General features: G+C 33.6%; 3 protein-coding genes across 8 annotated transcripts in view; 2 read left to right on the top strand and 1 right to left on the bottom strand.

The window, feature by feature from the left end:
- LOC138305656 (CUGBP Elav-like family member 4) overlaps positions 1-3,987 on the top strand; it is a 103,004-nt gene extending 99,017 nt beyond the window's left edge. Inside the window, exon 3 of the mRNA XM_069245953.1 lies at positions 3,862-3,987. Coding sequence (XP_069102054.1) covers positions 3,862-3,987 — 126 coding nt within the window. The remainder of the gene's footprint in view (positions 1-3,861) is intronic.
- A 14,739-nt stretch (positions 3,988-18,726) lies between these two features.
- LOC138306469 (CUGBP Elav-like family member 4) lies at positions 18,727-56,460 on the top strand. Of its 5 annotated transcripts, XR_011205873.1 has the most exons (15): positions 18,727-19,083; positions 36,083-36,112; positions 44,858-44,986; positions 45,247-45,326; positions 45,730-45,873; positions 46,168-46,327; positions 46,695-46,844; positions 48,162-48,191; positions 49,076-49,141; positions 49,486-49,563; positions 50,133-50,153; positions 50,687-50,830; positions 51,203-51,355; positions 51,884-51,962; positions 54,252-56,460. XR_011205873.1 is itself a non-coding variant. In XM_069246933.1 (14 exons), the coding sequence occupies exons 1-13, from the start codon at positions 19,071-19,073 to the stop codon at positions 51,328-51,330; spliced, it is 1,173 nt and encodes a 390-aa protein (XP_069103034.1). In that variant the 5' UTR covers positions 18,730-19,070; the 3' UTR covers positions 51,331-51,355; positions 54,252-56,460. The 5 variants fall into 5 exon arrangements, 4 of the variants coding, with proteins under 4 accessions (XP_069103035.1, XP_069103034.1, XP_069103037.1 ...); XM_069246933.1 differs by lacking the exon at positions 51,884-51,962 and having other exon boundaries at positions 18,730-19,083; XM_069246935.1 differs by lacking the exon at positions 51,884-51,962 and having other exon boundaries at positions 18,731-19,083; positions 46,719-46,844.
- A 5,717-nt stretch (positions 56,461-62,177) lies between these two features.
- Positions 62,178-72,089, bottom strand: part of LOC138306470 (nascent polypeptide-associated complex subunit alpha, muscle-specific form-like) — a 16,542-nt gene continuing 6,630 nt past the window's right edge. Inside the window, exons 3-12 of one of the 2 annotated variants that reach the window (XM_069246938.1) lie at positions 70,761-70,814; positions 68,200-68,292; positions 66,776-67,231; positions 66,410-66,448; positions 65,099-65,134; positions 64,753-64,773; positions 63,960-63,983; positions 63,439-63,517; positions 62,765-62,842; positions 62,178-62,519 (exon numbers count right to left, since the gene is read on the bottom strand). In XM_069246938.1, the coding sequence (XP_069103039.1) occupies positions 62,767-62,842; positions 63,439-63,517; positions 63,960-63,983; positions 64,753-64,773; positions 65,099-65,134; positions 66,410-66,448; positions 66,776-67,231; positions 68,200-68,292; positions 70,761-70,814 (878 nt within the window). In that variant the 3' untranslated portion in view covers positions 62,178-62,519; positions 62,765-62,766. The remainder of the gene's footprint in view (positions 62,520-62,764; positions 62,843-63,438; positions 63,518-63,959; positions 63,984-64,752; positions 64,774-65,098; positions 65,135-66,409; positions 66,449-66,775; positions 67,232-68,199; positions 68,293-70,760; positions 70,815-72,089) is intronic. The other variant, XM_069246937.1, reaches the window with a different exon arrangement.

Genomic DNA, 72,089 nt, shown 5'->3' on the forward strand with positions numbered 1-72,089 from the left:
ACATATATTTCATCTTTACATATCCATTATTCAATGATTAGTTGTCTCGTCGGAAAAGTATCAGTTTACGATTGCAATTGAATATGCCAAACAGAGTACGTAAACATGTACAGGTAGAAGGTCACTTGACAGTTATTTTGATGTTTTATCAACTAACTTGTGTCTTTATCCCATAATTATCTTCACGACTTTCAATATTTCGCTTGCTTCAATAGGATGTCCAAAAGTATAATCTCCTTCTTATCTTTCAAAATGATCAATTTTGAATTTAAGACTGTGGGAGGTCACGACATCTCATGAGCTATAAATTTGAATAAAATTGTTGAAGAGAATCGTTATTCAGGTTTTGCGTAGTATTATTCGGTTTAACGACTTTCGCTTCCATTTACGTTACTTTTCCCATGTTCGTTACTCCATTTATCGATGGTGGACTTCCTGTCTTTATCGCTAATGGTAAAAACGGGAAATTGACTTCCGGCTGTAGTGCATCGGCATCCGGTAATTTGGTTGGTTGTCACGTGATACTTGGTTGAATTCTGATACGGCTCATATTCTGTAAACCACATCGGAATTACACCACTAAAATGGAACATGAAAAGAAAATGTGACTTTACCTAAAAAGACCTATAATTAGATTCGCGTGCTGTTCGCCGTGATTGATTTAGATTATTGATATTGAACAAATCCAGCTTCCTTTAACCCCAACACCGGATATAGACACACTAAATAATTAAGTCTGCAGTAAGAATCTCGAGTACAATAAGAAGTCAGGAGGGCAAAATTATGACATGACTAATTTAGTATTAACTTATTTTTGGAATCACTAACCAAGACTATTTACTCCAAGTCAACGAAACAAATTGTAACTTATCCTAGTTTGTGGTTTCTTGTGACTATACTTCGTCGATATCATGGTGCTGCATATTGTTTGTTTTAAAATCTAATATTCTAAATAAACTTATTGTTTATGGTAACTCATATGCATCACGAGTTTCCATCTAATGAAGAGTTCACTGCGTTATATTTTACGTTATAGACTCATATGGTGCTGCCATCGATACGCTTGAATTGTTTTCAAAATAAATTAATTTGCAGCAAACCATTGTGTTACTCTATTACTCTCTTACTAATGATTCTGCTAGACGTGGTTTCATGCAATGCTGACATTGTTTGCTCTGTCGCAATTTATAAAACATTTCTCCTCATTATATTATGTATTTTCACTGAAACCTAAAATCATGAAATAGATCAAATCTATCTCACACTGATCAATAAAGTAAAGAAATAGATTAAATCTCATAAAATGAAGTAAAACAATAACAGAGACTTGAATGAAACAAAACAATTGTATTACTATGTTAACAGATGTCCGGAGAATCCGTCCTTGGCTTTATAATTACACCGCTTCTACTGTTTCCGTATCTCCTCGCCTTTGGGGGGGTTACTGATACCAAGTAACTGTCTTGGGGTAATGTGGTGATTTCTTCAGCGCTTTATATGTAATATCAGAAGTCAGAAATCGAATTTAACACACCAACGGGGCACTTACAAATGTCATCTGGGTCACCGTATACTGAATATAAAGAAAACGCTAATTGTTATAGAAACAGGCGTATAATGTCGTTGTTGATGGTTATTCAGTAAATGCGATTCTGAAGATATATCTCGATTGTATTTTGTAATAAAACTGTAGTGGGTAATTTGATTTGACAAAATTCATTAAGAATATGTTTACTGTATTTACGTTTTTGTGATATCCCTCACTTAAACTCAACCTCGATACTCCAGGGGTTCCGATCACTTACGATCTCTACACCCATGGACTATTTCACAGAAACTGGAGGCAACAGAACAGGAAATTTAGCCCTTTGATGCACATGAAAAGAACCGTATAACGCTACACTGTGATTGACTGTGTGGCGTTCAGTTGGGCGTCGCTCTCTCTCTCTCTGTCTATAATCTTCGAAGGAATTTTTGCTGTGATTGGTTCAGAGCTTTTCCTCTGAGCTGCCTTCAGTTTTAGCCCAGGGGTGCAGAGATCGTAAGTGATCGGAACCCCTGGAGTATCGAGGGTGACTTAAAATGTGAAGATGACCAAACAACTATACTCCTCCTTTCCCTCTATTAGCATGGCTGATATTCAGCGGGGAGAGCTCAAACTACTCAGGAAATATTCACATAAAACAAATGTCTGCTTTTAACCTGTCATTTTTCGGCATATCAATAATACATGCTCCTCCAGTGTTTTGACAAATTATTTCTTTTCACTTGTTCTAGTGCATTCCGCAATTTCATATTAACCGATTAATGGGAGTATAAAATTGCCATACGATACCACGCGGGACCACTAACATCCGATCAAATAGTGTTACATTTTTTTTAGAACGTGGAAATGATATCTTATTAACTGCTGAGTCGTTTGTTTATTCATTTCGGTAATTGCAATTGCCGAGCTGTCGTTCCGGTTTTACGTTTTTATGTCGGATGTTTGGAATTGTATGTCTTATAATCTATCATCGTCATTAACCTTATTTTGGACCTATTGGCCTCGTTGTGGAGGGTTTCAGTAAAATGCTAGAATTGCATCATCCTCATATGTTAGCTATCTTCTTGACGCAGCGACGTAACAAGTCAGTTTCAAAACAAACGAAACGAATATAATTTTGTAATTAATAATAAACAAACGAAGCGAAATTGATATTAATCATAATAACTCACGCTACGGTATAGTGACATTAGGTTTTTTAAACTTTAAAACGAGCGGTTTGGGGTGGTATACACTTACCGTTCCATTTGCAGATTCGTACCAGTTGTATGTATCGATACGTATCTGTTGTATCTCAAATGCAACGCGCCGTACCAGCTGAAGTGTACCGTACAAGTGAATCGTTTTTAGAAGCGTACCACTTGGATCCAAGATGGCGGACTCGAGATTTTCCATTTGTGATCGAAACGTTTTCTTTGTTGAAAACAAGACAGAGTTTATTTATAGCTGATAGAATTACATGGATTATTCATTTCAATGTTTTCCGAAACTACTTAGGTATTAATTTTATGTTCATTTTGTTGTTAACACAGAAAACACTTGGCTTTTATATTCGAAGAGTATCATTCATGAATATTGGTGCCGCCATCATGGAAAAAATCCAAACGCGTTCCAATTTGGGTGCCGTATCAATTTTGAACAACTGGTACGAATCCGAAAATGGAACGCACGGATAATGTTAAATACAGGCTCGATCACTCAGCTGAAGAAGGATGTTGATTTTTTACGTCGGAGACCCGGGTTCGATTCCTTTTTTCGGCTCTCGACAGGAATATGTATTATATTCCCTTGTTCTTATACATATCAATAACGATAGAAATTTGGTAATCTCAGAACTGCATGGAAATGTGTTGTTACCTGCATTGTTCAGTACATGTTTCTTGTAATGGTTTTGGTGATATGCATTATTTCGATGACTTGCAGTATTATTAAATTGAACATGACGGTGTATGTATGAAATGTGGATAAGTGGCCTTTTGGAAATAGAAAAGTCGATGTCATTTTCGGTAATACTGTTGTGTTACACTACCTCCATAAACTGACAAAGTCATAAGACGTTCAAAACAAACTAAACAAGCACGATTTTTGTTACTGTATCATCATCATTTTATTCTGGTACTCTTTGATAACACTTTAACATTTTCCACAATTTTTCACAGAATTGTCTACCCTTCCGGATAGGCATTGATTGTGACGTCTTAATTTATTGTCATTGTTATATTATTTCCTACTCCGGTGCAAAGCTGCATTTACTTTCTGTCAAACTAAATTAGTTTATCAATGTACTTACTGTTCTTAACTTCTGTACGTTTCAGATGAACCGTCCAATTCAAGTGAAACCCGCCGACAGTGAGAGCAGGGCAGGTACGAAAACTGACCAAGGTGATTTTTGTGTGACCTCCTCTTTCCCTGTTTCTGTCTTACTTCGTATTGAAGCTTGAATTAATACAGTTGAACCCCGACGTATCTTACACGAATATATCTCGAATTGAATTTAAGAAACCATATTAATATGACCCTTGATATTCAAATCTGAATTCTATTATTGACAAATTTGGGTCCCGGTGCTGAAGCCCGGTGGATTTAGTGATCAAGCGGGTATATGCATTCTAAAATGCCTGTAATACGGGTCAACGCGGGGAAATCCGGTGAGTTAGCAATGTTGATATTGATCAGGCATTGAATATAGGTTTCAACTGTATTAAAGCATGTGTAGTGGACCTGCAATAACCCGGACGCTGATAACCCGGAAAATTTACAATCTGAAAAGAAATGCCAGCGATAGTTTACAATTCATGATTAGGTGTTTGGGCAGGTGAAGTAAGTGCCTGGGTTATCATGGGTCCACTCTATGTAAAGTTGAGATTTTGCAGTCAATTGATACCACAAACAATAAATTATTCCATCACCATCCTAGCAGTTATGGGTAGGGTTTTTATCTACTTGATCATCACATCACTGTATCTGTATCCTTATGTAATGAAGTGTTTATTACTTAATTACATTTTTATGATATATACATGTATATGTATTCAATCGAAGTATTAAAAGGTTTGAAAGCATTTCCACATTACCAAGACCGATTCATGCCCGTCACGCTCGTCTACGGAATTAAATATGCAACTACAATAGCATTTTGTATACATTTTTAGCAATTTATCAATTTACGTTTCAATGACATATGCATTAGGTTTCCTGAAACACAGCATGATATTCGTCTTTGCATATTACAGAGTTAGCTCCCTTGCCGTAGGTATCTATTGTTACGTGATTATTTTGTGAGCGCAATTCACGTCGTTTTCTTCGAAAAGTATGACGTTACGCTCGCAAACACATGACGTCACAATCAATACGGACTTGTACACGTACAAAGAACGCAACACAAAGATCTCAGTTCGACCTGACTTTCTCTGTTGAGAATTTCTCCTCACTCGTGTCCCGGTTTCACGGTATCTATACGGTGCCTGTCTATTTAATCATCTCCTGACAGACCATAAACCACTACAACTGTAATTGTGTGTTAAAGCAGTGAGTTGTAAGCTTCAATTGCCAATAAAATTGCATGGATTTGTAAATCGGTTCTGTCTGGGAATTATTCCCCTTGACAGAACTCTTAGGCCACTGATGATGTATTTATCGTTATATAAATTGCTGATCGATTAGTTTAACCAAAGTCTCGACGGATTTGTCGGCAACACAAGCCAATGGCTACATTTAATGCATGGGTACATAGTTCTATATTCTGTGCGGGTAATACTTACATTGTATTTTTGTCTTACAACTTCGATTCGTCTCGATGAAGTCGTATGGTGATGGTACTGGATGCGGGGTCTCAATGACATCAAAAGATAGAACAATTTCAATATTAAACACTAACAGATGACATAGGCTGAAACCCATGCTTATGTGACTTACGAGTACAAAGGTTTTTCTTGGGTTTCATGCAATATAAAATTAAATTCGCAGTACCCTGCAAACATACTAAGGAATACTCATAATTGAAATTTTTGATAGTTTTGAGCATCATCACGTTATGTTACTCAAAATTATGTTAGGATTGTAAACAAAGGACGATGTATATAAAGACAGGACGTCGACCACAAACTAAATGGATAGACACGTTTGTCTCATGATGAGAGGAAATGATACATTCCGACATCAGCTTGGGAAAATCAGTACTAATTGTAACCCAACAACCAATTGTGATCCTCACTGATAACCACATGTTATTTAGGTTCACTTCCGCCCGTATTGTGAAGTGGTTTACGACATTAATCTCGCGGATCAGGAATGTCGCACATTCCGGTAATGTGGCCTTATCCTGGGGAATCAGAACGTGATTTTTTTTTCCTCGGATTATTGATCGCGCGGGAACATCGCGAGGCTTCTCTGGCTAAAAACGTGATTAGCACGGACAAGATTCAGACACTGTGGCCGCTGGTCAAATAGCTCTAGATAGGGACTCGTTTTCTTGGTTTCGGCGTCCACCAATTAGACAATGTAGTCGTGTATAGAATCGCAAGCAATGTCGTCAGCTCCCTGTCAGTTAGAAAGAAATTGTCTCGGGCTTTCAGAAATAAGACTTGTACTGCTTCACATGTATAGAGTGTGCGAGCAAGTCGATTTACCTAGAATTTGACTAGTTCGAAAACCCCGTGTTCATTAAAATAATCGGTATTATTGGTAGTTGTTTTAAACACAAACAATTTAAAATGTAAAAAAGGTAATGAATAAAATGAATTTTCAAATATAAAACAAAATGGAAATAAGTGAAAACGAGAACGTAAATAATATCTTCTCTGCTCCGGAATCAAATTATCGATTTCGTTGGAACAAGGATTATCATGGACTTAACACTTCCGGTACGGAACTACCTATAATGCACCCCTATAATGTTCTATCCATTTAAAAGTTCGCCAAAGTAATCGACGTCGCTCTGTAGTAATCTCTGCATTTTAGATAATTCTTGCATGAACACCGATATTTTTTTATCGCTGTATTTTTCTGTATTTTACGATGAGCGTCGTTTTCATTAAATCTTCCTTTTTCCTGTTGTACCACTAAAGGACAAAATACGCCTGAATTTCCAAATCCTTCCGACAAACAACATGTAGTAGCAAAGATACGTGGGATAATACACATTTCCTATGTGAAGCTTAACAGAAATACCCAGTAATATGTTACCATGTCATCACATGTATCTGGAAGGGACATGTGTATTTCTACAAATCCAGTAGTTTTTTTCACGACAAGATTTCCCACACAAACGAATGATACAAAACGCTAAAATGGATTTATCTCTAAAAGTTGCTCTGGTCCTGTCTGGTACTAGGATTAATAGTTGGAATCTCCACCCTATAGATAAAAAGGGACAATATTTTAAGAATATAGGCATAATTTAATATTGACAGCCAGGAACACTTGTAAAAGTGCAGAACAATGCAACAATAATAATTACAAATGTACTACACTTGAAAACAATGGGGAAAACTTTCAATTCTTTTCGGTGCATTTTCTACAAAACCAAAGGTCCTTCAACTGTAACACCACGCATGGTCGAGTTTAGTTACAAAGAATTTGTCAAAACTTTTTTGACGATGAACTTGAGAAGAAAGCAAAGTGAACGGCTCACGCCATTTCGCTTTGTGCGATCAACCCGAAAATGTGTCCACATATAATTGCAACGACTAGAACCATCAGGCGGCTTCTGGCAGATGGCGGAAGAATCATTACCAGAGGTCATTCCCCCGTTAAGGTCACACCGGATCACGATCCGCGCCCGGAAGACAAAGGGCTGAGGAAATTGAGGGCAAACTGGACAGTGAAAATGAAGCTGAAACATCAATCGTTTGTGGCTTTATGTCAATATAGCGGTTCCTTGAGACGGACCCTAATTGACCGATCTGGCTTGACCGGTGGTCACTAGTTTAAGATTTGTTGAGTAAACATAACCCAATGTCTTTATGACCATGTTTTCTTTGTTCGTCAATGTGTAATAAATCCATCTTAATAATTTCAAGAGTTTGCCTAGAAAGTCTTTGTGCTAACTATCTAAATCTCTGTCGTTAATGAAACTAAAATTTTCCAGTTATTCAACGAATAGTTTAAATACTTTTCGTGTAGCGCATTGCATGTATTCTTATCAGTATTATTAAGTTAAAAATGCCCCATCGCCGACAGAGCATAAACGATACCGATCATTTGATCAATAACTGATGTAAATTCGTGTTTATATGCGTCTGATGAACACAGGAATACATATAAAATAATTTATTTTGCTTTTGGCACATGCGCAATCAGCAATTAATTCCATAAAGGGTATAGTGCAGTGGATTTTTCTCGGGACTCAAATAATTATTTTTTATATTTTTAATTTGAAGTAAAAATAAAAAGATCGCACTTTTCAATGATGGCAATGGTGTAAAGTAAATAACTTTTGTAATTGAAGAAAATACAAATTAGTCTGCTTCTGTTTTTGAAAGAGAAAAGATACTATTTGTCAGCGGTGGAGCATCTTTAAACATTCTTTTATATTATTTTCATATCATTATTAAGTTTTGACTAATAGTTATATCCAATTAACAATAAAGTTTGAACATCTATAAATTCAATTTGGTTCAGTATACCCGTCTCTCACCATACATTTTCTCTGCATTAACCTCTAATCGTATTTGACTTAAAAATCATCGTCGCCATCTTTTGTATCTTGATCGTAGTTGAATCATCCTGAGTGTAGAAATAGTATGCAGATCATGATAGAAAATCCATCTTTTCTTATTTTTTATCAAGGGCAACTCAACAAAGGGCAAAATGTCACTCTTAGATATGGACACTGATGCACTTGTAGACAGAATCTGTTGACAGATGGGGAAAGGATGTTAGAATTGTAGTTCTCTTTATTTGAAATTCACGTTTGTGGTATAGAGTGCATGGTAGCGGGTACAGGTTACGGGGTAGGGGGTACAGGGACGATATTTGTGGAAATATACCGGTATATTAAAATGTTTGTTGGAGTAGAAACCTTACCAAAGGTATAAACGTTGTATCTCCTTTACGCTTATAAATGTATTGAATTAGCATATGTGACTTTATTTTAAACGTTATTTGGACATTACGTTTCCTCTAACATGTCATTTACGAGTTTCTTTATTTCGAAATATGAGTTATGACTATATCACCGTTTATCTATGTTTCAAAATATACGGACAAGATCGGTTAAATTGAAGTACGAACTTCTGTCAGCATAGTCTGTTAAATTGAAGTACGAACTTGTGTGAGCATTATATCTTCTTTGTGTAAGTTACTTTAATATCAAAATCGTTCGCGTGTGACGAAAGCAGTTCAGTCGGAAGTAGGATTAATGTAGCACGCGACAAAAATCATTAAAGCATTGAACCGAATCTGACGCTGATTTCAATCGTCATTAATTGTAACACGTATTTTTTATGAAATTGATCACGAACTGTCTTCTTTCACCTTCAGGGGACGCAGTCATATTTCTGGCTCAGCCGCGTGCCCTTTTGAAGGTAGACCAACATTAAGTAGACGTTTATAGTCTTCTGCTTTGATTAACCTCTTTACAAAAAGAGAAAGTTTGAAAGTCGACCAATCATAAAATGTACAATTTGTATTTATATTTGTCAGACTAGTCTGGGATTAATCTTTTATTTTCTTATCTTTTTGTCATCAGTTTAGAGCGTGCCAGGTCAAGTAGATGATGCAGAATCCGGAGTACCCGGAGAAAAACCCCGTGCGGAATTTCGAAATCGCGATGTATAGATAGAAGTCAAATGGCAATGCATTATAAAACGGTTATGTTCAATCTGTCATGATTGTCAGACACCTCAACAATTACGCCATTATATAATTGTTATTTCGTAGAAGGAGTTAACAAAGCACTGCTTCTTACTGAATGATTACGATATCTGTGAAAGTTCGCACATTTTTAAACGGTACATGGATATCGTGCCATAACCTGGTCGTGATAAATATTAAATTTCAAATCTGACATGTTTGTTCAAAAGTGTTACTTAAGCTGACACTTGAGATAGGAGTGGCGCGTGCCGTTAAAGGTGTGTAAACAACATCCGTATCCAGGTGAGCGAAGGTGTGTAAGGTGTTAAACCACAGGTGAGCAACCATAAATTCACCTGTCTGGACGTAACAAGTATTTTTATATATCATCTGAAAAATATCGATTTATCTCCTATTATTATATTTTCTCTTAAATAAGAATTAGTTGTAGACTTTCTATAATTTAATCGTGTAAACACGTGTTTCCATATGTACAGCATACTTAAATCTCAAACAGTATGGTTAAGTCCATAAGATACAATTGTGTAATATACAGTGTCGTACATAGACTACACACTCATGTTAAAATCATTTGTAATGCTAAATTGAATGCTGTTTACCAATGTCGAAGACTGTTCTAGATCTGTACTCTGTATGACGACAAGGTAAACCTTTAAAAGTGTCAAAGTGCACAGAAATAAGACGTACAATAGCGACAGTTACTATATATTTTGTCTTTTTTTTTTAGATTTTACGTTTGAATAAAAGCTATATGAAAATGTGTAATTGAAGTTATCGGATTTTTTTCTTCTTATTTTGCTTAATCTAGAAGTATACATGTTTGTAATACGTACGTGTCTGCCTATATCAATTCAAATTTGAGATTAAATCAATAAAAAATAAATTTCTCACGCTTTAGCAGCCATTCAATCTTAGGAATTCATTATAAAGAAATCAATAAGCCATAACTAGTACCTTTCTATGTAGACAGACGTTCTATTATTTAGCTATTTTTATATTTAGTCTCGTAATTATGATAGATCTACGAGACTTAGCGTGTTCACTCACTTCATGATTCAGTGAGCATGTTTAAAGCAAATAATTGACACGAGTAGATTTGTTGGGGACAGTATAAGTTTATACCCGAGTAGAGAGCAGACGACAATATCGCGCTTGGCATCGCTTTCCTTTACGGGTGACGGGCACACATTGTCCGCCATCTTAATTGTCACGTCACGGCACGCGACCAGCGCGAGACTGGCACGCGCCAGCTCCACTGCTATCGTGAGAAATGAAATATATTCGGGTCGCATTTGTGTGACGAAGTTGAATGCGTTATAGTGGAACGCTTTTAGATTTAGAATAATTGACAGATTTTCACTTAAGGCGTGTGGTGCGGACTGATTTCAGCCTTTGTATCGGTTAGTCAGTTATACGGGACTATACAGAGTATACCCACTTGTCATTCACATAATACAACAACTTAATCACAATAGATAAAGGAAATGTGGATAAATTGAAAAGGGGATATGATTCTGTCTATTTGAAAATCACAATAGGATCTATAAGTTTCCATGTTTGGCAAACGTAAGTTTTAGAATGACTGTTCAGTAAATCCGAATGACTCATATACTATCCCATAATGTTTTCTTTACAATAGTACCCGATGACGTCATACATCAATAAAAAAAATACTCCACAATTCGCTATTTTCGGATCCCGTTGCTTTTACTTTCACAAGTTCCCTTATATACATATATCATTCATGTCTTTTTCACATCTTTTAAACTCAGCTGCAGATGATGAATGCATCAAATATTCAAAATATACATGTAGTATCATTGTTTGAGAACAGTAAACAAATAACAAAATTATTAATTACGTTGTCACCCCTTTACTGAAAACGTAGATAAATTTACGAGTGGGTGTTTGGAAGACTTTTCAACGAACTGAACATAACCAAAGCTTCTGTCTGACAGTGATGGTCTCTAGGGACGCAAAATGCTCTTTGTGGTACAGAAGCTTTATTTGGCTCTGATCCAAGTCATCTGCACTCTTGTCAAAACGACAGCGTCTTACATAAGCTTAATACTTGTACACTTTTATAATTCTCCTCGAGAGAAAGTAGAGACGGCAATGAAATCAAATAAGATCTCAATAAATCTTCTATATTACACTTTAATGATCGAATATCCTTTTATGAACCTCTCTTATCATAAAATACAGTCGTAAAAAGTGTCAGTATTCCCGATCATTGAAGTGTTTGAAAGTAATCGATACCTTACGTGTTTTGATTTCGCTTTACTGAATCTGATCATAGAATTAGATTGAGCCCAATCCGGTTATGTCGTAAAACGTCTGTTCTTCCAAGTACTATGATATTTGCTTTGTCCTTCTAATATGCAATTTACATAATGATAGACTGTAAAAAAATGAACGTAAAACGCAAAAAAGGCTTGCATTTACCATACACATACAATGTCCTGTTCAATGATAAATATGATGTAGAATAACAATGTTGTTTACAATCCAATCATCCGAATGAAGTCGCGTTTCCCCCAATTATAAAATCTGCTTTGGTTTTGTTTGCTTGTCGTCATTTTGATAGCCTTGAATCAGGGGGCAAGTGAAAATGCACCCCAAAATCCGATATCTGACATATTTCAAATAGTAACCTTGGCAGAGATCTTTGTTGAACGCATAACTTTATGTTTTCAGAAATATTTGAGAGTCTTATACGGCAAACTGTGAGGAGTTTAAAGACAAAGATCAAAGGAGATATGTACATACTGTAGTTATGAATTTTCCCCGTCTCTGTGTAAACATAATTTAAGGTTATAATGTTGTAAACACTGGTTTTGGATGACAAATTCGTGTATACTAATCTAACACTAATGGAAATGGGATTATATCCCTTAATTTCAGTATCTACTCGGTTCTATCCCTGCTGTAGATCGATCACGAATTTAGATGATCCATAGCTTGGAGATAAACATGCGAGATTTTCTCCTATCTTCCTGATTCACCTAACTGACCTGCAGTGCTGAGATCATTCCATTATTTGTTTGCATTAAATGTCGCGTGCCGAGCACGCGCTCCGTCGAATTAACCGTTATTAGAATTATCGATTTCAGCCTGTACACCTGAACTTTTACCTGGGTGTAGTCCTTTGATAAGCACCTGTATGCATCGTGTACCTTGAATGTGTTTTATTGCTAGGCCCATAATTCTTTGTGATTTTCTGTATTTATTAAAACGATTTGGTGTGGTTCAGATAGATCTGTTTTTCATTTCATTAGAAATATTTTGATAATTTTCTTATTTGAAATTAAAAGGTAAAGCATATATATTTTCTTTTTAAAATGTCGATACATTACGCTAATTAATTATCTACCCGACAAAGAAAAGTGTCTCCGGTCCATTTCGATAACAATCGGAATCCCTCTGATGTGATGTATGACACACGAGTGTTCCGATTGATTCCCAATTAAAACTACACTGTTTCATCTCTCCGTGCTTGTCTACACTCACTGTCTAATGAGGTTTGGGATCGAATAGATGTGTACAGGGAAGTTGCTTCAGATTAAAGTCGATGATGGTATCATTTGATTTCCTTTTGTGGTGTTTCAAACCCATAAACACGACCAAACTGAAAACATTGAGTAACGATTTGCTCAAGTTCACCTCACAGGAACTTGAGATTTTCGCCTCAGAAGCAAAGAAGAGTTTATTGGCATAGCGGTCTCATAAAGGCCTGATTTAGATGTTTTGTGACATTCAAAGGAAATTAACAGGTAACAAGCACAAATTACTGTTTTTCGTAATATAAGCTAAAATCTATGTTGCGTTATGGAATTTCTTAACATTGATTTTCAGCGATTTGAGAAACAGAGCGGTCTTCACTTTCGTAAGTTACATTACAAGGTTCGAGATGAATCTTCTAGATATCGTTTCGTAGGAGAGATAATTCTGTTTCCGCCAATCAATTCTAATCATACAATTTTCGTTGGAAAAAATGTACGTATTCCTTGGCCTAGTGACTAAGGACGCTAAAGTTGCACGCCAAATGTGCTAAAATCCAAATTGAAGGAAAGAAAGCTTCACTTTGATATGAAGAGAACAGCCTTTACCGGCTGCTGTTAAACGGAAAATCACGAAATTACCCGAGTTTTAACGACTGCTGGTCAGCGAAAGATCATGGAATAAGCCGAGTTTTAACGACTGGAGATCAACGATCCTTCTCGTTTAATTTACTATCTTATGCACTTTGCCATTTTAAAGCATATTCTATTACGCAATAAACATTTGGAGATGGCATGAATTTGCTGAAGGTAGGCGATTAGCTGATTCTGCACGAGAACTTTCGCGACGATCATCCGATGGCTTTTTATAGTACTAATTGTACTTGTTCTCTATCCCATAGATTCACTACCGACTTAAAGACCCATGCATAACATTGTGTTGGGGATATTACATTACTCCTAAATGGAAATGGCCTGTATAAATCGATTTAGGACGACAGTCACGGAGGATATGTATTTACAGTACGATGTACAAATAGCGTATTTAGGGACTCTGGTATCATAATGTAAACGGTGTCTAAGCTTTAGCCACCTCCTCGTGGGCGACGATTAAAAAAATGGTTTAGGAAACATTTTGAAATTCTGGATCGCAGCTGCCAAGTGGCTAAGGTGCCTGACATTTTCTATTACTGTAACAGAAACATACGTTATATTGTTTCTGACTGTACATATACATGTATGTCCGCAGCATATGGAATCGCTATCGAAGAAAGATATTGTTTAAAATATATTTCACATGAAACTGAACAAAGAAAACTTCCCAGTCCAACGGCGTTGTTTTGTGTGATTTAGTAACGTTAAGAAAATGACCATAAATCTGAATAATTTAGTAAAATGATATTACCAGGAGGCATAATTGTGCAAAATTGGATATGATAATTATCATGTCCAATTTAATTATTTAACACAATAATTATGTTCGCGGAGTTGAAAGCTGGTCAATATGATGCCAGTTTCACACTGCAGTCGCTGTTGTTTACTATAAATAGTCAGTAAGATGCTGGATAAGTTTTTTTTTTATATATATATAATTATTATTGGTTTTAAGTTATCAACAAATCATGACAGTGTCGTGTCTCGTATATTGACAATATCTCATCATATAATGCTTTATCACTTCATATAATGTACATCGCGTCATGTAATAATACTTATAATTGATCTAAAAAAAAATATTTTGCATTATATAATGCCAATATCACAAGTTACAGTGACAAAATCACATCATATAATGACAAATTCACATCATATAATGACAAAATCACATCATATAATGACAAATTCACATCATATATTGACAAAATCACATCATATAATGACAAATTCACATCATATATTGACAAAATCACATCATATATTGACAAATTCACATCATATAATGACAAATTCACATCATATAATGACAAATTCACATCATATAATGACAAATTCACATCATATAATGACAAATTCACATCATATAATGACAAAATCACATCATATAATGACAAATTCACATCATATAATGACAAAATCACATCATATATTGACAAAATCACATCATATAATGACAAATTCACATCATATAATGACAAATTCACATCATATAATGACAAAATCGCATCATATAATTATCATACGATATCGTGTAATGGACATTTAGAATATAAGGCGTTCCTAAAAGGGCAACAAATAAACGGACTTTACGAACGAACCATTTTTTTTTTTTTTTTTACATCTTTGTGTACTTTTGCTGTTTATTGTGTGATGAACATGCACTAAATACGTGTGTAACAAGAGGCCAATTAAACATATAACATTTTGGAGATGATGGAATAGTTTTCTTGACATTTCTTTCTCTTACTCAGATGTTTTTCAAAACATTATGATAATTATGATCAATAATACACATTCAAAATTCCGAGCTTATTCGGAAAATGTTCATTCTTGACAACAATAGACCGGAGAAGTTCGATATGTAAACGTTTTATACTGGCCAAGGATTCTGAACAAACCACACACATTATTATTGTAGGGTGCAAGTTCTTTATTATCTCAGAATACTATTTAAATCTCTGATAATCTTAATCATTACGGTTCATCAGTATGATCGTATAACAAATATAGTATTTACATGTCAAATTAGACTTAATTATATAAATAGAAATACTTTTCACGCTAATCAAACACCAACTAGTAGAATGTTATCTTAACCAAAACTTAAAACAAAAACAAAGAAAAACTACTGTCTTTGTAGATATCCAAGAAAACACCCAATAGGGACGTCGGCGAATCATGCCGTATTGTATACCAAGTGTCGGTCAATTACCAAAATTGTCGACATAATATTATCACATTTGAATTATTTGTTCACTTACGGTTCAATAACGTCTATTTTTGGTGACACGCGAGTTTGTGTACTTAGCTTGAAGTACTTTGCCACCATATCAAGTAAGATGATTGTTTATTGACACAGGGGTTTTTGGCGCTAAATGGCGCGTGAGGTCGGTGTTGATTTGACGAGGGTTTTGTTGACACAAGTAAGCGTGGCTAGTCCACCTGTAATTACGCTAATGGTCAAACAGGTGTCCACCAGGGTTTCAGACACCTCTCGCGGACAGTGGTCAACGGGTGGCGCGTGCTCCAGTCAACAATGGTCAAAGTTAGGTCATTTGATCTCCCGCTAATTCGTCGGTCGTTTTCCTTAGTTCGACTAATATGACAGGTGAGCGATGCCATAGCGCTGGCGATTCACCTAATGACGTAATAGTGGTCATCAGTGGTGTGTTAGTTATCGCCTCCAATAACGATGGATACTGACCAAGCACAATGTTGCCAATGGCGATTTGGTCACTGCTCAATCTCAGATTAATGTGTCCAGATTTAATGAAATCGCTGACGATATTTCGTAATCCTGCTTTGTGTATATGTACATATCATATGCTGAATAAGTAGATCATGAAGTACTAAAATGAAATATTATTTGAATGAATGTCAAACATTTTTGAACGAATGGTGTTTATATGGTTTAAAGAACAAAATACAGTACATACATTAATGTACTCAAATCACCAAGGATTTATCAAGTCCTTGAAATTACAATAATGAAAATTTAATGATCTGTTCATTACGACGCAATAATCCTCTTAATATTCAAACACATTAAATATTCTGGCATTTTAATCAAGCTTATTAAATCTGTACAAATAATGACATCACATTTGACCATGTCACTATAACAATGACCTTTCCCCTGTGTCCGGAGTCTGACGTTTCAATCAGTCTTATCCAATCAGCCGTAATCAGGACGTTCGTGTTGGTTTTGGCACTGGTCAGTCCAGAACGGAAAATCAATACATATCGATCTGTCCATAGTGTCAGAATCTGTACGCGAACTCACAGAATCCGCTTATAAACGCTAACTCTATCCCCGATAATGAAATTCGTGTATTCAGATGTCTTCGTCCCTGGAAGCAGATTAAAATGGTCACAACTCTATATGCTAACGGAATAGGTTTCTACAGTATCTAATGGATGTACTCATTGAGTTAGCTATACTGAACCAATGACAAACCGTCTCCTATTTTGTCCCAGTTTGGGGAGAGACACTTTAATATTGGTTTATGGTAATAATTAGATTTACTCATGCATATCAGCATACCGTGTAGTTTAGACCGGGGACACATGTTACATTATGTATAGTCCCCTAAACCCACCTTTATCGTTAGGCTACTTTTAAATCTTATTTTCAATTGGCTGTATATTAGACAAAAATAAATTAAACATTGTAATAGTATAGGGAGGTTTGGCGGACTAGATTCTGTATAGTAAAATATAAAAGATCTAGATAATGCATTCAGTTACACTATTTTTATATCGTAAATAATGAAGAATTGACAAAGGATTTTCGTGTCCAAGATGATATCCAGCTGTACATTATACATGTAATATATTATCAGGCGTTCGAACACAAATAAATATTTTTGATTGATTGATTGTTATTTCCCGTTCCCCTCAATTACATTGCAACACATCCAAAATATTTATACAACTAAAATAGGTGTGATTGACTGTTTTTCGTTCTGTATGGAATAGGCTTTAGATTTTGTATGAGCTGATTGATGCTATGAACAAGTTATACTTCGTTATTTCATTGAATTTAGCGACCGGAAATAGCTCATGAAATTTTCAATTTGATATCTCAGATAACCGATACATGAGTTCATCAATAACGTTGTACAGTCTTGTCTGAAACTTGTTCTAAATGTTTCATATGTTCCTATGTATAATTAATAGTTAGTGTCACAGAACAATTTTATAACATCGATAATATAATCATTCAAAAGTTTTTTAATAAAAAAAAGTTTCAATTTAAATTTAGTTTACATATCATGCTTTTTAACTGATATGGATTTGCTCTATGTAATCTTGTCATTAAAATATGTGAATAAATGATAGCTCTTTTTACCCCAGTTGACACTGAAACTTGGGATAAAGAGTGATACGTCTTCCCCGAGATAGAAATCAATCTTTGATAAAAGCTATCTATATAATAGCTAGCCTTGTCAAGTTTACTGTCCTTTTTATGACCCAACTAATGCTGCATAAATTTATATCTGCGTTATTCGCACGGTAAAAAAATAACAAAGGTTAAAACCAATTAATTTTGCTTACATACACCTTTTTACCTCACAGAAAATAAATAATTCTGTAGATCATCATGAATATTTTATAACCAAACACAAAAAGACCGTGTAATTAGTGAAAAAAATGGAAGACTATTGTATTAGATATTATGTTCAGCTTTACAACGACATTGATTTATTCTGAACAAAGGTTTTTGCACCTGGTTGCCATGGACACGTTGATTTGGTTACGACAGGTGTGCTTTTTCTGTCAAAGTGTACCGCTAGGTGAACACAAAACAAACAGATGGGGAATATACTTCAAATAGTTTCAGGCCAGGCGGGTCCCATCTGCCCCGAATTTCTGGGTCGGGCCCTTCAAAGGGGCCGCTCACACACCCTACTACACAACGGTAGTACGAATTCTTCACATTTGGAATAAATCTGGTGAAACACCTCTCCGCTTGATTGATTTTCACCAAGCACTATGCGATTTAAATATAGAACAGCGTATTTTCAAGCGAGCGATTCTGATTGGTTGTTACCCACACTCTGAATCTGTTTTCCGATATGGGCGAGTTCACTTAGTGGAACCGCGAGGGGCGTTCGATATTTCTTTGTGTTTAGCGTATATCGCTGTGAGTGGACTGCGCCGGGAGCAGGATAAAGCGTAAACAAAGAATCTAATGGAATACTCGAAAGTCGGGCCTGCTAAACTCGGTTGGAGGTTTTTCATTAATTTTCTGATGGATGGCGCTGGCACGGCGGGTATATAAAGGGATCACTGAGAACTGAATCAGTTGTCTTTGTGCCGACGTTGTGACTAGGTGTTGTAACTGTGTAGTGGTATAAATATATATTATTAGTGTTTACCCACGGGACGAAACTGTACGTTATATATATATATTATACATGTTCCATAGAGATTTATATATTTTGTAAAAAAGAGAAAAAAAAAATTGAAGAAAAAGTGACACTTTTTATACCGATTATTTTGAGTGAAGTTAAAAACCCCACTGTGATTTTACACTGTTGAAGGAAACTATGGTCGCTGGAGGTATGTATAATTTACATTTAATATTTCATAAAATTGTGAAAAAAAAAAATTAAAAAATATGTATGTCAACTAATTTTAAATCCTATGTGAATCAATAACATTACATGGATATCAATAATTTCCATCATTTAGTGAAATCTTCTTACGATCCATGTAGATTTACAAAAAAAAAAAAAAAAAAAAATGTATTGATTAAAACTATATTCAAGACATTTAGTCATCATCCAACACAGAGAGCGGCTATATATAAACATCTCTATATGGGGTAATTATATATCTTATTTATATATTATATCACTTTTGTTTTCACAAATAAAAAAAATGGGGATGGGGGTGGGGGTATTTAATCTTTGGAAGATTCTGGTGATATCATACATGTCCTTTATTACTTATGATACTGTAAAAGAGTCACAAAAACTAAGGGTTCCGGGTGTATGTATATATATATATGTCAATCGTGTTCCGCGGCGGAACAATACATGTGGTGACATTAATTGAAATACACGTAAGTTCAAAATTCTGAAAAAATGATGTGTTTCCAAAATGAGACAATATGAAGAATATACCCTATGGAATTCATAAATTCTTGTTCTCAGTAATGGTATACTCTGTAGCATTGGTAGAGAGTCTGTTGTTTGTAACGGAAGTCTAAACGTTCTAGTGATGAGTGAAAGTTAATGCTGAAGGTTCGGAACAGGTGGATGGTTTATCTGATGTCCATGCCGACATGGCGGGCTGGGAATTGACCAATTTCATACTTCTACTGACCCGTACTTAGTGGTCAGTCCGAGTTACCTTGGTCAGACCCACATGAGGGTTGGCCTTGAATTTAAAAGAAAGGGTTGTCTCCCAAACCCCCAAACGCTTATTTTAACACAAAGACACGAGTTTCAGAGTCCGCGCGAAATAGTTGTCATGTCTTTGTTAGGGATTCTTTACGCTTATTGAAAAGCTATTGTGGAATCTGTCTCTGATTTCCTGTTCATTCAGCTATTTTTTTTATTTGAAATTCAAACGTGTTTATCTCCCGGGTACAAAGGGTCAGTGCAATAATAGATTAGAATCAAGTGAAGTTCGCTTTGTCGGGGCTAATGGGTAGGCCTACACCGGCTACTGTGTTTGGGGAGGGTAGGGTTACTAGTCGTGGTGTTAAATCTATTAGCGGCGGGAGATGTTGACACACGTGCATGACTGCACCACCATTACAACCTCCAAGTAGGATTAATACACACGGGGAGACATGTAGGCTTATACAAATGATACGATTTAGACTTAATTCGGGGATAAATCAAGTCACTGTAGTTAATTGCTTGCTTAGACCCTTCTTCGTCTCATCTTTTGTTCTCATGAAATATTGTAAAAGTGTTGTCACGGATTTTAGAATTCAAGAATTACCTTTAAGTTTTGGCGGATAAAAATTCGTTGATGACAATTATGCTGGGGAGAGCGCGATGTTCTTATGAAGTGGTTTAAATATTGGCATCGCGTTTAGAATTAGAGCCCCGGATTAGATAGGCCCTATAGGGGATGCATTTTTGTTTGTGGAGATTAGGATGGAATGGAGAGGGGTTAGAATTGGAAGTAAAATCCGAAATGTCAAATGTTAGACTTAATTTCGGCACGTGATTTGAAAATCAGTTTAAGTTTCTCGACAAATGCATGTTAATGTAATGAACTCGTGTAGTAGGATTGTGAAGAGTGATAAAAGCAAGAAGTTAGCTCGTGGGGAAAGCAGGTCGAGGGAGGGGAGGGGGTTCACTCAAAGTGAAATGTACCATCTGTTTCTCCTTCGTTCAGAATCTTAATTAAGTCTGTCAGCTTGTCCTTGTACCAACTGTTTGTATCTCAATATCAAATAACATTAACAGACGACAAGTATAGATGTATATATGATATGAATAATTCAAATCTAAGTTTTTAAAATCAATATTTCAGTCATTGGGCCGTTTAAAGCGAAATTTTAAATTGCCTCCAAACCAACTGTTTATAAACTTCCTTTATATAGTACATATTACATATACAATCAATATGGAGCACGTGTAGGTAGGTTCTAAAGTTAAAGTTCATAAAAGCCTTTATAAACGGATACATATATCGATACGACTAGGGAGTGTTGTTGAGTCACATATGTACTATAGCGGTCATTACATTGACACATGTCATGTAAACTAAAGATAGACCACCACTCAAAAGAGACCCCAGCCCCCTTATAACAGCCCCTACCCTCATCGTCTAGTTTCTGGTCGAAATCTTTAACTGTCGACCACTGTATTGACCCACCTGTTTCTCCAGGTACAGAGTAAACAGTGACGTCATTACCCCCGTGGGAATCAATCTACCTGCTGCAGATAATCAATTTTACCGCGTATTCATTATGGCCGTGAGTCAAACCGGGGATTTTGTATCCATTTGATTTGATTACTGATCAATGACGACACAGCTAGATCTGATCACGGATATATGTGTAATCTGTTCAACCCCTGATTCCTCGATATAAAATAGATCATTACTTTGTTTTGAGAAATGTCACAAAAACGTCGTAATGCAAGTCGCCGACATTGCAAACAAAAGCAGTGTAATAGTAGTAGTTCATAGTGTAAATTAGTTTGGATTTGCGAATAAAAATGTCTGTTTGTCAATTTCTTAAAGAATGGTCACATGATGCCAAATGAATCACCGACATACAAATAATGGATGGATTTTTCTTAATGCTAAAATGCAGTTGAGTTGACAAGGAGCGGTGGGATGGATGGGAGGGGGGGGTGTTGTTACTTGTACGGACGTAAAGTGGTACGTATTTGAAAAGGTTACCTGTAGGAATTTGACAATAACGTTTCAGACACTAGCTTTAATCATCAGCAGCAAAGACAATGGAAGTAACAAACGGTATATCGATGATACAGATTTAGGTAAATGAATGTGGGATGGGGTAAGGATACTTGATAACTAAACTTGTAGCGTACTGCGATCGAACAGGATGTGACCTTGTCTTTTAATGGTCTATAATTCGAGATAGTTTTAATGCAAGCGACTGTTCTGCGTTTGTCCCTGTTCAGATAACGTCCCGATTGCTTTGTTTGGAGTCCTTCAGTCCTGTCGTGTATTCCGGGAACACATATTGATTTTTACATTGTAAAATTCAGTAAATTAGACAATTGTTATTGTCTATAACGGTACACTGTGATGTGGCGTAAGTTATCCCAGCCGTGACATCAACACCGTGTACTGGACAATATCGATCGTATCCAACGCTAAATTTGGTGAAATATACTTAGATTTTAGCTTCTTTGTTTAAAGAATTCATTCCCTAGAAAGCTGTCTCCACAGAAGTGTGATGTTTATGCATCATTTATTGACACGCTTTTAAGTCTCGTAAGATTGAAACAAGCGTGTTTAAAATTGTCTTCGTTGTAATCCGAGTAAAACTTTCAAATTGATATACCTCTCTGTATTGTTGCCAAATTCTGGGAAGATGCATTGGTTAAATTTCAAGACATCGAAAAGACTCTCCGCTCAAAAATACTGCATTGTTTTATTAAAGATGCTCCACCGCCCACAGCGCATAAATGATATTACTCATTTGAACAATAATTGGTGTTTAATCGTGTATATATATGCCTAATTAACACAAAAAATAATATAAAATAATTTATTTTGCCTTTGGTGCATACGCAATCAGTACTTCATTCCATATAGGATATAGTGTCACGGAATTTTTTCGGGATGCAATTAATTATTTGTCATATTTTTAACTTTAAGTAAAATGAGAAGACAAAACTTTTCAATGGTGGTAATGGTGTTAAGTAAGTAACTTTTGTAACTGAAGAAAAATACTAAATCGTCTGCTCCTGTTTTTTATAGTGAAAAAAATACCATTTGTCAGCGGTGGAGCATCTTTAACATACTTTTTCTGAAATGTGTATATGTCTATATATTACTGCTAATAATATTTCGATTTTTCATAAGGCTGGCAAATTTTGGTTCAAATAATTTGGACGATATTGCATAATAATGTCCTTCGCGTTGTTTGACAATCGATTTCACGAGGTATTAATATAAAAAATGAAGTTCTTATAACAATGAGATTTTTCTACCATTTACACGTATTGCGTATTTTTACATCAGATACTGCCATGTGCATGTACACACATTTCTCTCTGTCATTAGATGCTTGCTTTTAGTGCTAATACGCCAATGCAATATAAACGCAATCATGACTAGAATTAGTCACCATAAATCGGCCCCTCTGCGTCTCTAAGAAGCTTGTGTTCTATTTTTACTTAGAACTTAATGTCCATGACGTCATTCCTACCTACGTAATCGGTTGTACACATAACGATGTCCTTCATGACTATTTCATACCCTTTCCCAGCGGTCGATTATCGTACTAGACCTTATGCGGTCATCGCCTAGATTTTTATTTCCCCTAACCTAATCATTACTAGTATCTATTTTCGTTACCATGACGTCTGGAGGCCATTGAGGCGTCACGTGATGAGACCGGGTCCATTTATCATTGTTTGACCTTCCTTATATAGCCTAATATTCTACATAGATCACATAAGTGCTAATTTTGTGGATAAGTTTTTTTAACGTCATGCCCGTGTATTCAATTTAACTCTTAATGCAAGCTTTACTATTTTGGTATTTCTGTTCATTGTATGTTCAGCGTATTAGAGTGGCAAGGCCATCGTGCCTTATAGGGATTCTACGTCATCATATGGTAATTGGGTAAACAATGTCTTGTCATTTACATATTATATAACAATTTCGGTACCTGTTCTAACCAGTCTAAACCACGTGGTGTTAATGCAATTTCAATTTCTATCATTCGTAAATGAATAAACCATGGATGTCTGCCAGTACTACAGCTGTATAGGTATAGGCCGGTCTCTCGGGTATCGATTATACAACATTGACCATATGTTCGGATTATGAATTGATCATTCATGTTCCGTTTGATGTGGGTCAGGGACGGCATGACCTTCACCATTGGTTGGTCCATCATAACTAGGAATTACTGTTCATTTTAATAGAAATGTGCTTATTAACCGACCCAATAGAGACATAATTGCATAATATTTGGGTCTGGCGAAATTGTAGTGACCAATTCCGATTACATCATGTATAAAGACCTGCAATATACTGTAGGTGAAGTCGATATTTTAAAGACTGGGGACCGCTACCGGTAAATGCGATATGTTAAGATTTTCTAAACGTTATAAATAATGGATACGAAATGGTTCATCCTCCAAAATTCTAATTCTAATTTGTTGTCTGAGTAGTTTATAATGATTAGTCTACATAAACTCGTTTTTGGCTCGGATAAAGTAGCTTAAAACTCTAGGAAACGTCTCATTAAAGCCATATAGCTAAAAGAGGCATCGCTAGTTACGTACATTGGGATCAGTACACTGTCGATTCTATCGTACACGTGCAGTAAAATCTCACAACAAGACTCACATCTCAAGAATACTTGACAACAAAAAAGCAAACAGCGGAACATTATAGATCCGGAGAAATTCTTGCGCACGCCCATATATCTTTTAAGTTAGGGATTTATGTAGACAAGTGCACTGAATCATTACTATCAGTCAACGGGCACCCAGAATAGCTACGTGAACTCGCCCACATATTACTTTCCCTTCTAGCATATTTGCATTGAGGATGCATTCTATTAAAGTTTAGTACGTTCACTTTATTTACCTAATCCAACACTGGGCAAATTCCCATAATAGTTCAAGCGTAGAGTCACGAGGGTGTGATTGGTCAATTGAAATTACACGTGATGAGCTTTATAAAACAATTAAAATATTTGCAATGTTTTATTAAGCAGCACTATGTAGCGTAGTCAAAAGATGCCTCTATCGCAAAGACAAATCATGAGTTTGACGCTGTCTCCAAAACAGCAATGAAGAACGTTAACATACACCAGGGATTGTTCTTTAAACTTTAACTGTGATTTTGACGTTTATTGCAATGTGACGTAAACCCATTTGTTTCTAATCTCTATATGAGGCCTTGAATTATACGAATGATGTTTTAAAGGGACAAATGAATTATGTCGTTATAAAAATAAATGTTATATACAGTAATCTAATTCAAGAACCTGTTACAAGATTACATACGGGAATAACAAAGAGCGGAAAAGGCAACAGAAACTTGTCAAGGATACACGTAAAGCATAGAGTTCTTTGTTGCCTACCATTTTATGTCTCTGAGTACAAACGATGAAAAATTCCGAGGGGAGTAACAGTAGCTAGCCCGATAGGATGAAGGCGTGACCGCACTTGTGTGTCTGTTTTCTCACTGAAGCGTTTCATGTTTGACATCAGTAGTACAGCCGAACTGCCTGGATTTGACATTCTCTGAAACTAATTAACACCATATAGTCCTCAAGTTTTAATTCTCGATTTCTGGATCCGATATTTTAGGGCGACAATATTTGTTAATAACCAATTCCGTGCAAACACTTCAAATCTTCTTTAACATATTTCGAAATTCTATATTGACCACTCAAATATATGCTATATATCTAAGTTACTATACTAGTTTTTTTTCCAAGCACCTTTAGAGAATTTAATTCTTTCGCTTTAAACTTTGACTTATCGAATGTTAATACTGTTGCACAATTTAAAACACTCCTTTTTAACATTAATAAAATGGAACCTAATATAACGAATACCTTTATAAACAAAGGTTCTCGAATTATAAATATTACTCTGTGCCAGCTTAGAAATTCCTCTAGCAATCTAAATTCTGACCTATTTCGCGATCATCTGAGAGATTCTCCAATTTGTTCTTGTGGCCTTGGTAATGAAACAGCCGAACATTATCTTTTCATATGTCCTTTATTTAATGAACAAAGATCAACACTCAGAACCAACATACATAATTCTAATATCCCCCACTCGCATTTTAACACAAAAAATCTACTGCATGGTTGTGACAATTGTGATGAAGAAAAAAATACATATTTATTGCAATGCATATCAGAATATATATTTGAAACTAAAAGATTTTTTTAGATTTTTCTACTATGATAGGTTGGGGAGATACACTAATAATAATATTCATTTATAATGTAATGTTAAATGTTAAAATATTTTGTTGATAATTGTACTATACCGGATTTGTTTGGAGATGGCTAATATAGGCTGTGCCTGTTGCCAAATCCATTTGCATATTTTTTTTTGCAATAAAATTTGTTGAAATGAAATATATGCTTTTCATTCACTGCATTTGTATTCATGATCGCCATGCTGTAGTTTAAATGTCATGTTCAATAGGATTGGATTGGCTATGTTAATACAGTTGTACTCCATTCAATCTCTCAGACACGTCGACAATTTGCAGTTTTGTCTCGACAAGAATGAATCTTGTCTAGGAATGTCGTCTGCTGCTCTAGGAATTCTGGGATTGTGTGTTAACGTCCGCCTGGATTCATTTTCAGATGTTCATTTCCCCGAATGGCTTCTCTGTCTCTACATCCTCGTGTCTTATTTGATATCTTAAAGGAAATGAACAAGGTTAACATTGATTTTCGAGTTTCTGTTGAACATAATTACATTCGGTGTAGAAGTCAAACCTTGAAATGACCCAGATCATTCGTATGGTGCTCATGGTTTTATGTTTTCGGAACCAAATATGTTGGATCGTTTATATGGACGATGATGGATCAAATGTCTCCAGATGTGTAATTGTATGACATTTGTCACTAGCTTTTAAATCAGCCTGCAGGTATCCTTTGATATGAAAACCGATGATTCCACTATGGCAGAGCCCAGGACCACGTTGTGATTCAACGCAATATATTTTCAGTTTAGTATAACTACATAGATGATCTTTACGCAAAAAAAACCAGTTAAAAATCTTGTAATTGCAGATGTTTGCTCTTTTAATCTGAACATGTTTTTTTGTTGGTTTTCTGATACAGCCAATCATGTTTGTTTCATTTTACCACTTACGAGACCCGGAAGTAGTTTGATTTATAATTTAAAAGGTAAAAACACAAAACAATCCACATCCAATTGTTCGTATATCACTGCTGCACATCAAAGTTCGTTACCATCAACGCATGTAGACAACTCGTAAACGATGATTTTTATCTGATGAAAGTGTGACCTAGTTTTCGTCCTTAAAGCAATATCGTCATTTAGATAGCATGCCGGATGGTATGTGAATAAATTAAAATGTAGACTTTGAAATGAGTTTTTAAGTATCCAGAATGACTTATCTGTTTGCATGATCAAAGCATGAAATTATCTCCAGGTTTATGCTATATTTAACATGTAACTACAACATAAGAGGTCCTAGGGATGTTGTTGCTTCAATACTGAAAATGAAAAGGAAAATTGGAATTCAATCTAACCCAAAAGCTGGAAATAGCAAAATTGAAATTACTCTCTAAACTTCACAAAAGTAACTATAGGAACTGAATAACATTTTCAAATTAAACAAAGTGTTTTCTTGTCAGATTTCCAGATACGAACGTCTAACTTACATTTATTCCAGTCTTATTTCAATGGCGTCTTCCTTCCCGATGAGAGAAACGAGTACATTTATCACACATTCTACAAAATACGTCAATATTTTACAAAGGCCGGCCTGTTAGCTAATTTACATGATTCATTTTACTCACTGACAAACAGTGTTGGTCCTATAACTCTACTGCTGATGTTCTCAAGACATGCACACGGAAATACATATCTGGATGAGGTATCTGGAAATAAGAAGAATTTGGCCATTGTCTGTACATCTTTGATGCATCTTAAACCTCCTTTGATGAACTTGAGATTGGATATTTCGCTAAAATGAAAGCATTGTAATGGCAACAGTTGATAAAAACCGCAGGCGATATATTTGACAAAGCTTTATAGAATTTTGAGCATTCTCCATTTTGTCAAATTTATCTAGAATAATGATAACAATAAACCACTGAAAGATTTAAAGATTATATACATACTACATATATTCGGACAATTGATCCATCCATTAGATTTATGGTCTTTTGTTATATTTCCCAAAATGAATTTCCAAATGGCGAATAAACATATTAAACAATATGCTGTGAGGCTGAAAACGTTTTATGCAAACATTCTAAGACAGCATAAACCATAAATATCCCAATTTCACCAAAATGTCTAGGCCTACAAACATAATGGCTTCGAGGGTCTTGAAACATTATTGTCTAAGCTATAAGTAAAATGCCATATCTAAATGAACACGAAGAGAAATGACTGCCAGCTTGAGTCAGTCATTACGTACCAGTGCTAACACAGGAGATGGTATTCCCAGACGGCGGTTACGAATTTTATCCCACAAATCACCGTCAGAGTCAATTTGTAGATAAGAAGTAGGCTACTACTGAAGGTGAACCCGGTAGTGGGAAGAAACTTTATCGTGTATACACTATAACACCGTGAACATAGTACTTTTTGAACAGTCAGTTACTGTATTTACCTCAAATATTTTATGTGATTTACTGATGTACATTGTATTATAATTAGCGGAGATAAGATAAACTCATGGACGTAGTTACCCCATAAACATTAGTACATTTTAAAGAGGCATTGACTGGTTATTTTTCCAAACATTTTTTATGATTTCAAAATTCGATCTGATTCAAACTATTGTTGAGATAAGCAGATATAGGCACTATTGTTTTATAAAGAGCCTACTCCTATGTTTTCAAAGTATTTTTTTTTGTTATTTTGAAACTGCACCATTCACATTAGACTAAAATAACTCCTATGTATTGTTGTGATTCGTCAGTATTTTGTGCACCCGGTCTGATTTTAGAGGGAGACCTAATCTGCTTTTCAATGACTTTGTATCTTATATATAAAATTATCATTGGTGGAATAACCACATTCACATTGATCATAGTGGTAACATTTTTCATCACATTTTTAATTTGTTTACGGAATGTTGAAAAATCTTAAGATTTGGAATAGTGGCTACCGATCGCGAATAGGAAGGATACCATTTTACCATTAAGGCATGTGACATCACTGCTGATTTGTAGGGGAGCATTGGATGTATACTATACAATATATCTCATTTCAATTTCACTTTATCAAGTGCGCTTACACTCCGCATACATTCTCCGGGTTAAATAATAGATGAGCCTGGCAGCACAGTTTACGTTATATACAGAGAACTCAGTTCCTTTCCACAGCTTTAAATGACATTAAATCGGGAATTGAAATAAACATCAGCTGGTCTTGGTGTGTCTGACGCTTGGAATCCTCCTCTTTGACTTTCCCTAGCCACTTAAAGCGAGATAGCGTTCGCACAGGACTAGGGGTATAAATATCACAGCCAACTACTTCAATAATCGAGGGAGAAGGCAAAAAATGTTTCCAAACGGGATTCCTTTTCTTATGTTACATAAAACATGGATTTAATCTATTTTTAACTTTCAGTTTTTAGGATATTGAATCATATCACAAAAACGCAAACTATATGAAAAGATACATGTATATGCTGAAGTCACTTGACTATTAAGTGTAAATACTCAACACTGTTGTTAATGGTTCGCCCATAAAAAAGACTAGGATTTCATCTCAGATATGGAGATTTGTATCTTTATAGCTTAAAAATAATTTAATTTCCTTCGGCGCGATTTGTTTTAAATATGCACGAGAAATCATCTTGCCGCATGTGTCGTTATTAAATTCCATATGTGTCTTCATTGTTTAGTACAAGTTTTTTGTTCCGTTATGATACAAGCTCCACGTGCTGACTGGACTTATTGCACGTGTAGTGCATTGGGTACTGTTAGTAAATGTAATTACGTTACCATGACAACCGAGATATACTACCATATAGATAGTGAAGTTTCCTCCTTGCCCGGGACTACTGTAATTACTTTCACGTTCCCGACAGATGTTTGTTTACATAAAAAGTAAACTTCCGCCTCTTAACGTAAACCACGTGCTTCCGGCTTCTACATATGCCTTCTAACGGTACCAGCCTCAGACCATAATGCATTTCACAAATACACCTTCACGGGAACGTTTGTTTATTCTTTGTGATTTGCTTAGTTTTCTGGCTGTGCCACAGGTTCTTAGATTTTGCGTTTCAACAAGCATTGTTTTGTCTGAACACATCATAGGGGCTTAACGAATCGGGATACTGGATTCTAAGAATTTGCTTATTCATGGACAATGGACAACAATGCAAATATAATATATTGTTTTTTGAATTGATAAAACAAGAAATGATAAAGTAAAATTTAAACAAATGAAAATGAAATAAATAAATAATAAGTTATGCTTTAGTTCATACCTTTTATAACTTAGATGTATGTTTGTATAACATCGTGTGGCACAATCATCTGATAAACCATTTTGTTACACATCGCTCTAAGTCTTAGCAAGTAAAATCCTTTGAGTGAGACTACGATTCATTCAGCATTCATTCCCTAGCATTCATTTGTTATTGATCATGCTAACTCGAGTGACCTCATGACCTCTTGACCTTAAGCTATCTTGATCATTGCATTGTTTTCACTTTCACGCATCGTGCCACATACAGGGCGGTGGTTGGTATATTGGATGTTTGACGTGGAGGAGAGGCTCATATTTTCTGCTTTCCTCTCCACATTATCAAGCTCTTAATTTCCCGCTGGTTCGCTAACAGCGTCTCATCAGGGATCGCAGTCAGTGCAGAGAAATTCCGTGCTCAAGACACACATCCTATTCCCCCGTATGAACTGAAGCGGAAATTTATCATATAATCATATCTTCGCCTTCAATGAAATCAGAACAGTCAATGAAACTAAGACGTTGAAATTGATCATCAATTTTAATAACAGGGAACCTTTCTCGTTAATTTTATTATTTCCTATCAAGGCCAGCGTGACTGATTCCATCTCCATTTTAAACCTTCAGGGATGTTATTTAATTCGATGGAGTAGAGGAGGGTATATGTATGTTCCAATTACCGTGAACTATACATACTTATGAACTGTGTGTGCTCGCTGACGTAATTACACGTACACGTGCTAACACAGAACTTGATAAAATATGTCTTGCACGTGCATGAAATCACAAATGCTATTGTTAACTGTGTCAATAGAGGGATCCAGATAACCTTTTTATGTAGGTCGTTTGAAAATGTAACTTTAGTGTATTTTTATCGAAATATAATATCGTTTTGGGGATATACGGTTAAGATGCGGTGCTTGAATTCTTTCTGAAACGCAGATGTTAAGCCCCAGGTGCGCATTTTACAAAGACGTTAGAATCACCTCTGAGTATGGATTATTGATGGCAGAATCTAATTATCTAAAGTTTGTCTTCATCCATTATCAAAATGAGAATTATTCCATTAAGAATATTAACTATTCAAATATTGTAATTGCTATGGCAACACACACGAGCAATTTAACGAAATACATTCTAAAACGTTTTTGTATCCATGTGCAATCATTGTGATATGCCAAATCGTGTGTGCAATGAACACACGACCAAATCATATATATTTGTCAAAACAACAACACGTAGTTATCGGTTATTTGGTTGTCATGTGATATTTGGTCACGTGGTTGTTGAGAATAACGACTATGGATTAAGCGTTTGCCCCCTGCAGCATGGTGATCAATGTATTTGGATTGATTTTTGCCAATAAATGAAATAGCTTGACCCCGTTTCCCTCGACTGTTTGGCGCGGACAATAGAACGTTATGGATCAATATCAGGATTGGAGAGGGTTGTAGACACTAATGGCATTCATGAGGTTGTGAATGCCACCAATCTGATTGCAGTTTATCGAGTGACGATATGACGTCACGTGTGGGGTTTCATCAATATTGAAGCCACTTTATTGAATACCATCAAAGTATTTTGATAATAGAACCATTTGTCTGCTGACATTTACGTTAATATAATACAAACGAAAACAGACGATTCCTCTGGGTTATGACAAATACCATTGATATTTACAAAAGTAATCTGTTGTCGCTCTTTAGTGATACTTATAGATCAACAATTATAAGTGAATATAACACTCTACATTAATACACGATAAATTGAGAGTTTAAAAGGCACTCATTTGCAGACGCAGCTGTTTAGTTTCTCTAGTAATATATTTGTTGCGAAGAAACGAAACATCTAGATGATCTAGATGGAAACTTGATCCAATACTGAAATCGATCAAATAATAATTGATAAGAAGGCGGTATATCGTAATCATTTCAGTGTTCTGAGAATATTTGAGAAGCAATTATCGGGGAGCAAGTATTGAGTATATCTGGAGAGTCAAAAGTTTTTCAATGATTTCATTACTGAATTTTATATAGTGGCACAATGTTTGAAGTGAATTAAAGAGTACGAACTCCCTTTATGTGAACCAGCTCGTGTTCGAGATCATATCGGTCCTGACATCGCATAAAATTCAATACCCACCTGCGCATACAACTCGCATAATAGCAATCAATGATTGTAAACATCAAACAATTCGTAAACAATAGCCCACATAACGGCGATCTGAAAACAGCACATAGAGCAGACCTGGTTGGTATTGATGATTCCAAACTAATGGAAGTCGTTAGAAATATTACAGCAATTATTATCAACTGGCTTATGTGATTTATGTACATAACTGGAGTAGCATCGATCTCTGCAATCGATATCGTATTGTTTCAAATCGATTTATCACTCAACTGCTGAGAGTTGTAAAGATTCGACCAAGACTTGTCAGAATTTACTGTTTGGTCAATGAATGAGAATTATTTTATTTAAATAGCACAGATACACAATTGCGTATTAGCAGCATCCATTATTAGACTTCGTTACCGATACCATCAGTATTTTATTGATATAAATGCAATAATCTGTCTTTTGAATGGAAGGATGGGACATCATCTTCAATAGTGATAACACACACTTGGCCTTTACATGTTTGCTCATAAACGGAATATATCAACACACCCAATTCATAAAGTTTCTAACACACTCTCTCACAGATTCAAGCGAGATAGTTCAGATACTGTGTGAACAAATGCTGAAAAAACAGCTGTATGGCTTTAGTATCATGTTAAGATATTGTTAGAAGTGTTATACAACTGATATATAATCTGAAGATTGGTTCGATACTGTTCTCCCTCACCCATTGTCTTTTATCTGCTATATAAAACATGATGTTATCTCCAAACCAATTAGTCAGATCATACCGGGATAAATACGAAACTACCACTTTGATGGCGGAGCTGATGATAAAACAATTTGAGTCGCACGCAGATAATAACGGCGAAACTATCGCTTCTTGAACGATGCTTGCTTTGCATGCTATTTTTGTAATGATAAAATGATAACAATTTGAATCGCTCAAAGATAAGTACGAAACTATCACTCTTTAAAAAAGGTTGATAAATGGAATCATTTTGATTCGCATCTGCTGAATTCTAAGTGAAGTTCTCGGTTATACTAACTTGCTGGGTACAGCCAGGCTTTCCCTGAACAGGATTAGCCGATAATAGCACAAGGTCGGTATCGTAACAAATTACGTCCCCACGATGGCGGTGAACAACACAGTAGTAGAGAATGATTTATACCCCACAGTGTCGAGTCTATCTCCGCAGGGTCTTATCGCAGGCTAGATATACCGGCTACTAGGAGGGATGAAGGAAGGGGTGAGGTGTCTCGCGGTCGGTGCAAAACCGGGCATGATGTAAGATACGGTCAGTACTTAGCATAATTCAAATTCTCAAAACAGAGTCGTTACTGTCTATTGCCAATACTACAAGGTAATTGTATGGTAGTTTGTGTGCTGTTCAGACGGCCTTTAAGACAAGTTGGATGTCGCATAGATCATGCATTATTATGCAACTAAGGAGTATTACCGGAAGAAAATTTAATTAAAACGCCATTATTTTGTTTAAACTCACGACAATATCGGTTGAACTGTAGAGGCTGAGATGTTGGAAAAGTTGCAAGGCTGGCAACTATCATCATAAATATACGTTTAATTTAAAAAGTCCATTTGAATTATGTCTGCCTAGAAGTGTGTCACAAACAGGGGATCTGCAGACACCAGTCCACGTTTTACTGTAGGACGCCCGATATAATGAGAGTCGGTAGTTTTATTTAGAAGCTGGAAATTTTTGAGGACTAGAAGAGTACGATCACGCCTAGGGTATCCAATTTCAAACCTAATTCTTTCTTCACACGTCTTAACTAGATGTAAATGCGTCTTTATGTGTAAACTAGGCTTGATTCATGTAGGTTTCCCGCGTGCGTCTCCGCAGTGCTACTGTGCAACACAGGGCTTATTTGTCCTTGAATAAACCATTTAGCTGAAAATGAGATCCGAGTGTTAAATAATTGACTTGCAGAAGAACTGTTTTATTAGGAAGTAAATGCAAAGTATCTTCTGCCTTCAACTCGACATGTGAAAGAGTTGCTAGTTTCTTTATGTTCAAAAGAACGTACTACTTTATGAGGTAGAGACTAATGCCAGCTACAGAAGCTACATTATTGTAATATCATTTATAAGATTGCTTTAATGACAGATTATTTGAAGTGTTGTGTATTTATATGTAGGGATTTGAATGTGAGAAGTTCTTAATGCAAATACCATTATCGTTCTTGTATAGATACATGAATATCGTTATGTGTTATTGGTATATGATCATAACGTTTACAATGCAAATTGTTTATCATTAATGTAGGTTGTACACGACATTCACTATGGTGTTGTTGTCTATGTAAATGTACCCGGATGTAATCTGGCGGGGAACTCTATTACCACGTGAAGGCCCTATGTAACTCATCATCCTTTTATATCGATCTATCTCATTGGTGAAATTGTATCTCGGAATTCCATTTATCAACCGGCTTCTGTGCGGAGCTGCAAATGACATTTGTCAACCACTCTACGCATGGCATTGACAACACTTGTCAATTGCAGACATTGGGAGAAAGGACAAATGCAAAACAACTGTACTGAAGTACTCTGTACTGGACAGCATATAACACTCCCGGGCTTGTTATACAGGCTGATTAGCCGTAATGGCGGGCGGCTGTCAATCCGTGATGCATGCTAGGTAATTCCATGTCATGTTCAGTTTATGTAGGACGTCTAAATGATATTTTGTGTGCTCGCCAGCATGTGAAATGGATGTAATGAAGAGTTTATAATTAGGGTGTTGGACCCTTTCTGATTTTTCAAACGTACACTTACTGACTAAACGATTATACTAATTATATATCTTTACGAGTGTTGGTGAAGGCCTGTATACTATTATATTAGTGGATATATATATTGTTTAGATAATGGATTGTCGATATAAAATACATGACCTGGTTTCGCTTTTAAAAAAGAAAAATTCTGATTATTCCTTACCGGATTACAGAGTGATGTAAAACAGGTCAATTTCTGATTGGTATGTGGATAGATCCGAATTTCAAATTTCAAACATCAGAAACTAAAATAAGCTCTGAATAAAAACAGCTTATTTCCATTTCTTTTTAGTTTGTGATTCTATTCGAACAAGACGGATTGCTTTTATCATAGAGAAATATTGATAGTACCATTGCATGGTTATGATGTATACTTAATTGTCACAAAATCATCTGTGTAAGGGAAGCAAAGGCGTAAAGCCAACGTTAACGTCATGTGTTTGGGAGTTCTAAATCAATAAACTATCGCAATCTAGTGCCATATACAGTGTATGTTTCTTCATATAGGAAATCTCTTGTGGGTAATCCATATTTATAAACACCTGTTGGATGGCAGCATCTACTACATGAATCATTTATATTTCTACGCAAATAAGGAAAAATGATGCCAGTAGGCGTCTATATATCCTCATCTATGAAGTAACAGCTATAGCTATTCAACTACAATAATGAAGGTATTAACTATTCAGTTTTATTACAGAAGATTGCTGACAAGGGAGATAATCTATCTCTGATGATATGAGAGCTGAAAGCCTAAAACTGAATCTCAGTTTCCATGTACGATCACTAAACATTGAAATTTGATTTTACAGAACAAATGAAAATGAAGGTGGCCCCATCTCGTATGTATAACGCAATATGTATATTTGTTTTTGACTAGACTAGTTTATATTTACCAATTGTGCTCATCACGCTGTCATTTCATCTTTCTATTCCACATTTGAACTTGAATGAAATAGACAAACTTGAAACCTCGTTATTACATTGTCGTTTTGTTTTCTTAATATTTCAGTTTTCTTAACCCATTTAATGCTATGAGATATTTCATTTGTATTTCTACACTACAGTGTGTATAGTTATTGAAATATTCTTATAATACGGAAAATTCTACCACACTTTTGTGAAAAAAGAATATGAAAATAATCTCGAACATAGAAACTATTTAAAAACAGGTTGAAAATCATTTGATAAAGTGGATTTGTATTAACGTCTTATTAAATGAAAAGAATTTTCATTCAGTAAATGCATTTCACAGATTTAATCTTTCGGTAAAAGCGAGGTTATATTTTTAAACAATAAATTCTATCATCCATCAGATATATTCCAGCTGCTTTAGATAGGTTCTGTGGATACATAGTTTCATATATGGAGTTGTAATGATGAAATGACAAATCGAGGTGTACTTTTCTATATCTCATTAACACATGGTCGACTCACTTAATTAACCAACATATTCCATTCTCATTAGATTAATTACACAAGCTGCTAACAAACTAACATTGGGAAAAATAACACATATACTAATTATCAACCTTTATCTTTGCTTCTATGTGTGCGATTTTAAAAATCAAGGTGGGTAGGAAAAAATACTTAAAATGTTAAGAAAATTGTCCCAATTTTTTCTGTGTGTGATATCAGAAAATACCAATGAAATTCAACTGAAAAAAAAAATATTGACGGTACTAACATTTGTTGGATATTTAGATACATTGTATGATTGTGGGAGGTCCTGTCACTATGGAGGCAGGCCTCATGAGGAAAGCACTATAAAACTCCTTACAGTATTTCAAAGCACACGTAGCGTATAGTATGTAGAAGTTGTCGTAAGTATGTGTATAGCATACAGCTGATTCAACACCACAAGAATGTACAAACCTCAATTACATCGATTATGACCTAATAAGTGATCAAGTTCATGATATTTACGACAAAGATGCCACATGGCGAGATAAAGTTTTAGCTAGTGTTTATTTTTCATTTTAGGAATTATTTACACTTTAATATATACTAACGTCATATTTCGGAAAACACAAAACAAAATTAAGAACAGAATTTCATACAGGAGCATGGTTATTATCTAGTACTATAGTATATTGTTATTTTCATATCTTAAATCCCAATTCATCCAAAAATATTTCTTAAGACTCATTCAATGTATTTGACCTTAAAGACTATTTTTAGGTCAGGCAACCATATATGACTATTGGCTGCAACTATATTGCCGTGTTAGTTTAAAGTGATGGAAGAATATTTTTATATAACTATATATCGATTATTTCAAATTAAGAAACTTATTTAACAGAAACATTTTCAGAATTGTGACAAGTTTAAACTTTATAATTTTAATTGGACGACTCATAACAAAATTTTAGTTGTTTTCCTTAAAATGTTTTGAGTCATTTATGATCGTGGTATAGAATTACTTAATCACACTAATAGTTGGTTGTGACTTGTAGTGTATACTCAAAGGAACAGCCGTTACATCCTAATACCAAAAATATGTAAATAGTCTGCTTGTAAAATGACTAAAATAAATATAAATGCTATCTAGTTGTTAGATTTCAAACTGATAACTTGTACAAGTATTATATAGTGTTATTTAAATAGACCGCTATGTTTCCTGAGATCAAATCAACATATTTATATATCAAACGTGTTCAACATATGTTGTCGCCGAAACATTATCACAAACTTCACACACATACGTCACCGTGGTAGCATATGTACACCATATGTGACAAAAAAGTACATTTTTTTGATAAATTAAATTTTGAAAAGGAAACAATAACACAGGTACATATGGCCCTGCTAGTGATATCAGGCCTGCAAAAGCGGAACATCTGCCCCGAAATTTTTGATCAAGTACAAAGGAGTTAGGGGCTTTGTTTAGGCGCGAAATCACTCAACCATATCGCTGTACACACTGGCTGCCAGCTGGTGGCTATTTAAATATTTAGGGCTGCACTGGGGCTGTCTGGGGACTAGGTAGGCCTTAGGGATTTAGGCGGCTTTACAGACAGTGTAGGAGTCGATCTGACCTATATTGAAAGCCACAGAAGTATTATCAAGTTAGAAATATAGCGGCATGATCAAGGATATTACTTTCACCTGTCGTTCTTACCTAAATAACCTCAATAATATGTAATATATTATTTTACAATATCTATGTGGAAATTCTATAAATAAGTTTCATTAATGTTTTTAAAGATATTTAGGCCTTTTACATATATTCAATGATTCGGTATCGTATAATATTTCCAAAACGAGAAGAAAACTCCAGATATAAATGTATTTCACATTCCGATTCATGAAGTGAATTTGTAGTTGTTATAGAAAAACAGAATGGAGACAATATGCAAACATTTTACTATATAGTCTTTACATAGTTAATGTGTGGTAAAAAAGAAACCACTCACTCTAGCGAAAAATATGAGACAAACTCGAATTAAAAACTGACATTCTTATTTTATTAATAAATGGCAACGCGCAGTACCCCTATTAAAGCTTAAACTGCCGCGTTGTTGCTAGATATAGCTTTTCTGTGCGAACAATATGATATCATTAGGCCTAGGCGGTACTGAATTATTTAGACAATAGTACCATAGCCAGAACAAGCCTGTATTGTCTACGATCACTGGGCGGTGTTTATCGATATTAGGTGCGATCTGATGAACCGAGTTATTAGTATCTCCACGCTATATTTTAAGCATCTTCGATTTTATGTTTTATGGTGAACACTAAATTAACAAAGAGAAAAGTAAATTTTACTGGTAGTCTATTGTTTCGATACTAATTTAACAATTATTCAATTCATAAAAAGTACATTCTTATTCGATTTAAGTTGAACATTATCCATAATTACTTGAATGCTATTTAAACATTTGAAAGTTAAAATCAATAAATGTTATTTTACCCATTTAGTTAACACAAAGTTGGTTTATCAGTTAATGTTTGTCATTTATACATCAGAGCGGCACAAAACACAACTATTAATCACTAAAGATAATCATAATACACATCATTGTGATAGTTGTGGTAGCACAGTCTTTTTCATATTTCATGGTAATTTCTAATTCTATCATTCATGTGTAGTTACGCACATCATGACTAAGTAGTGTTTGCGAGGTAGTGCAATTCATGTTGAATATGAGAGTGAATGGGAGTGAGATGGGTGGTGAAAAGGGGATTAAAATTCACATGAATGATATCCAGTTTATATTGCACACTAGAATATCTGTCACTATCACTAAACGAAATGGACGATAAAATACAGATTTGTTACATTGTAATACAATACATCTTACATGCAATACTCGTGTTTATTATACTTATGTTGACTGTACACACGCTTCACTGTAATTAAGTACTCATAAATACGCCTGTTACGACAGTGACATTACTAGTCCCGTTGTACTTCCTAGTATTATATATCTTTGGACTGCAATAACGTTGAAATATATCATAATTTAAATATCTTTTTCATAGGATATTATGTATCTGTGATCATGTTTTCACTATTTGAATTTGGCGATAGAAGGTAAAATTCTCCTCAATCCTATAGATTATATCAAGTGCTCAACCAATGTAATATACAATTGGTTTGTATATCGTTGTGATGGTTTCCATGACAACTATACATTAAATCGTACACATTATTGGTTTTACTGTGTCAACATAGCAATGATAGCATCAAACATTAGACAAATAATATCCTATTGAGAAACAAATTGCATTTATCTCGTAAAATGAAAATGACGTAAACCATCAATATTGGTATATATTTTCAATAAACAATATCTGAAATTCGTTGTCAAACAGGACTAGTGATTTCTTTTGATGCAATTCAAGGATCGTCTGTATCATTTAGTTTATTTATAAGATTTTTTTTATACATTTAGTTTTAATTATTATTGTTAAACTTGCATATTTCACACAATTTTGATAAAGCCTTGTAGACAACATCCTGGTGTGTTTGTATGATTTGCTTGGTTTTAGAGTTTTGTTATAAACCACATAGATGTTGTAACCGAGAAACGGAATAGTACTCTTATATAGATGGAAAAGTCCTTACGACGAAAACTGGTTAATGGCCAATAAGTTAACTGTTTATTTGAAATTGGGTCATGAGGGCATTGATGTGTGAAAATAATATATCTTCAGTATTATCTACATACGGCATGGCATATTGACAACATCAATATTTTGTGATTGATACTAACCTAATGTAAACAACATCAAGCCATTATTCGATTCCATTCACTGACAAGCTACAGCTACATTATCTAATAGAGTGAAAAGAAAGGAAGAACCGCTGGTCATTTATAAGGCCAATGCAAGGTGTTATGGGTAATACAAGGTATTATGGGAAATACAAGGTGTTTTTGGTATTGTTTTCACTCTCCGTCTGTACTTAGTGTGTTAAAACTTCCTTAGGGAATAAATAATTGATGAAGTCTCGCGACATACTCACTCGGGATTAGACGTCATGAAGTCAATGCACCAACTACTATGTGATAATGATGATAACATGCTTATCATATAAACACTACATACACATTCACATGGGAAAGAGCAATGCTTTTAACATGGTAGGGAACTTATATCCGTTTTCACTGTATTATCTTATACAAATGCCATATATTTTATATGACAGGGTATGTTCCAATGCTATGTTCCAACTTCGTGACGATTTCATACGGATATCTCATCATCTCATGTATATTTTATTTCAAAATATATTATTGTCAATGAACATAAATATATTTATTTAGACATTGGAAAACAGATTATATATCAACAATTGGGTTAGACAACACTGCAACAGGCTAGGTCTATACTAGCCCTTTCTATTTCATGTATGTCATTCGGGATTTTTATATTGTCTTTCAAAGAATGCTGCATTCTATTGAATTTTGTCGATTTCTCAGCATATTTTCCGCACACATAGGATCCACGTGATGTAGCTTTCTTGGTAATCTGTATCTAGACTAATATTCATTTCATCGGTATTGGCATTGTATCATGTCGCCAAATAATTACATATTTTTAAGGTCTATACATTATTGTATAGGATTTGCATGCACAAGGAACAACATCTTCGAAATACCCAATAAATATTTCATCAACGCTTCATGACTTACGGAGTTCGCTACCAAATCAGATTTGACGTAAATTCTCTGAGAGCCAGCCCCACGCTATAGTAATCATGCAGTTCCCCATAGAAATGGTGATAGTCGATATGTGTTAGCTCAATGACGGCAAAACATTCGTGGCACATGTTATAAGGTATCTCCGGGGAATTCTATGCCCTGACCGGATATTTCGGTTCATTCATTTGCTTTCCATTCTCTGCTTCCGCCTCGAGGGACCCTGTCACCTAATTGGTTCATAAAATCGCGTAGAAAATTCCACTAGAAGTTTGCCACTGACTTAGTATTCCAGATCTATGACTCATCATTAGACCCGGAATCAGCGATCATATTATCAGATTCTGCTCATTCTGTCTGGCATTGTCGATTGAAATTTCGTTTTATCTCCAACATATTATATTCCACGTCGAAGTTCATGATATTGTTTCATGATATTGTAGAGTTAAGCACATGGTCAACCACGTGTACGTTTGACGTAAAGCTTAAATCAATTTATGTTATATCATCTAAGGAATCATACAATATTCGCGTATTGATGGGAACAAATATGTGACTTTTGTATTTAAACTTTCTTTAGAACAGTATTCTTCGATTATCAAAACCGACACAAAATAAAATGACATAAATCATATTATTTTAATATGGTACGATAACAACAATGAACAATTGTAATTTAGAGCTTGCAATATCTGTTAGTGAAATTAGTCTGTCAAGTTTGTCAGTGTACGATGACAATAATGAACATTTTTAATGTATAGAGCTTGCAATATATGTTGGTGAAATTAGGATTATTTTTGTCTATGATATGGTGCCATCATTGAGGAGTTTGGAGAGCAATTCCGTCAAATAGCTCGCTGCATTGCTACATTTACACGTCACTGTTTTCTTCGACATATATGATCCTATTCTCTCATATACTACGGCCCGTTAATCAACTGACTTTGTTTCCAGCCGCTTTGTTGTATTGATGAGTCTGTAATATAAAAGCAATTTCATGACATAATATGGACCAATACAATAATATATCACGTCAATTGAAAGTCTTACCACTCAAATGTTTAAATAACCGGATTCGTACCATCAGTTAGTCATTGTCTGTCTATGTCTATAGACAATGTTTACCAATATAATGTGTGGGTTAGGTTTGGAAATGCATTACTGCCTAAACATTCAGAACATTTAATATTGATTTGTATGCGACCGTACATAAATACCTTGTGACAGTCATTTCCGTCGGCCTAATGGCATGTTCAATCAGATTTGTCTCTAGTAGATGATGGATTTGTTACATCGACTGTAACTGAAAAGTTATTATTTGTAGCTTTAAACGTCTAGATACAATTATACAAATGACAATCAATTATATTATGTTTTGATACGAACAACCATCATTGCGCACCGTCCAATTCTTTTTATTATAAATTTTTCGTTTTTGAATACATATTGATTAGTCTTTTAGACATGTTCCAGGACTGCGCTGATAATAGCAGCAATCAATCAATCTTATCTCTTTTCTTTCATGGCAATATTTGTTTTCCTTTGTCTTGAACAAACATTCGTAATGGCATGACATTTCGTTTGAATAGTATCTGCTCAAAACTACAGGGTTTTTCTAATAATCACATGCTCTCTCATCTGATAACATGTTTTATCCCTGGTACAGTTGACGGATTATTCAGATTCAATATCATACCATGTTTGTTATATAATAAAAGCGAATAACTGTTAAGTTAAACAATTAAGCATTTTCCCGACTTCATGAACATTACAAAATATACTCTGATATACTACGCATTTGTATTATTTTCCGATGGTATACATATACATACATGTAACAAAAAGGTAGAATACGCAGTTTTGTTTTGAAACACCTGAACTTATTAAAAACTATTTATAAACGTTTACAGTGAAATATTTTGTCATTTTAATGATTTTGAACAATAATTCTATCAATCGCAAATAATATTGATTGTTTAACCAAACATACTGTCTAAGTGAATTTATACCTATAATCTATGGACGTTTCACGAGATATTTTACGATGGGCTGGCTGCTTTCTTGTCATTAATCTATCAAATTTGTGTTTGTTTACTAAAGAAAACTTTTTTGTCAGGTAAACTGAAAATACGTAAGGAGACCTAAGTGGATGTCATTCTATGAAGTACATACTACTATTGATGCAGTCATTCATTAGCTTTTGTGATATATACCTATCGTTCAGCGTTTGGGTTGTATTTCCATTAAACGCAGCTCTATACGAATGCGACATTAATTATTAATATACGAGATGACATTTTGTTTCCGTGCCTTTGTCATTTGTATTTTCGCACAAACGTGTTAGGCATACGCGTCCCTAGCCTGGCAATTATTATTCATATAGAGAATATGTTCCCGGAGATTAATCAGCTGGACTTCGACAACAAAGTTGTTGTTCTTATGCTTCATTTGATGTTTTTCACATACAAAAAAACTGCTAAATGTTAATTAATTAAAATATGGCCTTTTGGTATGGTATATCAACGTAAATTTTCCACAAAGTGGTTTATGAAAATGAAATATTTATACTTTGGGAATGAAATATTTATACTTTGGGAATTATTTTGTGTTTAACATTAAAATCAATTGTGTATTTTGTTATCGGTTTTTAAACATTTATCAGCATATGCACAAATTCAAATTAATTACCAAATAACAGTTTGTAAGTAACAACATCACATGTACTATTTTGTCACAATAAACATGTTTCAGATGTCACGTCTATTGCTGTCAACTACATGACAAACACATGCAACCGCACAAGACTTATTTTCAGACTGACTGCAATTTTATCAGATCTAGATCTCAAAGGCCATCAATATCTCTGCCATACACATTGCAATTTGCATCAATCTAGCCACGCGTGGATCGATATTATTCAATCCGGATTTTTTTTTTATTTCCTAGAACTAATTTCACGTGCTTGTACATGTGTAAGCTTTGAATGGAGTGGCATTCCCAGAAATTGATTTCAATGAACCCAGAAGACTGAAGTGAAATATGTTCTTCGTATTAATACCCTACTTAATTCGTTGTTGAGGTTTTATGTTCATGTCATCTGTTTAGCCGATCAAAGTAGGATTTCAGCACGTAGAAAATAATTTGTTTAAACACAACAAAGAGATAATCACTGAAAAAATGAAACAGAAAATCTGCAAAAAAATAAAAATAAATGAAAATCAAATAACAAATGTGTTTGTAAATGAAATGGGACATAAGTCTTTTTGTTGGTTTAAGTTTCCAGCTGTGTGTTAACGCTGTACAAAACATAAGCATTCTCTGGAACTCTTTAGCAATTTCCTTTGATTTACTGAATGCTACATTCAAACAACTTGTAATTACAGGCATATCGAGAGTTACATGCATTACTCAAAGTTTTCTTCTCTCTTTCATGTGTTGCAGAAGACAGAAAGTTGTTTGTTGGTATGTTGAATAAGCAACAGTCTGAAGACGAAGTCAGACAACTTTTCCAGCCCTTCGGCTCCATTGAGGAGTGTACGATACTTCGGGACCAGAACGGAAATAGCAAAGGTAAAAAGGTCGTTCAATGTAGAGCTCCGGGTAACATAGGGATAACTTAGGTAAAATCATTAAGCTAGACATGTGGCTAGAATGGGGATAGTAGAGATAAAATCGAATTCTAGAAATGGAATAGTACTAATACTTTCTAATGTTACCTTTTTTGTCTAATGAAACATAGTTACTTTAATCTTTACATCGTATGTCCAATATAAACTGCAAATAAATCCTTCTATTAGTTTGTTCTTACTTTATTAATTGGTAATTTCCAGGCTGTGCTTTTGTGAAATATACGTCACATGCTGAGGCCCAATCAGCGATCAACGCCCTGCACGGAAGTCAAACAATGCCCGTGAGTGTTACGATATGATTACTACAACCACATGATGACATGATAATGCTATTCAACTTTGTGGTTTGCATAATCCACACAATGGAACTGCATTGTTGTATAAAGATGATATTTTTATCTGAATTATGTATATGATTATCATATCTATATAAAAGCAATATATTTTTAATTCAAATGTAAATACCGTGGTCAAATCAACACTTAAATGATTTTGATTAGTACATTATTATTTTCTAAAGATATTTAGGCTCTTAACAGTATAATGAAATGAATTGGTGATGTCTAGATATATTGATACATAGTAGGTTTCGTATATGATTATTGTTATTAAGTGCGAAGATGTACATATCTATAATATACATTCATAATATAAAATCGCTAATCTTATTGAATCAATTTTTAGGGTGCTTCTTCAAGCTTAGTCGTCAAATTTGCCGATACAGAAAAAGAACGACAACTCCGCCGTATGCAACAGATGGCGGGCCCATTGGGTCTTCTCAATCCCTTCGCTCTATCACAAATCGGGGCTTATGGTGCTATAGCGCAGGTTTGTAAACATACATCACTAACGTTTGTAACTTCAATAACTCAATGGGCCAATATATAGTATTTATAACAATATGTATGTTTGTTTCATTCTGAATCCGAACTCAGTTGACAGTTAAGACCTAAGGGCCTTTCGTTGGCTACACATTTGACAATATCAAACATTAGACCAAATAGATATTCTAGTTGTTAAACTAGCATTGGAGTTAATCCGAACCTCTTTGTTTAAAACATTGTATTGTCCTTTCAAAACGTATTTCAAACAATTATCAAATTTCTCTGTTCTGTCCTACAGCAACAAGCGGCCATTGTAGCAGCCGCGGCGTCTCAGGGTCCATACCTTGCTAGCCCTGTAACAACGCTAGCGCACATCCCCCAGGTGGGGGGACTAACAGCCCCTAATGGGATCTCAACAGCAGCCCTGACCCCTACTACAGCATCCCTAGTGGCTAGTGGTGAGTTTTAGAATATTCTACATGTTTATTTTCCCCTTTCGTTAGGGCTAACCTAGTTTGAAGATATTATCGGAACTTTTAGAAAGTATTGCAAGAAACAGTAATTGCGATATGGCATTTTCAAACATTCTTCATTGCCATAAATATATCACAAATGTTTTGCAAAATATTTTTAACTGATTAATTTGTATTATTCTATAAAATTAGATCCCATGTAACTAAGGAATACTTTTAATCTGCATTTGTTGTTATGATATCCAAACAAAATGTATTATACCTAATGCATATTAAATTTGAATTTAGATACCCACTTGTATTAAACTAACCCTTTACTAACCCCAGAAATGGGTTTTATGCTGAAGTGTAGATTTTGAATTTTGCCCGCGATCAGGTACACCTACCCTTAACGGAGGTCCACCAAGTGTGTTATCCCCAACGGCTGTGGCCAGCTTCCAGATGTCACAGTCGAATGGACAAACACAAGAGATTTACGCCAACGGCATTCCTCACTACGCAGGTAAATGTTCAAGCTGGAATTAGTCAGGGTATTTCATAAATCACCGAAACCTCATTATCTTGAATTATATCTTTATGTTACAATTAAATTTTAATCAAAATACTTTATAAACCTAACATTGTTTTGTCAATTATATTCGAAATCATAAATTGGAGTATTGCACGAACAACATTGTTTATATTACTGACTATGAAGTTGGGAGTACAGTGTTAATTCACTTCACTCACCACTCGATCTGATATATTTAAGCTGGTGAGGTTTCCTAGCTCTAGAAATCTGTTTTTCATTTTTCAATATAATATTCAATATGAATTGGACAGGTAGCACTAAAACTTTTCGCCGTTTATCATACAGATATGCCTACATCAAGGTGTAATTATTGAAATAAAATATTTTTTTGTCATTTTTGTAATTGTTCTAATGATATTTTCTGTAACTTTGGCATTCTGGTTAATAATTTTAAAACATTTAGGATAACAACACAATATGTTAATTTTTACTAGGTATTTCACAACGTTCAATAGATTCGTCATTTATCTTGAATCTATTACATACAACAGAAAACTAACGAACACATTAGTTCTCTAATGACATTTCATCGATTTCTTTCTTCAACAACTGGGCTTATCTTTGTGTTTCATTGCTAGGCACCTTATTCTTTACAATGATCTTTATTGGATTTCTTTAATCTCTATTTTACAAAGGTTTGGGTGTGAATGAAGTGACGTGTTTTGTATGTTTGTATCGTGTGTATGTTTATTGTGTAAAAGAAAATAGCGTCCATGTTTGTTTAAGAAAAAAAAATCATACTTGAAAATTCTAATTTTCTGGCTATCACATTCGAAAATAATAACGATCTCACTTTTGATATTCAAGTATACGTAAACCGTTTTTCCAGAAGTGGTCAACACCACAGAATGAGGGTTATAGGGATATGAATTATGTTAAATCAAACTAACATTATGGGAATAGTTTCTCAAAAATGCCTCGCCTAGAAAGAGTTATAATATATTTATTTTTCAAGAAATTATTTGACTCATAAAAATTTCTTGTGAACATCTTGATTGATACTTATTAGCTGGCAAAACAAGAAATATATATATATAAATATATAAATAGACGGGGTTTATGTTGTGTTTGTTTGTATTGATATACATGTTGTCTGGTGCACAATACCATAAGAGACATCTTTGGTATATACATGTAGCGTTTCATATGTGGAATATTTTGAAGTTTGAAGAGTTTTGAAACTGACATTTGTTTAGAATTGTAGCTGTAATAGCCACATGACTATATGTCAATTATTATTTTTTCCAGATAACAGTACATCTGCCTACATCCTACCAGGTATTGACAGTTCCTGTTTACCTTTTTTGTGAAAATGAAAAATACAGCTTGTCTAGTTTTACCAATTACCTCCCTTTGATTAGCCTCCATAACGGTTAAAACCAGACATTGTTAATTCATTACCTTCTTTAGGAAAGAAAATGACTATTGAATGAAAGAGTTATAATTCATTATTTTACCTTGTATATAAGATTTTAGTTTTAAAATGATATTGGTGATTTAAATACCTGTAACTCAAACCACTTTAAAAACAGTGTTTGTGTTAACAGGTCATAATGAAATAAGATATCAAGTTAAATTACTATCACAGCTTCATACCAATTTACTTAAACCGCATTTTCAAATGATTCTTATTGGTGAAGAGAATTTTCATAAAAACCAATAGCTGCAAACTGAATTCATGCATATGTAATAGGAAAATTACCCACGATGTCTCAATTTTGCTTTGTTTCTAAATATTGTAACCATTGTGAAAATAATAATAGTTTTGCAAACGGATATAGGACACACGTATTTTTTTCTATTGTCTTTGCAATATTAATTAATAACCCGAAATGGGATTAAAACATTAAAGCAACCAGAAATTAACATGCATGTTTTTGAAGATTATCTTATTTTCGATGTTTTTGTTTGAACTGCGCACGAAAAATGTCTTTCATTTTCGAAGTTATCTTTCTTTGACTAAGATCTTGATACTTGCTAATATATTGATAATGTATTAAAGCAGTGATCTAGTACATAAATGTATTTTTTATTTCTAACTAACAACAATAAAGCACTATCTATCCCTTTCCTTGATTTTACAAACACTCATTCAGGTAGTGATCCTTTCCCTACTCTCTCTCGTCATTTTGTAATAAGTAACATTTCTCTTTCCTTTTCAGCACAAGCCATGGCTAATGGTGACCCACTACAAGCGTATGCTAGTGTCCAGCCCTATGCTGGAATAGGTGAGGGATTTTTTTTTTAATTTGGCTTTTGATAAAGAAAAGCGTTTAATTGTTTGGACCATCGTGAATTATTTTATATCACAGTTGAGTTGTCATTTTAACTTTAATTTCCGTTCACTTATTTTAATATTGCTGATGTGAAAATTCATCAATTGAGTGATGCTTTGAGTAGCTTATGTTTTTAAATTCATTCCCTTGGAAAATGAATATCAACTTTCATAATCTCATTGGAAATTATTTTATTTGTTGTCTTTTATCGTTCTGAGTTATGAAATTGCTTCATGCTTCATTCAGGTATTTATTTTGATAATTTTATTTAAATGATGTATTTGTTTTTATTTTAGCATACCCCGCTGCATATCCCACAATGCAACAGGCCTTGGCACAGCATGCCACACTGATACCAGCTACACAGAAAGAAGGTATGTTAATTTTGTTAAAAATGGGGCCATGGGGAGCAGTCATAACACAGAAAGTTTCTACTTTAAGTCCGTCCATGCTAATAATTTGCTGTAAAATCATTAGCGTATAAAGTAAATATATATTTCACAATATTTACTATAATTGTTTATTTAGGTAAAAGGAGACATAAAGGGAGAAATATAAAATAAATACATCAAACATGCATTACCTAAATCATATTAAAAATCAATATCATACTTGACAAATATACAGAGATAGAATGCATGTGATATAGTGTTTGTTTGGGAAATATTGGAAATGTAAGGTTTGAAAGGCCGAACGTCCGTAGTATGTGTTGTTGCATACGAATGTATATTAATTAAAAAAATCATAAAGAAATGTAATTGAAAAAAAAATCAGCTTAGTATAATATCTAAAAGATACAAATATATGATGATGCAAACATACGGCACATTCTTGATTTTAGGAGTTATCGCCCTTGGTACTTAATTCCGTATAGTGATAAAAAACGATATTGGATTACATTTAAAAGAATGATGTGTTACATGTTCATTTATTTTTCTTACAGGGGCTTACATAGGAGGGCAGGGTATGTATTTTGATAGGAAAAGAAAATGCATTACACAATAAAATCATAAGAAAAAATAATTATAAGAATTGTGTTAATATTTGGACAATTATACACGATTGAAAGACTTAAGGTTACCATGGGCTGAAGACAACCAAAAGACAATGTATTATAAAAAAATTGGCTTTGAATATAAATGTTGATTTTATAACATATACTACCGACGTTCGCCTAACATTATTGTTTCATGATTACGTGGTAGCAAAACATTTATGACTGCAATGGATCATATTTAACTGACTTTTGATCTCACCAATTCACATTATTTCGCGCAAGAATTGAGAAAATTCTGTTGGTTTTTTGTCATTTTCGGTGCTTAATAAATTTGACATCTACCAAAACCTATTTTCATCCGTTAAAACTTAAATATAAAATAAAACTTAATCAAAGTTATAACGACAGACAGATAAGGACATCATAAATAAGACATTGCATTTTGCTTTTATTCAGCATTGTGAAATATGTAATAAATCTGTTTTTTACTTTCTGTTTAGGACCAGAGGGATGTAATTTGTTTATTTACCACCTTCCCCAGGAGTTCGGGGATGCAGAACTTGCCCAGATGTTCATGCCTTTTGGCAATGTAATTAGTGCTAAGGTGTACGTCGACAGAGCTACCAATCAAAGCAAGTGCTTCGGTACGTATCCATCGTCAAATTATTGGTTTTCAGCTGATATAATTTATCATGTTTTAAATTTTTTAATGACAAAAAAAATCCAGACACTCTCTGTCTTGCATTATAAATGTTCAAAAAAGTTGTGAATTGTTGAAAATATTTTATAATCAACCAATATATTTATAAAGCTTTATTTTTTAAAGTACTCTGACGTTTATTTAATTTTTAATATTTGGTGATATACGAGGCTTCAAAGAATAGAAAAACATGTTACACTTTTTACACTTACAATGTATGATATATTTCTATTTATCTTATCCATTGTTGTGTTATATATTGTTATCTGTATTATATACATATATTAATTGTATGCATTGGTTTGTTTTGTTTCAGGATTTGTGAGTTTTGACAACCCGACCAGTGCACAAGCGGCCATACAGGCCATGAATGGATTCCAGATTGGGATGAAGCGCTTAAAGGTCCAACTCAAGCGACCAAAAGATGCCAATAGACCGTACTGAGATTGACGCGAAAGGATATTATCTGGTAAGTTCATGATTCAGATTATATGCCATACTCAAAATGACGTGAATTATGAATATATTATAGGGTTGTACTAATTATTCATTGTTTTCAAAAAAATGTTTAATATTTGGGCAACTTATTGAACGGCATATACAATTTTATATTACTGCTTGGTATTGCAATTTTCACTTATCTATCTTCTGTAGCGATATAGGTATGATTAACATATTCTGTTAGATTATGCCTTTTTCTTTGCTGAGGTAATTTATTATCTAAAAGGTTTTAAAAGGATGAAACATCTGACATCAAAGTCGTGCTCTTAATATGTTACGCATGGAATACTTATTTCATATAATATGAACTGTTTAGTTTTTCGGGAAATTATAGAGAAAATTATACATAGAATATATTCTTCAATAAATTCAGAGTAAAAAAACATGAATCTCCAAATGTGTTTTATAAGTATGTTTAAGTTAAAAATGGGAATTGCGTGTTCCGGTTTTCATTAAAACAATATCCCATACACCTTTTCTGTACACTATTCTGTAGCATCCTGAAGTCTCTCTCATTCTCCTATGAGAACTGAGTCCTGATTGGTTGTAAGATATAACCACCTCAACGTGTCGGAGTAAGTGATTGGCTGGTTGGGTTAAAGGTGTTCAGTTGTCATGGCGATATTTTGTAAACAATGTGTAGATTTCTTTCAGTGTAGTAACAATATGATTGGTGCCAGCGTGTTGCTTTCTGGTTGGTTGACAGAATCATGTGACTGTGCTCTCTATATTATATATATATTTAGTGTCTTTCATTAAAATTGTCATTATTATTCGTCTTCACATTAGCAACCACAATTGAATTTCTGATTTGATTGTAATCCATTTTTTTATTTTTGTTGTACTGTGTGCTACGTTTTTATTTTTAGTTTCTTTTGATGTTTAAATTTCTCCTTTTAAATCATTGAAACAAAACGGTGCATCATTGTTGGATTCTTACCATCAGCAAAATTTATTGATATTTCGATTTATTCACAAATATTATTTCTATTTATTGACGTTAATTAGTCAATATGTACTGAGATGTAATCAGTTGCATTATTGATTAGATCTGAGTAATTGTTTCAGCTTTCCAAACTTTTCAAACGATGATTTAGAAAGATTTACGTAGCATACAGTTTGTTAAATTACTACAAGATCAACATATATGTTGATTTAGGTTCAAATTGTTCCGTCTGTATTTCCGCATCACTTGGAAAGTATTTAGTGCCTGTTGAATGACATATTTTGAAAACCAAAAACATTCCAAAATGCTTTTCATTTAATCTGTATTCGCGTAGAATGCTATATGCAACATTTCATAGAAATCAGGGTTAAGTGACAAAACCGAAAAAATACATGAAAATAAAAATCATAAAAACTAGTTGTAATGTTTTTAAAAGCGTAGAAAAAAAATCAAACTTCACCGAAGTGATAATTGTGATAATCGTAATATTTTGAGAATGGTGATTTAAATTCATTCGTTGGTATCATACGTTTCCACTGTGATGCGGGATTGTAGACTTTCAATCTGTGATGGTTGTAATTTTCCTAATACTTGTGTGGATCATCGAGATTGTTGTATGAAAGCTGTTATACTTATGATTGGTAATTAATTGGTTTTAATCTTCACTATCTGCTTAACACACTTTTGGCTTTTTGCTGGAATCACCTTGACCGATTAGCCCTTTCTGCCCAATCAGTGAAACGTTACTTACCCATCCCTGTAATACCGCAATGAACTGTTCCATCTTTGGAAGTAGACGAGTTCAAATGGGGTTTATAGGGTAAAATGCAAATCCCTATTTGTCGACGTTGGATTTTAGAGTTTTTATTTTAATTTGATCTTTTAGATTAACTAGATCATATCGCAAGTGGCAATGGGTTGGGTAGAACATAATTGTTTGAGTGGTAAAACCAACTGGTAGATAGTATTTCGCAAATAATTATTTCTTTTATGTTTTGGACAATTACTTGTATTATCTTAACACTATCAAATAGTCTTTATACGTGTTCGGTTTTGACAATGTGTTCCACACCTTTGATACCAAAAATTATATATAAAATTTGTATTTAAGGTCTGAAAGAGGATACATTTTTCAAATATTATTTCAATTGTAGTATATTGATCAATTAAACATTATTAATATATTGAATTTTAAAATCTTTCCAAAAAATGGATAAACATGATTCAACTTTTGGGGGTATGAAAGGGTTAAATTGTTGTGCAGAAATTTGTGATAGTTTTAAATATTGTCTCGATAATCGGTCTTTGCATGTAACCTTTTAACCCCTTTCTTCATTCTCTTCATATTAGATAATAGGATTATTGTACTGTTGGTTTTATTTCAAATAATTTATAATCTGAATTCGATTTCACGGTTATTGTCTTTACATGAACGAATTTGCAGAAATCGTATCAATCAATCCATAATCAGAGAATACTAAATGTAGCATTGTAGTTCAATGATCCAACCGCTCTGGCAAACTATTCGTTTGACAAAATAATATACTTAGAAAGTCATTGGCGATACGTTGTCAACGGAATTAATTGAATTAATCAGTGGACAATTGAGGTTTTTGTTTTTAGATGTATAAAACGAAAATGAGATTTTCCGCTATTCTGTAGCCTATTGTTAGTAAGTTCAAGCGACAAGAATTGGCCTTGGTTTACGGACTGTTTACATGAAAAGCAATTCACGGTATTAATATGAAAGTAATATTCAACTGAATTTGTTTATATCTCAAACGTTATTTTTTATGTAAAACGTACCATTTTACGCCGCCCATTCTATGAATAGTTTAACATGTTATCCATGAAACAAAATATTGTAACATTCGTTTCAATCGACAAAGAAATAATTTAAGGTTTTATTGCATTACAGGTGTGGTTTTTGGTGAAACCAGGAGGCAACTTCATGACATAGAGCTTTATTCCCCCAGCCACAACGGACATTAGGGATCAACATTAATGATTTGGAGAATGGAAGCCTTTGGATATAGAAACAATGCTGAACTGACATAGGCGATAGTTGTGTAAATATATAAATGATATATTACAATGTAGTATGATTATTTTAGATGTATACTGTTAAAATGATTAACAAATGTTAAACAGCCCACCATATGTCAATGAAAACGACAATATTGCTTTTGAAGACATCTAAAGATACGTCATAAAACATTTTCTATCCATATGACATACATATGTTTATGGATGACAAACTTCTATACTTTGGACTTGTGAATGCATTTCACCGCTTGTGATTCAAGCTGTCTGGATGTTCGTACTCAACCAGAATAAACAACAAATAATAGAGTGATTGAAATAGTTAGGTTACGGAATCAAATGATAAAGCTTGTTGTCTTGAGTATCGAGTAGAAATATCGGTAGAGTTTTCTGAATCGTATTCTTAAGTTTACATGCATATGGAATGAAAATAGTTTATGGTTTATCTTTTGGATGGGTAAATAGTTTGTATATAGACGGCATTTACATGATAGGTGACCCACCTCGCTTTTATTACATATTTTATGACATAGTTTAGTTCATTTGATCTTTATGACAAATTAGAATGAGATGTTATCATATTCAATGAAAATGATTATATATGTTATCATATTTATATATTATACATTTTTATGATTTCTTTTGTTATTCGGGTCTTTGTCCCCTTTAAAATTTTGATGGATTCAGTTTTTCAAAACATTCCATTTTAAATCTGAATATGTGAAACGGTGTTATATTTAAGATAAACGTTTAGTAGTAATTGTAAACGAAAGTGTTCGTGAGTTTAATGTTTCTACAAAAGTTTCCAAAATGAGAGACGTTTTCCTATTGGATGTTGTGCGTTAGTAACCATGGGAGCATTCAGTGTTGTCAAGGTGACCATGACAGTAGGGTGTTTTAGTTAATGTGATTGGCCACTTTTCATCTTCAAATGTTATGGCGTCATCTGGTGAGATTTGCTTACTTGAACAGCAAATCATGTCGTCATAGTTTCGGAATGAAAGGCGATCAATGACCGATGTGACATCACAACCGGGTTTTATTATTATAACCTGAGTCATACGTGACGTCACCGTCAGGTCCCTTTGACCTGAGTGACGTCACGGTAATTGAATGTTGTATTTCACTTCAATGTGATGTGTCAGGTATATATCAATGGCTTTACTCATTTTAATTTAACAAAAAGGGGACAAAGAATCCGATAATTGATAAAGAAAATTATTTTTTGTACATAGTTGATACAATCGTGCATTCCGTGATGAAATACAAGTACATTATTTTGAAATATATTCACTTTTCATACAAGGCAAGCCTTCCTTTCTCAGACCATCTGTAGTTTTTATCATAGTTAATTCTTAGCTTTATATCTTAAATTCTCGCTGGCATATATTCTTTTTGCACAATCTCTTTAATTTTAAGTTCATAACGTTTATGAAAAGTTATTTTCCCACTACTTGGATAGTTGACTTTTTAAATCGATTTAAGAAATGGTATTATTTTAGTGAATATTTTTGCATTTGAAAATAAATAGAGAAGTTCAACTCTTTATATTGCCAAGCACATATTAGAACATTAAAAACCCACTTTGCTGTAAGCAAGACAAAAACTCAGACAATCTAGATTGGTTGTTTTCAACACTGTCCTATGGTTCCCCGTTGGACAATAATCCTCATACTTAATAATATATTGTAAATTTCAAGACAATAGTTAGCATTGTTTTATAACAAGTAAAAATAGGAGAGTACATATATTGAGATTAATGATATTCAAGAATAGTACATTTGTTGGTGATAAATTGTTTCTGTTGTTCTGAAAAACAGTATACCTCTCAATGTTGTTTCTGTCTTTCCCATAAATAGCAATGTGGGTATCCTTACAAGAACATCACACATTGCAAATGATCAACGGAAATATCTCTGTTGAAGATTCCATTCATTTTCAATTTTTATAATTTTCCATTCTAATGTTAAGTTCTCTGAACCTTTATTTCCGTAACGAAAATGATGAAAGAAGCCTTTAGATGCATTTCGATTTTTATCTTATTATTTCCGGAATAAATATCGAACGTATTTCAATGCACAATTGGTGATTTCCTAGTTTGAAAAATATATGTCAAAAGTGGAATCTGAAGAAGTATGTTTGATGTTCATTGTAAATACTATCACAAATGTGTTTTTGGGATTAACCGTTTGACAGATATGGGGTACTGATGAACTTGTACCGTTTCGTTTTTCCGTACTGTTATATAAAATATTATTTATTTGTGATCCGGTATATGTTATTGTTTGGCTACAAACGTGGTTGTTACGTTGAACACATAAACAAATTTGTTAACAAACCATTTTTATCAGGAAATCGTTATTTTACAGTTTTTCTTAATTGATTCATAAGATTAATTTAAAGTAAGTGAGGGTTGTGTACTGAACACCGTGTCTGTAAATATTTATTATCTCAATTAGTAGAAATGTATTTATTGCTTTATGTCAGAAAATATTTAATATGTTTCACTATGAACAAAAACTTAAATGAATGTAGATATTTGATTATCTTTATTTTTTTTCCAATCTAATATTTTTCCCCATGCATGATTTCATGAATTATCAACTTTCTCCTTAAAATTGTTAATCTGCATCCACTCAGACAAATGACCAAGACTATGGAATATTTCGTATTATTTGTGTATTAGTTTCGTAAAGGGTGACGTTTTGATCAAATATAAAATCAAATGTAGTTTTGTTTTGTCGAAAATCTGTTAAGTGTGTCGATTTGTAATTTTGTACATTCTTGTATCATATACGATTGGAATACATACACACATATACTAAAAGTGCTTTATTTTATTCGAAATACCCGAATAATTCAGGTACGATGAAAACGAAGTTATCGATATTTAAAAAATATTCCTTTGGATTCAAACTTTACGTCGTGTCTAATGTTGCTTTAATACGCAATTTTTTAAATTGTTAAAAATCTAACAACATCGATGGGGAATTTCAATTGTGTAGATACATGATAAATAACCGTTTGATTTTTGTTTTCATCTTTTAATTGATCTTTTTTTTCCAAACGAAATGTGTTTTTATAACACCTTCACCACGTGCTGAGAGAAAATTAAATAAATATTTTTGCTTCATACAAGAAATGGTGCCTTTGACAATCGATAATAGAATAAGTTTTAATCGGGTAGATTGCCATGAAATGTAAATTTGTCTACGTGTTTTTTCTCTTTAAATATATAGATGTTACTATCTACGTCAGCTATGGTGTTGTCATTGGTGTTTGGATAGTATTTTCTAAAGATGTTTTCCAGAATTCAGTGGTGTTGTCAAGTAAATTTTGAAAAAAAGTTAATCTTCCATTCAGACAAATCATGTAATTTCAAACAATTTCTCAGGATTGATATTGTTTTCGAATCTTATTTATAAATTAGAGAAAGTTAATTTTGCAAAATAACAAATTACATGTACAAAACATACCAGCATACATTGTTTATCGGTTAAAAATACGAATTACTGAGTAATATTGATTTAGAGGAATTTGATCTTTATTATAAAAAACTTCTATATTCTACTACACATGATATGAAAGATCAGTATAAATCGTTGCTGGGAATTTAATAGAGCAGTTTTTTGTAGTTTCGAATGTTAGCTGTTTCCTTGCTGTTCGGTGCTATTTGAACTTGTCTAATGGTTTATCATGGGCCATGAGATAGAGAATATTGATTCAAATTACTAGATACTTATGGGAAATCCTAAACATTCATAAATCTTTCTAACAGTTGGTAAATTCCCTACATAATACAAATTCATACATAAACATTCTATAAATGATACCGTAAAAGAACATTTGAACCCTTGTCGATCGGCAGATTTTATATCAAGTAACAAATTTTGGATAATTATAGTGGGTTTTGAAAACTTTGAAAACGTCTTCAATATTTAGATATTAAAATATTACGAAGATATGGTTTACTTCCGATTATTAAGGACAATTTATTTTATTCGTATATGTCATAGACATATTATGATTTGAAAATTCCAATAGAGCCCTTAAGTGATGAACATTTTTATTTTTGTATACAAACTATCTACTTTCACCCCTAGACGTACTTATACAACTTTCGATGACGTCATAATTGTCTGACGTCATACAATTCTCTTTGTTATCATTCTAATGCTATCTGTTTCAATATATTTTCATTAAGATAGATGCTATAGCTTTGTTAATGTTTCCACTGGCAATCAGACTTGTCGAATTTGTTTTCGTTTCATTTCTACTATTGTAAATCAACTATATTCGGATAATCCGGAAACGATTAACCGGATAGGTTTTTGTTTTAGACTCTGTAGATATTATTGTTGTTCTGAAATCCATGAACAGTTTTAATGTTTTATTTATTGAAAATGACAGGAATCTCTTATTGTTTTTAATTTATTGAATTTGTTGTAAGAAATGGTTATGTGCAATATGTATCCGGAATTTGTTTTCTTCTAGTCAGTATTTATTTGAACAACAGTTTGGTGCAATATGTTTTACACTTAAATTGCAGCGGAGGACAAATAATCTCATCGTTATCGAAAATATCTCATTGAATTTGTGAAGGGTGAGTCTTTAAACGTTGTAGGATATATCTTAAATAATTATAGATACTCTTATTTCGTTTAAAGGTAACCTTAATTGTTTTAGAGATATACATCCTTGGCCTAGACTTAGATTATCAACAAGCTAGCATCGTGAAAGGCCATGTATATTTGTTTTTTGTTTGTATATACAAACTGTCTTTTACCATTTGTTGCATTGACAAAATTTAAAATGTTATGGCATTATAACGACCTCGAGCGGAATTAAATAGCATATCATGCGTTCGATTTCATTCGCCGGTTGTATGTTGGTTGTCATTCATACGTCTTGTGCTCCGGTTTACGTGGTCGAGTCACGTGTCGGATGTAGGTCGGTTATGGCGCAATATTACCATATCCCCGTGCCATGCGATGACAAATTGTACTTAATTTCAAACGTAGAGTAGTGAATCTAGATTAGAACTTCCTGTATATCTGTAGAATAGTATATCCACTTTTAGAGGAACAAACTCGCTTATATAACTCACAAGCTCAATTATTTATCATGATAGCGCTGTTCTGACTCTCATCTTGCTTTGGGGAGCACATGCGGATCCTGTTGACTCAATATCATATGTATATATGTTTTTTCATCAATTGTCGCCTAAAGTTAATACATTTGTTGAATGAATATCATGCTATATTGAAATATATATGTAGCTTTTATTTTCTATAGGCCCGTAAGGTGAAACTTTGATTTTTTTATATTTACATGATGCATTAAACGAGACATTCTATGTTTTGTTAGTAACGATATCAGTTTGGCTCGTATTCATGTAATTATTAAGATAGACAAACTAAATTTTGGATTTGCTTTATTGCTCCCTACATGAAAGGTGAATTTGAGTCACCAGATTTTATCATAACGGTTTGTGCTATTGTAAAGAAGTCTTAATATTATACAATGCTACCAACACCTTACACACAATCAATCCAAATGAATGCAAGCATTTTTTGCAAACATGTCATTTTTATCAAAGGCAGACATTTTTGATGATATGATTCATTAATTTTCTGTATTTAATTTCAACAGGATTCAACGGCTGGGTTAACGTTTTCCGGAAATAGGTTGGTCACGTGATATGTAAATAGCGATGATCTATGAATATTCATAATGTGAATAAGTATCCATAATTGTCTTACCAGTCCTGTATTTTTCTCTTCAAAAATGTATATTTAGATTTGGTGGTGAACTTTTTTGATAACTAAAGAAAGACAGACTTTATATATTTTTATATGACACACTATATATTTTAAAGAATGGTTTCGGTGTTTTACTTAGTCTTCAAAGGTAGATCTTTTGATTGCTAATGCATCAACATATTGTGTTGAAATATTTTCATTTTTATTAATAATAATCTCTCTTGTGTCATTCGATCTGACAGGAAATAAAAAATTCCAATGTTTTATTTTTAAAACTGGAATCTGAAATGAATGGCTCTTGATTGAATCTAGCAAGGGAGATAACTCACTAGGTTGTGGTCTTAATTGGTATTGTGTCGTCAGAAATGTTATTAGAGTTGTAACATCTGTCGTTATAGCACTATTGTGGCATAAACCAGCCAGAATTAACAGTCTCTGGAAATCAGATCTTCTTTTTATATCCAATCTCTCAAAAATTCGATCGTTTTATCAGAAAGATATAGTAATATTCATAGTTCCGATATTGAATATATATATATATATATTTGGGTAGGCAGTAATCAAATGGGATTATTGCGAAGGAAATCTATAGCTTTACAATTTGTAAAATTAAGCAAAAGATATTCTATATAAGAAAACTGTTAATCTCTTGAAAACTATTTAACATGCACGTCACAAATATAAAAAATATTGTAAGTTTTAGCTGTTGTCGCTAACAGTGTGTTTTCACTCTCTAACGTAGGTATATATATAATCTGTAGTAGTTCGGTGTATTTTCAATCTAATTATTACAATGAAAACCTTTGGCTTCCATTTTCTATAGGAAAGAGCAAAGCTATAATTTCCTAGAAGTCTTTGCAGTTTTTCAAACGTTTACTAATAAGACAGGATGTACTTGCAGTTACCCGAATATTGCATTAGATAAATGATCTCGATCATTTGCGATTATTTTAAATGTACACGTAATGAAATCCAGCATTGGGTATCTGTAAGTGCATTATTTCTTTTATGTGAAAAGTGAAATGACATTCGAAACCAAATTTAGGTAAACGTTAATCCAGCCGTCTCATATCAATATTTGTACCTCATATCTTCATTGTTTTCTCGGGTCCAGCTGATGGGTCAGAGCGACGGTTTTAGACCACCTGCCCAAGTCGATGAGATGTATGTATCATTATTATTCTCTTAATTGAGATGTTTAAATTATTTTTTGCACTCATGTAGTCGATTCTGACATCATTTTCGCCTGTACAAATTCATTACAATAAAAAATAGATACAAAAATATGTTTCTTTTTTTTTATTCATTCAGCAGAATAGCAGTGCTTGTTCAACATCTTGTTGGCATTATTCGTTATTCCAGTTCAAGATTTCCAGATACACGAATTTTCGAATCTATGCCATAGATATTTTTGGAATATTTACTCTCGTTGTTTTCAGATATGAATTGGAAATTGTGAATAGTTATTTCCTCGAAATTACGATATTATTATGCGGTTTTTTGAGTTGTCAAATCAAAGTTTTATAATAAACCAATATTTCTCGATATATTTACTTGAAATTCGGTGATTTAAAGTTCTTAACTGATAAATAATCACTTAAATATACCAATTCCTATTAAATACCCAAGATTTTCACTTATCTACGAGTCTGGTGATTCGAAAATTTGTGAAATTGGTTAATATCACCAAATACCAATGATAAATTATGTGATGTATAACACAAATAGTTAAAAAGATGACGCAATACTTCGGTGATGATGCGGGAACTCAAGCGTTGATAGGGAAACCTGTTTTAGACATTTCGAAATATTGAGGTAAAGTTGCAACAATAAATGCGACGATTTTGTATTTCCCTCTGAAAACATGTCGTAAAGAATCCTACATTTTAGGAATATTCATTAACAATATCAGAATCGCCACTAAAAGAGCCGAAAATGAATTTTAATATTTTGTTAATATTTGGGTTGCCGCCCTTTGTATACTAAACATCTTCGCTATTGATAAATTTACATGAACACTTAGCATAATAAAATAAATATTGTTAACAAGGACAACTTTTATTTAGACTTAAAGAAAAACATCATTAAATTTGATACTCAACGGCAGAGTGGTGTGCGCATACAGTTTAACATTAGAACGAATCACAGAAACGAATACATATTTATTGTCCAATGGGAACCGCTATGTATCCAATGTTCTCTTTCTATCAATCACTGAAAGTTTAAATAATAGTTCACGTTCATGTCGTGTCACATGTACATGAGACATGGGGATATGAGAAGGAATCCACTTTAAATTATAAGTTATAATGACGTGTGACTCGATCATTTATTTATGTGGTAAATCGAGCTATTTCAACATCCATGTTGCGGTTCGCCACCTAAAATAAAACAAAACACACTTTGCTTATTGGTGCTGTATAAAAAACGCGATTTTATGGTACCATGTATCTCATTTTGATGAGATAATTGCCTGTCTATATCAGTATATGTATTAGTTCAGTTTTTCTCTGTGATAATTTGAAAAGTGGCAAAAAAATTCGAAAAAAGCAAAACAATCTTAACTCCACGACATTCTATTTATTTGTTGTATTATATTTCCTTAATTACAAATTGAAAAATATACCTTTAAATAGTCTCACAGTCGTGGATTCTTGTACCCCGCAGGTACATCTCACCGGTACAACCTCCACACGGGTTGGTCCTGAAATATTTAGCATGATAAATACAAAGGTTTTTAATATAGCGCACTGTATAGATGGACGGATTAACAGGAATAGGGAATGATAAACGTAAAAATTTAGCGGTAATTTTAGTTTAACACGTTTCGCGCATCAAATGTAGTGTTTGTTGCGTATATCTTTTGTTCATTGTGATGATTGCGCAAATTCATCACTGTGCTAAACTTTTCAAAAATTAATTGTGTAAAAATAAATACGTATGCAGTTTTCGATCATAAGTTTGGAAATATTGAAGAAAGTATCACCATATTAATCTGCAATTCCATAATTGCATAAATTAAAAAATGTATTGGTATATATAAGTCAATCAATATAGATATTGATATATAAATAAGGAAATACCAAAAATAAAATAAAATAATTATAGTAATAAAAACTGAAAACAACAATGCATTATATTTGGCTATTAATATAATTGGCAATATTAGAACATTTAATAAATGGTACTTTAACTGCAATACAGAAATTTATATGGATCATTCATAGTATTACCATGGTTAAGTCAGCTTCGTGTAACGGGGTTTGGGTTTGATTGCATATAAAATGTGTGTATACTCACCAGCATTCTATTGCCTGGTTACGACACCTAGGACAAGGGTTGTAGACACATCGATGGGATATGATGGTAGGTGGACACGCTATAAACATGGAAATATATGGAATCTTCATATACAAACTTAATGTTGCCAACAAACGCAAGGAAATTTACTCCACATACAAATTGAATAAATTTTCTTTCATTTTCTGTTTTGTTTTTTCTTTTCTATTGCTCTATCACACCGAATGAAAATGACCAATATGAATATTTCATAGCTCTGCCACACGTTTGATATGCAAACGCTGATGTGAGGTGGCTTTAATTTTGATTTGTTAAACATTGCACTTTCTGTATCATACTTAATGACATTGTTACGTTATAGACATGTCCAATACGTTTTTGCATGTATTATATTGAAGTATCATATATCAATAAAATTAGTACCATATCCCCATCTTTAAGGATGACCTTAATAATTTGATACTTTTGTTTAGTTATTACTCGTAAGTGTGTATTGTGTCAAACTGTGTGCTATATCTTACAATGGTAGCCAACATTCACTGGGTCTGCAAGATAAAACAAATAATACAAACATTATAACGCAACATGAATGTCCTTCGCAATAATATCTGTGGGAAACTAGTTCTGTAAATATCTATATGGCAGAAGTGACACTAAGAAACTATAACAGAATAGAAATGGGTTCTTCGGAAACAAAAATGTGGAAAACAAACGTGACAAAGACATCCACTACAGTGAAACTAAGTGAATACGAACTCGAAGAGGTCGAGCTAAAACTGCGAGTTATCCGAGTGTTCGAACAAAGCGAGCTATCAAGTCTACTGACGATCTCTTTACTTGGTATATAGATATACCAGTTCCATATCGTAAAAAGATGTGAGCAATTTAGATGTTAAAATCGTCGATGGTCATTTCAAGATATGGATTTCAAACTGGTTGTGAAATAAGTTCTTTAGTAATTTTATATTGAACATATATTGGATATTCTCAGTAAAAACATTTCTAAAAAATGATATCATAGTTGCAATATTATAACAATAAAACCGAAAAGTATCCAAAATAGCGATTCATCAAACTGCAGTCACAGCAATTTTTCACGCACATATAAATGACATACATAACTTACGTAACCGAGACACATGTGTTCATTGGAAGTGATACAGAAAGTATATAGATAAAGAGGAATTGTGTGTATATCTATCCATCAACATAACTTTGAACTTTGAAAATTATTACCACTATGAACCAGAATGTAATGACTTATATAATGACTTGTTACATAGTGCATATTCAGTCATAATTTTGTATACTTACTTGGGTTGACAACGAAATTATCTGAAATAAACAAGAAATTTCATTAGAAGATATAGATTCCAAACTGGTTGTGAAATAAGTTCTTTAGTAACTTTATATTGAACATATACTGGATGTTCTCAGAAAAAAATAACTATTTAAAAAAGATATTACTATGATATGTTAGCTGGATGTAATTGAAACTTGTTACTTTTAAATATTATGATAGTGCACATATTAGATATCGAAAACATCGTTTGTACAAACGAAACTTCACTTATTATAATTATTTACAACTAGATCGAATAATCTGACAACTGGGAATTTGTCATGCTTTTACATAACGAAGTTTAACTGTTTAACTGACCTCCTGCGGCCTTTGCTTGTTGCTGGTAGAGGGGATCTGAAAACAATTTTACAAAATATAAATTCTGAGTGTCGATTCTTCCTTCAAATTTAAATCAAAAGTAGCAGACACGTTAATAAACAACATTATTCAATAGATATGAATAAAATTAAAAACATTAGATGAAAATATTATAATAGAGTAGTAAATGTAAAATAATCAGCAAGGGGAAGGAAAACATGTCATCTACCATTGAAAGACTATAACGGCCTGTTTTACAATTGATATATGTATTAGATATTTTACGTAAATATCACAAAATATCCACCACCTAGATATAGCTCAATGTTATCTGTGCAATGCATGCATAAGCAAATAAAATATGATAAGGTTTCACTTCCAACACATCAATGTCCAATCGGGATGTTTGTAAGCTAACTACAGCGATACTCGGTTAATACGAACTCGAATGGACCAAGGTAAAACATCGAGTTATCCGAGTGTTCGAATTAAGCGAGTTCTCAAGTGAGTCTACCGACGATCTCTATACATGGTAATAGATCTAAATAAATTTGTATTGCTGTTCTCACATAATGGCGAAAACAGAACATGTATGAAGAAAACATTAGAAAGTAAAATAATGATTGCATACATGTATATAGAGTAGTGAATGGGGTTGAGAAAAGGTAAATTATTCTCTCTAGTGTTTTGTGTAATGTTATAGTATTTCAATATTATTTATGTAAAACCTAATGATTAAGAGTTGATTTACTGAGTGAGCTAGTAGTGAATAACTGATGAAAGAAAAATGATTCTAAGAAATTTAAAACTAAACGAAAAACATATTTTTCCAATATGATGATATTAGTGTTTGCATGTGTATGTTACTCTCATTTTTATTCTCAATCATGCATAGTTCGGTATTAATGACTTTACAAAGGGTTTATATTATGTGGATAAACAATATCTTGTTCAAGTGACTATTCAATACGTATTTGCTAATCTTGCATGTAACGAGCATTACATGTTGAAGTATTGACTGACTGATATTTGATATTTTGAATCTCACAATACAGGTATATTGAATAAAACACACGGAGTCACTACAGCGACTAAAACAACGCAATATATGAATGAAACACATATCAAAAACAACACAAAAAAGTAAATCTTCGATGAGACGGGATAGGGGTGTTATACATCTCGGGATTATAAAGTCGTATAGCGAAATATATTATATATTATAAGGTTTAAATCATCGACATCTGCCTTATTTACACTGATGGTACATCAATGTTATTTAAGAAATAGTTATTACCAGTGAAAACATACTTAGCCACATTGTTCTCAGTTTGTCTGCCATTGCGCGTCCTCAAAAAGAAACACGAATCATAATTATTAGGGTGAGATGAGAGATTGGTGTTATCAATTAAAATGAAAGTTTACATTTTTAGTCTTTTTAGACTTTTTAGTCTGTAAAGCGCACGAGGTTGTGCTAAGAAATATTTCATAACATTGTAAAAAATAAACTGTGTTTGGCGTTAGAACAACATCTTATTACATTGGGAACATTTTAGGTAAACATAAAAGATATATTTGTTTTTTTTACCGACAACCACAAAATAATCTATTCAAATCTTTACTAAAATGATAAACAATTTTATAGATATCGCATGTGTAGATATTGTATATACATACCTAAGCCCTGCAAAAATGAAGGCGGGATCATACTAGCCATATTTAAATTTGATGTTGGCGTCATTGAACGACCTTGAGGTCTCGGTCTATTTCTTCTTGTTTTTGATCTGCGCATTGACTGGGGAGGAATTGTAGGTGGATAGGTCGGTAATGGCTGTGTCGGTGCTGGTCTTGTTGGTGGTCCCCGGCCGGGAGGTGGACCCCCTTGTGCAGTCGGTGACTTTTTCGGACTACCTCCGGATTTGTTGCTTTTTGAGCTTTGTTTCTTTGCCGACGGCTTTGACCCCCTTGATGTTCCGGATGTTGGTGGGGCCTGAAGACTATTTCTTGATCTTGGAATATCGTTGAACATGGAAGGGAAACCGACTGATGGCTGAGTGCTCCCCCAGTTCTGACTACCGAAATTAGATTGTGTTCCCATAGTTGTAGGTGTCCATGTAGGGGTCGGCACCCCGTCTGTAGTGATCGAGAAATGGAGAATAATATAAAACTATCTGGTGGTGTTTTGTGCATTTCCACCAGGGCAACCTCCTTTATGGAATTGCATTCGATAAAATTGTATTCCAAAAGGCGTTTTCCCCTTGTATTAGCTGGTTTAATTATATACACATATACCATCACTATCTATGATCCTTTTCATAGATTGCTTCAATTCGTTTTGGGGGTAGTATCTGAACTGCATAAGATGAGTAGGGGCAGGGGGTAAATGAGTTTAACATGCAGGCATGTACAAATAAGCGCTTTGGAACTGACATATAATGGGACATGTATAATGATTCTGAACATTTATATGCACTTCAAAACATTGTTGTGTCAGAAACATGTTAAACCAGGTGTATAGTATATCTAACTTGATTTCAATACAAAATGATAGTTTGTAAAAATATCAACAATGTGAAAAAAGTATGTAGAATATGAAAGAAAGCAGTAAAAAAAATTAATTGCACTAGTTATTACACTTTTTTAATCTGCGCCCTTAATCTGGAAACAGGAACTGTAATCTTTAATGTCTGATGTTGTCCATTAGAATAGCGTCATTCAGTAGGTTTGGCACTTCAGTCACATATAGAACAACTTATACAGCCCATAGCATACGTTATTGGGTATGACATCGTACAATAATAAAGATGGTAATGCATAACAAAGCGACCAAAGCGGCTGTAAATATAATTTATGCTTTATGTTTTTATGTATACTTGTGCAAGTGCAGAATATATAACATGTACATGCCGTGTAAGGCCAATGTATGCAATGTGGCATATGGAAACATGAGATACATTTATATGTTGTGCAAGGCGCCTTATAAATAAGATAAATGCAAACATGCTATGCTCGGATACTATATGCACCCTGCCTTATGGATATATCACTCTGAATATAATAGGCATAGAATAAGTTTGTATACGGTCTGGTTGTATACATACTAAACGGAACAGCTGCGGATTGGGTGGGAGCCGGCCATCCTTGTTGGGCTGTTTGTTGATTTTGCATATTCCTTAAGAACCAGTTCATAAGACCTATGCAAAATTTTTAATTGTAACTTCAATTATGTTTATACATTGCTATTAGAATACACGAGGACATTACGCCTTTGTCGCTTTCACATTCTACCTATGATTTCATGTTAAAAGTTGAAGCAGATGATTTTTTTTAGTTTGAGCGGTTAACATTATTCTATTCCGCCTCTATTTAAACCATCGTATTCATATGTTAACAACGCCACCTGCTGCCTCTTTTATTGTTGTTTTGTTTGATAGCATGGTTCCCATGACAAACTGTTACATTGTACGGTGTAACTTGTCTAAAGCAGATAACATCGGTACCACCATATAAGGCAAGAAACATATAAATACAATGGGAGAAGTATAGGTTTAATGTAAAGATAAGAATTAAACTTCAAGAAAAAATGAATGTCAAAACATTACGCTTATTAGGATATTAAGAGTTGTGATGATAGTTTGACGTTTACAGATCATAACATGTTATTAATATGTAACATGGTGCTGTCTTACATTTTCGTTTGTATTCAACAAAAAAAAAAGCATAATGTATACTTTTAACAGTCAAACGACGGTATGTCTTTACAAACAATTATCAACAATACATACACGTACAATTATACGGGAAATGGAACTAAATGGTTTCTCACAATATTATGGAATCTATATGTAGGACTTATATACTTATGATAGTTCTGATGATTCTAATTATAGTTCTGATGTTACTAATTATAGTTCTGGTGATACTAATTATAGTTCTGGTGATACTAATGATAGTTCTGATGATAATAACGATAGTTCTGATGATACTAATTATAGTTCTGATGATACTTATTATACTTCTGATGATACTAATTATAGTTCTGATGATACTGTATAGTTCTGATAATACTAATTATAGTTCTGATGATACTAATTATAGTTCTGATGATACTAATGATAGTTCTGATGATACTAATTATAGTTCTGATGATACTAATTATAGTTCTGATGATACTAATGATAGTTCTGATGATACTAATTATTGGTTTGATGATACTAATGATAGTTCTGATGATACAAATGATAGTTCTGATGACACCAATGATAGTTCTGATGATACTAATGACAGTTCTGATGATACTGTATAGTTCTGATGATACAAATGACAGTTCTGATGATACTAATTATAGTTCTGATGATACTAATTATAGTTCTGATGATACTGTATAGTTAAATATAGTTCTGATGATACTTATTATAGTTCTGATGATACAAATGATAGTTCTGATGATACTAATTATTGGTTTGATGATACTAATGATAGTTCTGATGATACAAATGATAGTTCTGATGACACCAATGATAGTTCTGATGATACTAATGACAGTTCTGATGATACTGTATAGTTCTGATGATACAAATGACAGTTCTGATGATACTAATTATAGTTCTGATGATACTAATTATAGTTCTGATGATACTGTATAGTTCTGATGATACTAATTATAGTTCTGATGATACTAATTATAGTTCTGATGATACTAATGATAGTTCTGATGATACTAATTATAGTTCTGATGATACTAATTATAGTTCTGATGATACTAATTATAGTTCTGATGAAACTAATTAAAGCTCTGATGGTACTAATTATAGTTCTGATGATACTAATGATAGTTCTGATGATACTAATGATAGTTCTAATGATACTAATGATAGTTCTGATGATACAAATGACAGTTCTGATGATACTAATTATAGTTCTGATGATACTAATTATAGTTCTGATGATACTGTATAGTTCTGATGATACTAATTATAGTTTTTATGATACTTATTATAGTTCTAATGATACTAATGATAGTTCTGATGATACTAATTATAGTTCTGATGATACTGTATAGTTCTGATGATACAAATGATACTTCTAATGAAACTAATGATAGTTCTGATGATACTAATTATAGTTCTGATGATACTAATGATAGTTCTGATGACACTAATTATAGTTCTGATGATACTGTATAGTTCTGATGATACAAATGATACTTCTAATGAAACAGATGATAGTTCTGATGATACTAATTATAGTTCTGATGATACTGTATAGTTCTGATGATACTAATTATAGTTCTGATGATACTAATTATAGTTCTGATGATACTAATTATAGTTCTGATGATACTAATTATAGTTCTGATGATACTAATTATAGTTCTGATGATACTAATTATAGTTCTGATGATACTAATTATAGTTCTGATGATACTAATTATAGTTCTGATGATACAAATGATAGTTCTGATGACGACAATGATAGTTCTGATGACACCAATGATAGTTCTGATGACACCAATGGCAGTTCTGATGATACAAATGACAGTTCTGATGATACTAATTATAGTTCTGATGATACTAATTATAGTTCTGATGATACTAATTATAGTTCTGATGATACTAATTATAGTTCTGATGATACTAATGATAGTTCTGATTATACTAACTTGAGCCGCCTTGTGATCCCCATCGTGCTTGTCGTTTCTCCCTTTTATGAATGTCTGAAATGAAGAATATTGATTTATTAAGTCAAAACATATTAGTCAATAAACATTATTTATCAAATTCGTTGTAAATGAACCCTGGGTCGGACGTCAGATCGTGGTCGAAGCTATTTAAAAGTCTAACGTGAGCTTATTATGAAATAGCTATTATTTCAAAATTTGCGATGTTCTGATGGCTTTGTTTCAAGCGATGAATGTACAGCCAGACATGTATCAAACATTTTTTTATTTTATAATTGTCTTTTTATTCATGATTTTCGTTCAGTACAATATACAAATAACACTCAATAGACTCTCAAACACATACCTGGATACTTAAAAAACTCATGATTATATATTCAACACATGCATATACATTCACGTACATACAAATACGAAGCTTAAATTTCTAGTACATAAGGAGAAAAAAAATGATACAAATTAGGAGTTTGGAGGTGAGGGGAAAAATTATATTGTACTGAATATTAATGAAAGGAATCAAAGACAGGATTAGAAGAAAAAGAAAAGAGTGATAGACTTATAAAGAAAGAAAAAGGAATATGAAAAAAGTTGAAAGAGTCTAGGTAGGATGGAGACGGAGGAACAATTATTACTATATAAAAAGTCTTTAAAAAATGCAATTTCGGCTTGGTGCAGGGAAGGGGGAAGGGGGGGGGGGTTAAAATAAAACAAATAAATTATATATATGGATTTAAAAAGTTTAACAAAGTAAATGTGTGACAAAATGCAATTATAACTTGATTAGTTTTTCCCATTTTCTCCGTTCATTTTCAAATTTAAGTTTTACTTTTTCATCCTTACTATTTGAAATGTATTTTTGAATTGTATAATGGTCTTTATTTGTGTTGATAAGAGCGTTGATGCTTAATGAGCTGTGTAAACATCTCATTCTGTAAATGTATTGCTTTATAATTATGATAATTTTATTGTCCACTCTATTACTATGGATATAATTTTCATGCAAGAGTCCAAAAAGAAAGGATTTTTATTAACAGAAAAGGGAATTAAGGATGTACTCCTCTGAGAAGTCAAAATTTTCTTGTATTAAACTTTTTTTCTCATATAGATTTTTTGAAACAGGAGTTCATACCATGAAAGAAAATGGAAGAAAAAACATATGTCCGTGCGCTCGTTTTTGAGCTATTGTCACTCAAAGATTCCAAAATGACAAAATAGTGGATTTTATTGGAATTTTGCCGTTTTGACCTCATACACTAGAATTTAAAGCCATAATTCCCTAATGAGGTGTTTGATATGTATGGATGTTTGTAG

Source organism: Argopecten irradians, chromosome 13 (genome assembly GCF_041381155.1).
Source record: "Argopecten irradians isolate NY chromosome 13, Ai_NY, whole genome shotgun sequence".
NCBI lineage: Eukaryota > Metazoa > Mollusca > Bivalvia > Pectinida > Pectinidae > Argopecten > Argopecten irradians.

Bases quoted from the DNA above. Each gene is read 5' to 3' on its own strand.
- LOC138306469 (XM_069246933.1), top strand. The intron at 46,328-46,694 runs GTGAGTTTTAGA...GCTGAAGTGTAG, and splicing joins AGCATCCCTAGTGGCTAGTG to ATTTTGAATTTTGCCCGCGA. The intron at 49,142-49,485 runs GTGAGGGATTTT...TTTTTATTTTAG, and splicing joins CCAGCCCTATGCTGGAATAG to CATACCCCGCTGCATATCCC.